General features: G+C 36.0%; 3 protein-coding genes and 1 long non-coding RNA gene across 4 annotated transcripts; 3 read left to right on the top strand and 1 right to left on the bottom strand.

Annotated features, from left to right (window-relative positions):
- Positions 1–3343: 3343 nt before the first annotated feature.
- Positions 3344–10205, top strand: LOC114534585 (the record flags this gene model as incomplete). The annotated part of the gene is made up of 12 exons (XM_028556047.1): positions 3344–3455; positions 3694–3912; positions 5017–5362; positions 5595–5796; positions 6357–6470; positions 6596–6712; positions 7549–7642; positions 8001–8381; positions 8518–8640; positions 9359–9475; positions 9887–10018; positions 10117–10205. Coding segments are annotated over exons 1-12 (2046 nt in total), but the record flags the coding sequence as incomplete, so codon positions are not given.
- A 21144-nt stretch (positions 10206–31349) lies between these two features.
- LOC114534573 lies at positions 31350–31971 on the top strand. The gene is made up of 3 exons (XR_003688142.1): positions 31350–31390; positions 31517–31578; positions 31882–31971. It is a non-coding gene; the product is annotated as an uncharacterized LOC114534573 (long non-coding RNA).
- A 75-nt stretch (positions 31972–32046) lies between these two features.
- On the top strand, positions 32047–39838 carry LOC114534584. The gene is made up of 14 exons (XM_028556046.1): positions 32047–32245; positions 32620–32784; positions 33373–33426; positions 33669–33782; positions 33919–34015; positions 34178–34396; positions 34471–34841; positions 34918–35085; positions 36380–36493; positions 36674–36790; positions 36984–37077; positions 37161–37538; positions 37687–37809; positions 39453–39838. Exons 1-14 carry the CDS (start codon positions 32099–32101, stop codon positions 39836–39838), a joined length of 2547 nt encoding a protein of 848 aa, XP_028411847.1. The 5' UTR covers positions 32047–32098.
- A 2922-nt stretch (positions 39839–42760) lies between these two features.
- LOC114534583 lies at positions 42761–54449 on the bottom strand. Its single transcript, XM_028556045.1, has 18 exons — positions 54402–54449; positions 54242–54303; positions 53499–53833; positions 52648–52812; positions 51828–51938; positions 51617–51721; positions 51357–51453; positions 50829–51047; positions 49871–50241; positions 49073–49240; positions 48400–48513; positions 48041–48157; positions 47661–47754; positions 47171–47548; positions 45708–45830; positions 44593–44718; positions 44134–44304; positions 42761–43242 (listed from the first exon to the last, which is right to left on the bottom strand). Exons 2-18 carry the CDS (start codon positions 54294–54296, stop codon positions 42923–42925), a joined length of 3069 nt encoding a protein of 1022 aa, XP_028411846.1. The 5' UTR covers positions 54297–54303; positions 54402–54449; the 3' UTR covers positions 42761–42922.
- Positions 54450–55064: the final 615 nt, after the last annotated feature.

The raw sequence follows: 55064 nt of genomic DNA, 5'->3' as shown, positions 1-55064 counted from the left end.
ACTCAGCTGATAGCTCTCGTGTTCGGCGGCCTTTAGAGGTAATATTGGGCCGTCGCTAGAAACTTATGTGAGGGTGTATTCGTATATTCTTCTTATGCCTGACGTCTTTCGTTATCGTTTGTTTTTAATCTTATTTGAATATACACCCCTTTTAGATTGATAGTTTTTCGCTTGATGCCGCTTATATATTATTGATCTGAAATATTGATCCTAATGGTTCTGATGGTCTTAATTTCGAGTGGAATTAGACACACTTCAAATTATCTTTATCGCTTAGCCTTTGGATTACAACTCGTTTGTCGTATTATGTATCACCCATAAGGGCTTGTAAAAATACGAAACAGCGGGTAAAAACAAAGAGCAGATTGGACGCGATTTCGCGTAAGGACACGAATTTTCAGTTTCAGAAGGATATAAATTAAATTCTAGAACCAAAACTTGGAATGTATGGACCCCATGCAGAGCAGTAAAAATGTGTTATCGTTATGTAATCTGCAAGAATATTATAATAATTGTGTTAAAAATATATTTGCTTTTCAAAAGTAAATGTATGGGTTAAACCAAAGTTAAACGTCGCATTTTTGTCGCCTCAAATGCAAATCAAACAATAGGTAACAAGATGATAAACCACATTAACATCTTTATATCTATTGTTTGAATTACATTCGATGCGACAAAAATCCAATACAAATTATATGAATTTTTTTAAGATGTTTAAGATGTGGTTCTCGCTTATTTTGCTCGCAACAGCCGGCAATTTTCAGCTCATGTCAGGTATTTGTCCATATTCACATATACGTTCATTTTATTTTCATTTAACCTTTAAGGCAAACTCTACATAAATGCATTTCAGTATGTCAAGCAAGATTTAAATTTTGTTACAGCTGCAATAGTGGAACAAAAATTTGGCAAAGTAAACATCACTAAAAGTGCATCCGACGGTTTCTATTGTGAAACTGTTCGTTTTCCAACTCCGTTTCAAAGTGGAGGAACGATCAGAGTTTTACCTTCATTGAGTTATGAAGATAACCCTGAAAATGAAAATGAGGCATCGGTCGCGATATTAGACTCAGTTGATAAAAATTCATTTTCAATCTGTCTTATGGAGCCAGCTCAACCAACAGGAAGAATGACCCTCAATTGGTTTGCGTTCAGTGACGGTTTCTTACCACCGGGGGTCGTGACTGGAACTGTTTCTTACAACGCTTTCACGAGTGGAAGCGTTTGTACCGACATCAGTTTTGCAAAGGTAAATCCTTTACTAAACAACAGTGTTATAGGTACTATATTTGTTGACCGTGTATTTTTCGTGAAAAAAAGGAAATGTATATGATAAAAGTTGAAGGGTAAGAACAGATTAACCCTCTGCTGTTCCAGACTTTCAAGAGCACACCAAAGATTTTCCTTAGCGTCCGACGCGTTGGAAATACCGAACGAAAAGACGTGATGACCTTTTGGACAGAAGATGCGGCCGAAAAGCAATTTCGAGTTTGCTTGAGGGAAATGGTTTCCTTCTCTGGAATTCACGAGAATATGCATATTGTAAGTATGCTGTTGATATAAACAACATTTTCTTTTTTTGAGAATACTACCGCATAAGCAACAAAAGTTCTTCAAAGGCTTCGAGTACGTTATGCCAATAAAGAAAACTAAACAATTCAAATGCAAATGGCAGAACGTGCAACAATTAGACAGAGTAGGCCCATAAGGGCCTGTTCATATTACACGTTAGCTTGGCAGTACACATATTATTTCACTATAATTGCATAGTTGCATTCATATGGAATCGGGCCAGCCTGGGTCTGGCGAGATCTCGGCTGAAGGATGCGAGATCTTGCCTTTAACGGGCTAATGATATAAAAACATCAAGCTGAGCCAGCAAAAGCGAGCCAGCCCGGCTATGCCATGCAGGTTGGGCTCCCATATGAGCACTAAGGCCTGAAACAAATAACTCAAATTATAAGATCCTATATGTTTTTTACTTATACATCTTCTATATTAAACACAAGTAATTAATCCAAATTATTAACGCCTGTATTCTAAAAGCTCACTCACACTCAAACTCATTGAGTGGGATATCTTAATCTTCTCATACCGTTTTAATGGCGGTATTTTCAGCCGAACAGGGGCTTGATTTTCAGTGATTTACCTTATACCTTTCCATCTATTCAGAAAAAACTTTCTGATTGATCAGCATTAACGAAATTTATATGTCACACTCGATGAGCATGGGTGTGAGTGAGCTTTTTGAATACAGGCGTAAGTATACTTTAAGCCAGATGCTTTTATAACAAGCAAAGAAAACATAAATTTTGTTACAGGATTATGACTTACATAATTACATCTGTATTGGTTTTCAGGATTGGGTTGCGATGGAAAATACATTCAGCGGGAACATGACGGACCTTAGTTCAATAATGTTCCCTAACATTGATCAACCCTCTTCTGATGATAATTATGCATATTGTCAGGTAAATACTATTTTCCAATGTTTTAAATCAAGTTTATTCACAGCGAGTATTTTAGTATTAGTTTTCACCATTGATTTCAACATTACAGGTCCGAAATTTCTCACGCCGCTTCTATGAGCCGCCCGTAGTTCTTGTCAGCGCCCGCCGTAAACAAAACTTATTGGACACGGACCAAAATATTGTAGTGTGGATTAAGGTGACTATATTAAAGTGAGTTACCTAGAATTGAATGCAAATCAATCTTTTTCACTGGAAGTTGACAAGTTCGATCAAAAAACAACTTTTTATAAGTTTGCTTGGGTTACATCGACTATACGTTTAATCAGCACTGTATCCACGAAAGAATTTTAAAATCATAAAAAGGAAAAAGGCATGCATGTTTTTGCATCCTTTGAAATTTAACTAAAATGTTCGGTCGTGGGTATCTAATTTTTATTTTTTTTCAAAGATTTAATTGTTTTAGATTTGTAAAGCTTTTTGAAGCCATCTTTTAATCCAATGCTTTTAACATTATGTTTGACCGTTACTCGTGCAGATCGAGTGAGAAACCGGCCTCTTTAAAATGTACAAAGTATTATTAACAACTTTCAGTGTTTAGAAAAATACGCAAATTAATATTCTTTAAACACCAATCATAACAATTTCACGGGCTGGTAAATATTACATTGAAAATCTGTTCACAAAGTGAATAGTTATTTGCTATTTAATTTTCTTGTTGAACAATGCAAATTAGAAAAAAATGTTTTCTATATTTACGGTGTCCATGCTTTAGGACAAAGATAAATTTAAAACTGCGTTTCATTTCGAATTTAAATAATAGAGTGGCCTCCGCACTATAGACCCTGTTGTTTGAGAATCGCTTTAATTAGTTAATGTTATTACCGCAGGATGTTAGCGTCACAGCATTCGAGGTGTGCATAAAAGACCTCCCTGGATTAATTGGGAATCACGAACCAATAACAGTCGACTATTCCGCTGTAGGAGGTATATATATTGTAAAAATATTATTATAACTAATACGGCCATGTCAAAAAGTAGGAGTATTCCTACATTCTGCATATCCGAATAACAGCGAGGCCACGAAAAGGCTTAGTGTTAGAAAGCCTAGCCTTTTTATTTATTTATTTTATTTATTTTATACTTTTTATACTCAGTTCATTTTCGTTGCAATGACCCACATGATTTTCCTATGAGTAAATAAACCAATTCTTTATTTCCGTAGATCTTGATCCATGTCTGTACGTTACATGTAAAATGTTCGCAGTTTGTCGTGCATTTGGTCCCTACGATGCACGATGTGTCTGTGTAACAGATTGTCCTTCAGTCGAACAAAATCTCTGCGCTTCAAACGGACAAACTTTCAACAATGTTTGTTTATTCCAACTAAAAGTTTGTCAAACCAAAGCAAACTATACGATTTATCATCGCGGGAGTTGCAGAGGTAAACGCTGTTATGAAATATACATCATTCTATACATATAGCTAGTGTACGTGAAGGCCCTGTTACACGGTGCAATGTTTCTTGCAACTTGCAAAGCTATTTTACTTTCAAGAGATGTAAATAAGTTTAGGCAACTTTATACTTAATTTACATTTCTTAAAAGAAGAATTGCATTGCATACAAGTTGCAAGAAAAATTGCATCGCATGACAGTCTCTTAATTAAGTCAAGTAATACAGAAAACAATGAAACTCCGTAAAGAGTAAACTGAATTATATTTTCCAAATTGTTTTACTCTTTACGGAGTAATATATCTATATGCAGTTACCAAAATACCATAACAATAAAATGTTTTTCTTTTTTAAAACCAATGGGAATTGATTTCGCTGATAGTAATTTAAACAATAAAAAAAAGGGAAGGACATAATCACATGCATAAAAAGAAGAGCTGTATAAAAATCAACGGTTGAGGACTCGAATATTATACACTTAATGTATGCTCCCAAAAAAAATAGTGAGTTTTGTCTTCCCAAGTGTCTAAATGTTCCTGAGACGAAGTCGAGGGAAACATTGAGACTCGAGGGAAAACAAAACTCACTATTTCTCGAGGTGTAGCGAACATTAAGTGTTTTGTTATATATGAACAAAAACATACATGTTACACGACAATTTCATTTCAAAAAACTTTATTATGACAATATGCGGGCAACACTTTTTCACTTGTTTCCCTGGCGGGAAACATTGCATTTATTTAAAGCCATGTGACTACGAATGAACCAATCACATTTAAAATACACAGCACGTATATAACAATGTGATATATAGATTCAAGCGCTATAGCGAAACGCTAATTTAAAAGGATACGGTAATAAAAATTATCCTCGTCTATTTTAAAAGAACTTCATTTTCAGGATTTTTGTTAACTTTATTACTTCTGAAGTTACAGAAATAACTTTTATTGCCATATCCCATCAACTCTAAACGGTTGTCTTTGTGAAGTATAATCGTATCTCGAAAACTATTGGTCGTATCGAGCTGGGACTAAGCTTAAAATGTTCAGCGCGCGCTTCTACGTCGTTTATTCCTGTCCATAATGTATTTTTAGATTTTCCTATCACAAGAGGCCGAAGATACGTCGCTGATGTTCCTAACTGGTCTCGTTCACATTGCCAAACTGTTAAATTCGACTTGTTATCTTTCTATCCTGACAAGCCTGTTCACGTGCAGATCAGCGTGAGCCACGTGAATGACTCGGGGCAAGTTCATGAAGCCGCAGTATCGTGGGTAGAAGATGTGAGCGACACTCATTTCAAATTTTGTGTAATGGAGTCAGGAAGAAATGAAGGGCCACCTCATGGATTTGCTACTGTTGAGTATATGGCTTATCAAGGCGCTCCCAGCGGAGGGTTGGCAGGATCAATGCTGATTCCAGAGTGGTGGACTGGATCCAAGTGCCAATATGTGAACATATCATCGGTAAGCCCAGGCCGATAAAATATATTTCAAACTGAATTCATAGAGCATGCTATAGATATACCTTGAATTCCTCCCCAATTCTATACGTCGAACCTCACCACAAATAATTCATTAATAGTGAGAAATAATCTTTAGACTCAGAGATATATTTTCCTTGTCATCTCAAATGAGAATTTGAAACGGGAAAATGCTATGCGAAATGTTTAGACAAAAGGAAATTAATCAGTTCACTTTACCAAAGGGATCTTTTTCCTCAACACCAACGGTGTTGGCGACTGCAGAACATCATCGACTTAGTCTTAAACACGACGCTGCCTCACTTTGGTTGGAAGACGTCACTAGATACTCATTTAAAGTGTGCATGCGTGAATTACAAAACTTTGATGGACCTCACCAAGATATTTACGTGGTGAGTCAACTAAATACATTTTAATATATATTATGCGATAATTCAACCTCTGTCGATTCAAACACTGTTATAAATCTCGTGCAATTAGGTAAAATTATGTGCTAAGACATCAGCTCAGTATATGTTCAACATCTTGTTGATGAGTGGAGAGAGAAAGCGCATACATACAAATGCACATTGCACATTTTAGAAGTCAGCTTGAGGTATTAGCGCTGCATGAATGTGTGTATTTAGAGCATATCTTGCAAAGACAAATTAATGCAGTAATAGCGAGTTATGTATTGAACAGTGCATACATTACGTAAAGTTCCAAAATGTTTGGGTATGTAAAAGTTTGGGCTTTTATCCTTGTTCCACTGAAAAATTTATGTTTTTGAAAGTTCCAGCGCGCGGGTCATTTAGAAATTAGGACTTTAGAAATTTGAAAAATGCGCCTACTCTTGTCTATGACAATCTTATTCGCATTCAAAATGAATTATACAAAAAATATACGGCATAATATTCTATGTATATAATTAATGCCTATATTTTAAAGTAAATGAATGTTTTTTTTTTTTTAGAATTGGATTGCATTTGAAACTCTCGAACGGCCTATTTTCACAGAACAAGGTTCCAATCATTTCGTTCGGACTTCAAAGAATCCTTCGTCAAGCACCAATTATGCACAATGCAAGGTAAAATTTGTAATTATTTTTGCATAAAATGACAACGAAAATTAACTTACGAACTATTAAGTTATCAATCATCATAAATATATTCGCGGGTCATAAATCAAAAGTTTTGAGCGATGATTTTTCAGGATGTCACTTTTGCTGCCAACTATACCAAACCACCAACGGTGTTGGTTTCTCCAAAGCACAATACATCAGGAAATAATGTTGATCCAAAAAACAATGGAATCTCCACATGGATTGAGGTATCTATCCAACTTTTGGTTATAAATAGGAGCTATACTAGACAGCTATTATATTTGGTACACTAATTCGTAGTGCAGTTGCAAGTAGACAAACTGCGACTTCACTGTATCCACTAATATATGATGAGTTAATTAAGTCAGTTTTCAAAACACCTAAAAACCCCGTTTTAAAAAATACAGGAAGTCTTAATATGTTAACTGAAGATCTAGCTAGTACAAGTTAACTATAATGCGCTGGGAATACATCGGGGACGATCAATACGTGGCTGTTTACACCGAGTCTCACCAGTAAAATGCTTGCTTAATTCACATAATGTGCCAGTAAATTACCTCAGTATCCCTAAAAATTGGAAACTTTGCCAAGAAATGATCGTGTGGCAAGCACTGCAGGCCATTGTCAACCAGATGTGAATGTGCCTTGACCCAAGACCTACTTCAATCGATCTGAAATAGAATTAGCCAAGTTTAGATAGAGAGGCCGACTTTGAAGGATACTATGATCTAGTAAAACCTATAATAATATCGACTGTATGCCGCAACCAATGATGTTGGCAAAATACAACAAAAGCAGGTTTACGTGAAGTAGTTTTCGGACAACTCTCTGAGTGCACAGCAAAAGTTTATCGTATGTTTCTCTAACTCTCAAAAAATTGTTAGGTAGTCCTGTTATAAGCAACACTCGGGCAATGTGACAAAACAAATTTTCACGTACAGTTGTAACTTTGAAGATAATGTTAATATCCATTCATTGTACATTAAATAACGTAATCTACCGTATAAAGTTATGTTTTGAAAAGGAAGATTGCAACTTAATTTTTCTTGTTACATCATTATAGACTATTACAGATGCGTCATTTAGAATATGTTTTAAAGAGTTACACAGTACCAATGGTTATGATCCTGTTACAATATCCCATGTTGTCTTAGGAGGTGAGATTGACTTGAAATTAGACGTTTGCCGTTCGCAGTTTTTCGTACTAGTTAAGCTAAAGTCTTTACTATGTCAACAATAAACTCAATTTGACGGATTTTTCAACGTTTTTGTTGCCATAGCGACGGTTGCCAGGCGCAATTTTTATTAGACTTTTGCTCTAGATATGTTCTCTGAAAGTATGTCATGTAGTAAGCGACTTTAATCTTCCAGCAAAACATTTAGACGCTTAATAATTAGTGTTGGAAATGTGCATTTATCAATTTTGCGAGACTGTAGGGAGCCACTCTCCCAAAACTTTTAACGTCCCAGTATTTTTCGCAATTTTCCCCCAACAATTCACGTCTTTCATACCAGAAATCTGTGATTCGGGGTGGATATACTTCGGAGGATATTGTTATAAAATAAAAACTTCGTGTGAAACGTGGAAAAACGCCTCAACAACGTGCATGGGCTATGGTTCAACTCTGGCTAGAATTGAAAATTCGGAGCAAGACGTCTTCGTTCAAAATCTTCATTATGGAAAGCAGCCATCTTGGATCGGATTGAATGATCAAGCAAATGAAGGGATATATTTGTGGAGCGATGGCGGACCTGCCTCCTACACATACTGGGATCCACAAGTACCCACACCTCACAGCGAGACTGAGGACTGTGTTGAGATTTCAGGAAAAGATACGAAATACCACTGGCAATCATCATCATGTGACAATTGTCGAGGCTATACGTGTATGAAAGGTAAAATCTGAAATTACGGACATAGTAGCTATTTGCAATGCTTTCAATGCTTTCAGAAGCGTCGAGTTATCAGTTTGAGTTAGCAGTACAAGCATAAATTCTTCCACTGAGATGGTACAGTTTCTTTTTACATTAGATTATGATGAGTGCACCCAAAATACCCACGCTTGTGACCCAAATGCTGATTGCGAAAACACCGACGGTTCATATACATGTCAATGCCGAAGTGGTTTTACTGGCAATGGAAAAGAATGCACAGGTATATTTCACAATTCATGATCAGTTTGCAAATCCTTTAATGGACTTTTTATTGACTAAATTTTTGCTTTTCATCTCATTAACCTACGTATATAGAGCGAGATTTTTCAGCAAGATATCACTAAAAACTAGAATAGATTCAATTGACAGCCTGTGAATGGCAAAAAGTGAAATTTTAAATTTTTATGTCAAATGAGTGACGCCTTACTGAGTGATACAAATTTTTAACCCACGTGTCATATCCAACATTATGACGTCATACCAATGGCGAGGACACCAACGTCTCAAGGAGGGGAAAATTAATGTGAAATAGCACAAATGCGAGCGAACAAAGCAATAATGTCCATTATTAAAACAAATATTAAAATTGAATTTGGTTCTCAGAAAGTGCATCTGCGGTACTCTACCCTAATTAGGAAATGTGGCGGGCGAGCGAATAAGAATATTTCAATAATCCACTAGACCTCTTTAACGGTTCTAAAAAAAGTTAAAAGCATTTAAACTATAGATTCAAGCTAAAAATTATCATAAATAACCGCTAATTGAAGGTTCTACAAAAAACATGCAGGTAATTTTAAAGGGCATTCTCCGGTGGACAACACTATCAAGCTTTCGTACAACTAACTGAAGAAAAAATATGATGGTGTTAATTGGCCACATCTTTAAGTCCGCTTGCATTTTCTGTACGTTGTCACTTGCCTATTCTTTTTCTGGTATAGATGTGAACGAGTGCTCCCTAAACTTTTGTGCGCCAAGTGCCAATTGTAGCAACACAGTGGGCTCCTACACGTGTTATTGTAGGAAAGGGTATACCGGTAACGGTCGAAAATGTAGAGGTAAAGTGAGCAGATGACATGCCTTGCGCTCTGCACATTGAAAAATGCTAATTTACGTCCATAAGTAATACAAACACATAGCCATCGTTATATTGTTTCGTGGATTTAGTGTGCTGTGTGCGAGATATTTCCTCCATTTTGTTGTGTGTTTAAGGTCGGATTGGAAAGCAACAATTAAGATTAGACGCCAAAACCAAAATATTCACCTGGCCCAACTCTATATTGATACCGTACAAAGTGATGGTGCAATATAGATCTTCCTTAGATTACACATTTAAACTGTTCTAAGAAACACCGCATGATGTAGAATTTCTAAACTGTTTAAAACGTATTCTCATTAACACCTATCGTGCTATCTAACCAGCCATATAACCATACGTGCACCATATAACAAGAAATTTACGTTAATAGATGTGGACGAGTGCTCCATAAATATTGACGGTTTGCAATCTTGTGACTCAAATGCAGATTGTAGCAACACTGCTGGTTCCTATATTTGTCGATGTCGAAGTGGTTATGAAGGTGACGGGTTTTCTTGTCTGGGTACGTCAGTATTGATAAACTCAATTACTCTAAGGTGAACTACGCCACTTTTGCAATACTCATCCTTTGAAACTGATTGAGTTGCGTGCCAATTTTAGTGTCGTGCGGGAATCCTGGGTACCCACGTAATGGGTACGCAAGAGGAAGTACGTATACTGAAGGATCAACGGTGACTTTCCGTTGCGATCACAGTCATTACTATTTGTCTGGGGCATTTTCTACTACATGTCAATCTAACGGGGTATGGAGCAATCCAACTCCTAGTTGTAAGTAACAAGACTTAAATTTTTATTATTTTAATGTAGCCTCAGTTTTTTTGTATGCAAGTATTAGCATACATTTGGCTCGTTTTCCATTTCAGCCGTAAATTAGCAAAACGTGGTATACCCTGTATTTCGATTGAAGTGTGGGAAACGACCGCGTGAAATACGTCTGAATATGACCAAAAATTAGATTCAACATAATGGTGCAAGGCATAAAACCCGGCGCATATTTAATAAGCCTTGTTCACACAATCAAAAGCGAAAAATATACTCGTCACTTACCTGTCCATCCGTCATTGATTTTCCTTTACGAAATTTGTATAATGATTTCCGCAAGTCTTTCATTATAGAACAGTGTTCAAATAATCACAATGAAGCAAAATAAGACGTATTTTGGAGCAAACCGCTTCTAAATGTTAATTAAACTGTATGTCAACAAACAGTGATATTTGCCGCGCCATATTTATTGACATCTTGCGAGCTGCATGATAAGTTTAGGTCCTTATAATACCGTCTTATTACAACCGTTTTCTTGTCCAGAAGTCTAGTTCGTCAGAACACATAATCAACTCGATTTGTATCCAAAATACTCGACTGTTCTATAATTAAAATTATTTCAAATTCCAGAAGACCTATCCCTGGTTATGCTAATATTTTCATGCGAAAACAATCAATTTCTAAAGAAATGAATAATTAGGATAACTTAAAATTTGCAGTCAATTATCATAAACTATTGTCATAATTTACCGCTACGAAAAACAAGTATTAAAATAAATATTTTATTTCTTGTTATGCAATGTGACTTGATACAAGTGATATCCTGGGGCACGTTGTATAAAACACTAGTTACTCCATTCTTAACACAAATTTAGCGGTCATCTTGAGTTCGCAATATTACGTCATTCTCGCTTGCGCCCGCGTACTCATGCATCAATCGCTGACTGTATCAAATTTCTGGCTAAAATGGCATTGTGAAATGATACCATAATTTTTTTACAAATGAATAATTATTTAACTTTTCTGCTTTTTAGGTAGGTATAGGTATGGAAGATAGGACTGTGGATTGCTATTGATGTTTGGATTTTAAAACCGCTGTTTTAAAAATGAACTAAAATGCACGTAGACTAGCTAAAAGGCTAAGATAAAATTTTGGCAAAAACAATTATAAATGTGTAGTATCGACTTAATGAAAAGCCTATTACATTGTGATTTTATTTCATTTTACTGCAGTTCGCACCAATGGACGGCTTGCGCTTTAGACAAATTTTTATCGAAGTAACTAGAAGAAAATAAATCATCACAGCTAGAAAGATCTTACTTAAATTAGTGCAAATGCAAAGTTTGGCTTCGAAATGTTGTAAAATACGGAAAATATAGCCACGCGAAGTTGGCAAATTTTGTATACTTTTGTATTACGACCGGAAGTGTGTAACTAATTTAGTTACACATTTCCACACGTAATACAAAAGTATACAAAAATCAACGACTTCGCGTAGCTATATTTTCCGTATTTTACAACATTTGGCAGCCAAAATTTGCATTTGCACTAATTTAAGTAAGATCTTTCAAAAAATGTCCTTTTTATCGCCGAGGTAAGAAATTAGTCTAAAGCGCAAGTCGTCCATTGATTTGGACTTCTCAAGAGTTAGACCATATACCCAATCCATGGTCAGAAAAAAAATTGCAAAAATATCAACATTTATAGAGCTAATCAAAGGAACATGATGTAAAAAAATGACAATAAATACACCAAATTCATGTTTATCCCTTAAGAGACGTCAATTCTCTCACATAAGTATTATATACCGCATGCATTCTGGTGTAATGTACATCCGTTGCACATAAAAAATTCTCTTACCGACTTTACGCAAAGGGATGTTGAAAAGTTGTTAATTCAGGATATTTGCGATATTTCTTTAAATGGAAATATTTTCGACAACAAGGGACAAAAACAGTAATAAAAATGAACCTAAATAATCAATGTATAGAGCACCCAAGAAGTTAAATCTTCCTCTAAAAATCTTGTGAAACATGCGCCTCTCGTCCAAGATGGTGAGTTATCTGAGGAATCCAAGGCAAGTTCAAGATAACTGTTCAAGGGACAAGGGAGTTGTTGATACAGTCATGTCCTGCGATACGAGTAGCATGGTATTACGTTTTTATAGAAGTTACTATAATTACGTTTTTATAGAAGAACTATCACACTTGCATGAGCAGTTAACGAATATTTTACTGATAAAATTTTATCATTTATTATAAATTCATGAATAATTAGTCTAACTTCCAATTATTGCGCAGTATTTTGGTCACATGTTAATGTGTGATTCTCCATAAAGTTTTTTGAATATTAATTTCATACATTAACTTTGAAACAACTTAATTAACATCTTAATTAGTATTCATAACTGTGTTACACACATGCCCTATATGCATGAAGCTTAATCTATATATTCATTTCACAAATCACAAGCACCTTAAAATACTCGCGGCTGATCTGTATGGTATAAATACCCCATACATAAATACCCATAAATACCCATAATAATGTAAATGCCCATACAGATCAGCCGCAATATATTGCCAGTGAAAATTCTCGTATCTCGGGAACCACTTAGACGGAAAGAAATCCTTGCGAAATTGATCTACAAATATTGCTTGGTCGGGTCGTACTTATTATCAAAGTCCACAACCATGGAATGTTGAAACAAAGTAGATTAAAATTTGATATTTTTATCAACTCCTGTAAAATTTATAGTAATTTTTGGTCGCCATATTGAATGAATGTGCAGCATGTGCGTCGCCATTCAGCTAAACAAACGTGCCACTGCACGTACAAACACGTAAGCTTTTAACTTCTGATGCGTGCTGTAAAGCAGTCCCCCTCCCATTTCATGAAGGTATATGAATGGTAGGTACAGTATATGAATGGTACGTACAGGAATTTTAAATACCAAAAAGCGAACTAAGGGATACAGGGTGTTGACATAAATTAATACCAGGTTTGACGTAATCATCAAATATTAATGGACTGTATACATACGTATTGGATTATATCTTGTTCTTTGCTCAGTCCTCGCCCAACACTTTTGATCACCAATCTGAAATCATGTGCACTAAAGTGACAAGAGTTTCTAATTAGTGACGTAGAGGATTAACCAAGTTAAGGTCAGGCGGACGAAGCTTTAATAACGGGAAAAGTTCGTCCTATACTAGTAAACAAAAAGTATGGTCATACTTTTGTGAATTAAACTCGGTTTGACATCGCTAATTTTGCAGTAACCACTGTCAGTAACAAGCATGGCACATTTAAAATTCAAAATGGCGTCTTGTAATTTAAAAAGTAGCATCTCAATTTTCAATAACTTACAATCAGTAAATCTAAAAATTCGACAATTTCTGCAAATCCTCATATATTTCGATAGGTTATGTTGTTAATACCCGAGCAATCTATGTCGTCGCAATTGTATAAAAACTATGTGAGACACATCAGGTGTACTCTTGTATATCCAATTTTAACTCATCGTAAATATCGGCAGATTTAGACATCTAAATTGCTTGGCACCGTATTTCTTTTTGCATTATCACTTACTACGTATAATAGCTTCCATAGATTTGCTCAAGATTTGCTCTACAAGGCAATGTATTGCACGTAATTGTTAAAGACACGTCGAACCAGAATTTTGTATTGGCGAACATATTCAACATAACCACTGTTCTTTTTATAGCATACTGAAATGCTGTTTAATTAAAGGTAAGTAGTTGAGTTCCAAAGATGACTACATTGCTTGCAACTCTCTATAGTCTATCCACACCATTTCAAAGAAAACAGGTCTCGCTAAAGGCGCTGTTACACTAATTGAACCTCCGTTGTAACTTACAAAGCAATTCTACTGCTGAGACATCTCTAGTTGACATATACAAACATTTCTTACGATCGATAGCGTTTTTTGAGCGTTTTGAACACCCTCTACCAATCAACATCCCTCAAATTGGGTTATGCCAAGCATGTCTTTTAGAAACTAATTACTCCGGCGTCAGCGACGGAGTTGAAAATTCGCCCCGGTTTTGTTTTGTTTTTGTTTTTTTTTTTTTTATTTTTTTTTTTATTATTTTTCGTCGTCGCAAGTCTGTAATGGCGCGAAATATACTAGTATTTAAAACAAGTATGTGACCGTATTTATCTACGTCCCAGTCTTATCTCCCAAGACTTGTGGTGCACAGCTTTGGCTAATTTTCCAATGCGCGATTCGATTTCGCTCGCATGATACGGCAATTCCTCCAAGAGGAACAAATAAACCGTTCTTTTCATGCTGTTCGATTACGTTTAGATTGAATTGGGGTAAGAATATATTTAATACATGTAGACCCGGTCCTATTTTAATAATATCGCTGCTATTTTGCCGTTTAACAAGATGATGTGGTCGTGTATGGGCGCGTTGACACGTCGCGTAGTTTGCACAGGATCGAAGATTTAATACAACTATATAAGCGCGAATTCCAAAGGCAAAGTGTAAGACGAAGCGAATGTATCATGCGGTTTATTTACATTTTTGAACAATTGAACTTCTATACTGCGATGTTCTTCTGAATTTCGCGATCGAACATTTAGGTTCGCAAGGCATCTAAATGCGAATATGTATGCGAAACAATACGCGAACTGTATTGTTTATGTTCAGAAGCTCTATATTGAAGACTGGCACGTGCGCCGGAGTTAACGCCAGAACGGCGTCTTGTTTGTTATAAATTGTGAGGGCTTTGTTTCTCTTTGCGACAACCGTTATTCTATTTTGTCCGGAACTGTTTTGTCTGAATACCTGGCTACGCTGCTCAGCAGAATTAATGTAATATATTATTATTTTTGGCTTATATTACTTCCCCCCAAATTTTTTTGTCGATTGCATATAGCTATATATTTTTTTTTAATCTCTAAGAAGTGCACTTTCAAAAAATATTTTAGCTTCCTCTTCAGCACTCCTGAGCAAAACTGTCGGCTGGATCGGTATATCGATCAATCAACTCACAGAAGTACCATAAACTTTAAATAGGCAATATTATACTGACAGAAATCTTTTCCATTAGATTTGTTGCGCGGCTTTTAGAAGTATTGAAATGCTTTTGGGCTTGATACTACTAATCGAGTATTATCAGCTAGTGCAGCGTGAAACAAATGACGTTTGCCAAAATCTTTCATTTGAACTTTACTTAGTTTCCTGTAAAAATTAAACAAAACGATTATTTATCATTTCTTGTGCCATATTCAGTATCGATAACTCGTCCAAATTCCATTTCGCAATGAAATCAAATAAACTCCTGCGTCGTTTTTAAAACAGATACGATTTCATTTTAAAAAAGTGATCCGAGGTCAGACAAAGATAATCTAAATCACATGATACATACATCAACGACGGCTCGAGCAATTGAGGTCACTTTGTAAATCGCTGGCAGCTTTTCTTTTGATCCAGGTTAATATCAACTTTACGAGCAGTATATCTAACTGAAGGTATTATCAGCGAATAAATTATTCCAAATTCAACAAAGGTAAGTCTATACCGTCACGATCTATTCACAAATGTCAAGGTTGCATTATTTTTAGGCGTGCATAAATTGTTGGAATTTTAGATCTACAGGGTTTACTTATTTTCTTTTCTATTCTCATCGATAAAAGCATTAAAATTGGGGTTAAAATTTACACACACGGAATTTGACCTCTCAACTTCAGGTTTTTTGCGGCTTTGGTCGAATTTTTCGCTGTCCACTGGCTGCGGTGCGCATATTTCAGTTCGATGAAAAATTTTACCTTGATCAAAGAAAAGAAAACTCGAACATTTTACGTCCTCCTTGACAAGAGTTGCATCATGTAAATATTTCGTGCACCAGATCAATGATAATATAAACTCGATGTGTTTGATCGGTCAGATCCCACTCAATGAAATGAATGTAAACTTAACATTAATGAATATCCACTTTGTTTGCTTACAATCGTAGTAAGCGTGCTTGTTCGTAAGCGTATAACTTTCCAAACAAAATCGGGTGCGCGAAAAAGGCGATTTTACCAGAGATCTAATATCTATAATACTATAATTGCTTCTATATAGGAACAATATGAATTTTTGAGTATTATGTTTCGCCTTTTCTATACACCCTGTATACTTCAACAGGTTCTCTTTCATGCATGAAAAGTTGATTTCATACCAGTGAATATGAATGTCGAGCAATTAAAATCGCAAATTGCTTAGTCATGTTCAGATCGAGGTAATTTAACACCCATGCAATGGAATAATTCTAGGCTAAATATAATTTAACACCAAATCGGAGATGAGTAATAATAACACAGACGGGCGTAATTTAGCTGCTTGAAAAAAAACAGTGAATTCCCTCGGGGGACTGAAACACAGGCTGTTAGAACTTAGAAGTATACTATTGGGCCGTATACCATGTGAGGGTGCATTCGCATATTCGTCTTATGCCTAACTTCTTTCGTTATGGTTTGTTTTTAATTATTTGAACATGAATATGTGAATATACACACCTTTTAGGTTTATTGTTTTTCGCTTGATGCAGCTTATTTTTATTGATCTGAAATATTGATCTATAGATGTTTTGATATTTCAGTATCTTTATCGCTTTAATTGGATTACAATTCGTTTGTCGTATTATGTATGGCCCATAAGGGGCTTGTCAAAATACGAAACGGCAGATAAAAACACTGAAGAACAGACAGGGCGCGATTTCGTAACGACACGAATTTTCAGTTTTCAAAAGGATATAAATTAAATTCTGGAACCAAAATTTGGAATGGACTCCAGAGCGGCAAAAATGTATCATCGTTATGTAATCCACAAGAATATTATAATAATTATGTTAAAATATATTTGCTTTTGAAAAGTAAATGTGTGGTCTTAAAGCCAAGGTTAAACGTCACATTTTTGTTTGTCAAATGCAACTCAAACAATAGGTAATGAGACGATGAACCACAATAACATCTCATTATTTATTGTTTGAATTGCATTCCACGAGACAAAAATAAAACACAAATTATGTAATTTTTTTAAGGAGTTTAAGATGTGGTTCTCGTTTATTTTGCTCGCGACAGCCGGCAATTTTCAGCACATGTCAGGTATTTGTCGCATTCACTTATACGTTCATTTCATTTTCATTTCACCTTTAAGGGTAAACTCTACGTCAATGTATTTCCGTATGTGAACTAGCAAGATTTAAATTTTGTTACAGCTGCAATAGTGGAACAAAAATTTGGCAAAGTAAACATCACTGAGAGTACATCGGACGGTTTCTATTGTGAAACTGTTCGTTTTCCAACTCCGTTTCAAAGTGGAGGAACGATCAGAGTTTTACCTTCATTGAGTTATGAAGATCACCCAGAAAATGAAAATGAGGCATCGGTCGCGATTTTAGACTCAGTTGATAAAAATAGCTTTATACTGCAAAAATACAAATATTGTTTTTTGCATAATAAGCCTTGTTTTCATGTTGCGCGAAGGCGCGGTTACTAAGTTTCGCAATTGGTCTATACATCAGTCAAACGAAAAAAGCCATGCATGTTTTTGCATGTTTTTGCACCTTTAAAATTTAACTAACTAAAATGTTCAGTCGTGGGTACAATTTTTAATTTTTTTTCAAAGATTCAACTGTTTTACATATGTCAAGCATTAAGAAACCATTCTATCTTCTAATGCCATGCTATTAAAAATATGTTTGACCGTTACTTAGAGTCAGTGGCGTAGCCAGCCTGACGATTTAGTCATGCTATGCAAATTTTATGTTATTATCAATATTCATTTCTTTAGAAATTCATTGTTTTCACAGTCAATGAACACCAAAATATTAGCATAGCATGACTAAATTGTCGGGCTGGCTACGCCACAGCTTAGAGTAAGAAACCTCTTTGCAAATGTACAAATGTATATACATGCATTCTTAACAACTTTCAGTCGTCAGAAAATACGCAAATTAACATTTGTTTAAAACATGCACCTATATAAAAACTTCACGGGCTGGCAAAGATTATATATTCTGAAAATCTGTTCACAATTTTCTTCATGAACAATGCAAATTAAAAAAAAAGTCTATTTACTGCGTTCATGCTTTAGGACAGAGATAAAATTAATTTAAAACCGCGTCTCATTTCGAGTGTAAATAATAGAGTGGAAAGAGTGCCCTCGCATTATAGACCCTGTTGTTTGAGAATCGCTTTAATTAGTTAATGTTATTACCGCAGGATGTTAGCGTCACAGCATTTGAGGTGTGCATAAAAGACCTCCCTGGATTAATCGGGAATCATGAACCAATAACAGTCGACTATTCTGCTGTAGGAGGTATATATATTTTACAAATATTATAACTAATACAGCCATGACGAATAGTAGGAGTATTCCTACATTGTGCATATCCCAGTCACAGCGAGGCCACGATATAGCTTAGTGTTAGAAAGCCTAGCCTTCTTATTTTTTTTATAGCCCTTTTATACTTAGTTTATTTTCGTTGTAATGACCCACATGATTTTACTATGAGTAAATCAACCAATTCTTTCTTTCCGTAGATCTTGATCCATGTCTGTACGTTACATGTAAAAGTGTTACATGTTCGCAGTTTGTCGTGCATTTGGTCCCTACGATGCACGATGTGTCAGTGTGACTGATTGTCCTTCAGTCGAACAAAAACTCTGCGCTTCAAACGGACAAACTTTCAACAATGTTTGTTTATTCCAACTAAAAGTTTGTCAAACCAAAGCAAACTATACAATTTATCATCGCGGGAATTGCAGAGGTAAACGCTGTTATGAAATATACATCATTCTATAGCTATAGTGCACGTATAAAGGCCATGTTACACGGTGCAATTTTTCTTGCAACTTGCAATGCTATTTTACTTTTACGAGATATAAATTTTGGCAACTACGAAATGTTATGTTTATTACTCCAAGGCGTTTTTTAAACTTACATTTTGAAGTTGCATTTCAAAGTGAAACCTGCATTTCTTAAAAGTAGAATTGCATTCCAAATTGCACGAAAAATTGCATCGTGTAACAACAGAGCCTTAAGTCAAGTAATATAAAAATTCCGTTAAGCTAGAGTAAACATTTTAAATAGTGTATTTTCCCAAATATTTACTCTTTACGGAGTTTCTATTAATGCGGTAATATTCCTGTATGTTTTCATGGTGACATCAAATAAGCAAATTAGCTTGTAGGTACACCACGTAAGTATTTTAATACTGCAAAGCTTTCCGTCCGTTAACCTGGGCCTTCAAAATTACCCTGATGAAGGCCCGGTTAACGCACAGAAAGCTATAATTATGCGGTATGAAATAATTACGTTGAGTTTCTATTGTTTTATATTTTATTAAAATACTCATGCAGTGGTTCCCGTATTCAAGTAGCACATTTATATGCAACTATTAAAATATCATAACAATAAAACATTTTTCTATTTTTTTTAAAACCAATGGGTGAAATTAAAAAAAGAAAAAACAAGTAGCAGAAGAGAATTATCACAGAATTAGTCTCTCTGATAATCATCTAAACAATTACAAAAGAGCTCGAGAAAAAGAGCACACAAATAGAAGAGCTATATAAAAATAAGTGGATGCATGAGAACTCGAATATTGTGATGTATAGTTTTAACTCTAAACGGTTGTCTTTGTGAAGTATACTATATTTATTCCTGTTCCTAATGCATTTTTAGGTTTTCCTATGAGGAGAGGCAGAAGATACGTCGCTGATGTTCCTAATTGGTCTCGTTCACATTGCCAAACTGTTAAATTCGATCCTTTATCTTTCTATCCGAACAAGCCTGTTCACGTGCAGATCAGCGTGAGCCACGTCAATGACTCGGGGCAAGTTCATGAAGCTGCAGTATCGTGGGTAGAAGATGTGAGCGACACTCATTTCAAATTTTGTGTAATGGAGTCAGGAAGAAATGAAGGGCCACCTCATGGATTTGCTACTGTTGAGTATATGGCTTATCAAGGCGCTCCCAGCGGAGGGTTGGCAGGATCGGTGCTGATTCCAGAGTGGTGGACTGGATCCAAGTGCCAATATGTGAAAATCATCGGTAAGCCCAGGCCGATGGTGAAATATATTTCAAAATGAATTCATAGAGAAGGCTATACATATGCAAATTACTTCCCAATAGAATACGTCGAACCTCTAAATAATTCATTATTAGTGAAAAATAATCTTTAGACTCAGAGATATATTTTTCTTGTCATCTCAAATGAGAATTTGAAACGGAAAAATGCTATCCGAAATGTTTAGACGATCAGTTTTAATCAGTTCACTTTGCCAAAGGGATCTTTTTACTCAACACCAACGGTCTTGGTGACAGCAGAACATCATCGACTTAGTCTTAAACACGACGCTGCATCATTGTGGTTGGAAACGTCAATAGATACTCATTTAAAGTGTGTATGCGTGAATTACAAAACTTTGATGGACCTCACCAAGATATTTACGTGGTGAGTCAACTAAATACGCATCAAAATATATTATGCCATAATTCAAACCCTGTTAATCAATCACTGTTATAAACCTTGTGCAATCAAGTAAATTAAATTATGTGCGAAGGCATCGCAGCATCAGCTCAGTATATATTCAACGTCTTGTTGATAATGGAGGGAGAAAGCGCATACATACATATGCACACTGCACATTTTAGACGTCTGCTTGAGGTATTAGCGCTGTATGAATGTGTGTAATAGCGAGTTATGCATCGAACAGTGCGTACATTACGTAAAGTTCCTAAATTTTTGGATACATAAAAGTTTGGGCTTTACTCCTTGTTCCACTGAGAAATTTATGTTTTTGAAAGCTCCAGCTTGCGCGTCATTTGAAATTAGGCTTTAGAAATTTGAAAAATGCGCCTAATCGGTCTACGACAATCTTTTTCTTATTCAAAATATACAAAAATATACGGCAGAGCATTCTATGTAGATACCTATATTTTTAAGTGAATGCATGATTTTGTTTTTTTTTAGAATTGGATTGCATTTGAAACTCTCGAACGGCCTATTTTCACAGAACAAGGCTCCAATCATTTCGTCCGCACTTCGAAGAATCCTCCGCCCAGCACCAATTACGCACAATGCAAGGTAAAATTTGTAATTATTTTTCATTGCATAAAATGACAACGAAAATTAACTTACGAACTATTAAGTTATCAATCATCATAAATATATTCGCGGGTCATAAATCAAAAGTTTTGAGCGATGATTTTTCAGGATGTCACTTTTGCAGCCAACTATACCAAACCACCAACGGTGTTAGTTTTTCCGAAGCACAGTACATCAGGAAATAATGTTGATCCAAAAAAAGAATCTCCACATGGATTGAGGTATCTATCCAAATTTTGGTTATACATAGGAGCTATTCTAGACAGCTATTATATTTGTTACACTAATTCTTAGTGCAGTTGCAATATGTCTATATTGCGACTACACTGCGACTTCAATGTATCAACTAATATATGACGAGTTAATTATTTCACTCTTTCAAAACAGCTAAAAACGTCGTTTTAGAAAATACAGGAAGTCTTAGTATGTTAACTGAAGATCTAGCTAGTACAAGTTAACTATAATGCGCTGGGAATGCATCGGGGACGATCATTAGGTGGCTGTTTATACTGAATTCCACCAGTAAAATGCTTGCTTAACATAATGTGCCAGTAAATTACCTCAATACTCCAAAAAATTGGTAACTTTGCCAAAAAATGATTGTGTGGCAAGTACTGCAGGCCATTGTCAACCAGATGTGAATGTGCCTTAACCCAAGACTCACCTCAATCGATCTGAAATAGAATTAGTTAAGTTTAGATAGAGAGACCGATTTGCAGGATAGTATGATCTAGTCGGCATTATTTTTTTTTACTCTAGTCGGCATTATTTTTTTTAATTACGAACAAAAAACGAGTCTTGTCTAAGGGCGGTTTTCCACTAGACGGAATTTTTTGACTGAACGAAATTTTTCGTCTGACTATCTTTTTCATTGTGACAGAGGTTAAGGGAATTCGCTGCGGTCGAATCCTCTGAATTGAAATGAAAACTAGGCAAAAGACTTCAGAATAAAAAAATAGAGCCCAGTGGAAAACCTATATAATATCGACTGTATGCCGCAACGGATGATGTTGGGAAAATACAACAAAAGCAGTTTTACCTGAAGTAGTGTTCTTACCCCTCTGAGTGCACAGCAAAAGTTAATTGAATGTTTCTCTAACTCTCAAAAAACCAATGTTAGGTAGTCCTGTTGTAAGCAACACTCGGGTAATGTAACAAATAAAAATTTTCACGCACAGTTGTATAGAACTTTTTGATCATTTTAATACATTATCCTTTCATTGTACATTAATTAACGTAATCTACCGTATAAAATCATGTTTTGAAAAGGAAGATTGTAACTTAATTTTTCTTGTTACATCTTTGTAGACTATTACAGATGCGTCTTTTAGAATATGTTTTAAAGAGTTACACAGTACCAATGGTTATGATCCAGTAACAATATCCCATGTTGTCTTAGGAGGTGAGATTGACTTGAATTTAGACGTTTGCCGTTCGCGGTTTTTCGTACTGGTTAAGCTAAAGTCTCTACTATCTAAGTAACTTTAATCTTCTTTCAAAACATTTTGACGCTTAATATTATACCAGTGTTTGAAATGTGCATTTATCAATTTTGCGAGACTGTAGGGAGCCACTCTCCCAAAACTTTTAACGTCCCAGAATTTTTCGCAACTTTCCCCCCACAATTCACGTCTTTTTCCAGAAATCTGTGATTCGGAGTGGATATACTTCGGAGGATATTGTTATAAAATAAAAACTTCGTGTGAAACGTGGAAAAACGCCTCAACAACGTGCATGGGTTACGGTTCAACTCTGGCTAGAATTGAAAGTGCTGAAGAGGACGTCTTCGTTCAAAATCTTCATTATGGAAAGCAGCCATCTTGGATCGGATTGAATGATCAAGCAAATGAGGGGTTATATTTGTGGAGCGATGGCGGACCTGCCTCCTACACATACTGGGATCCACAAGTATCCACACCTCACAGCGAGACTGAGGACTGTGTTGAGATTTCAGGAAAAGATACGAAATACCACTGGCAATCGTCATCATGTGACAATTGTCGAGGCTATACGTGTATGAAAGGTATAATCTGAAATTAGGGACATAGTAGCTATTTGCAATGCTTTCAATCAGGAAAAGCGTTGAGTTATCTATCAGTTTCAGTTAGCAGTACAAGCTTAAATTCTTCCACTGAAACGGTACACTTTATTTTGGCATTAGATTATGATGAATGCACCCAAAATACTTACGTTTGTGACTCGAATGCTGATTGCAAAAATACCGACGGTTCATATACATGTCAATGCCGAAGTGGTTTTACTGGGAATGGAAAAAAATGCAGAGGTATATATTTTACAGTTCATGATCAGTGTGCAAATCCTTTACTGGAATTTTTATTGACTACATTTTTGATTTTCATCTCATTAACCTATGTATAAAGCGAGATTTTTTAAGATATAACTAAAAACTAGAATAGATTCATCACGATTTCACTAGCAACAGCAAACCTATCTATTTATCAATATTTATAAGGGTTAAGATACAGCCTATTATTTTTTATTTAAAATAATTGACAGTCTGCGAATGGCTATCCACTATCCACTAAATTGACCGCTTTAACAGTTCAAAATTTTTTTTAAAAGCACTTAAACTATAGAGATTCAAGCTAAAAATTATTATAAATAACCGCTAATTGAAAAATATAAAGGTTGAACCAAGGTTCTACAAAAAACATGCAGGCAATTTTAAACAGTATTCTCCGGTAGACAACGCTATCAAGCTTCCGTACAACTAACTGAATAATGCTGAAAATTAAGTAATGTTGGTCAAAATTTCCATATAACTTTCTTTAAGTCTGCTTGCATTTTATGTACGTTGACTGCACTTGCCTATTTTCTTTCTGGTATAGATGTGAACGAGTGCTCCCTAAACTTTTGTGCGCCAAGTGCCAATTGTATCAACACAGTAGGCTCCTACACGTGTCATTGTAGGAAGGGGTACACCGGTAACGGTCGAAAATGTACAGGTTAAGTGAGCAGATTACATGCCGTGCGCTCTGCACATACTAATTTACGTTCATAAAGGCGATGTAATGAAGAATCGCCTTAAGTGATACAAACATATAGCTCAGGTGTTACTCGTTATAATTATTGTTTCGTGGAGTTAGTTTTCTTTACACACGTGCGTCATGTTTCCTCCATTTTGTTGTGTGTTTAAGGTCGGGTATAGGAAAGCAAAAATTAAGATTAGACGCCTGAACCAAAAAATTCACGCGGCCCAACTCTATATTGATGGCGCACAAAGCGATGGTGCACATATAAATCTTACTTAGATTCCACATTTAAACTGTTCTAAGAAACACCGCGTGATGTAGGATTTCTAAACTGTTTAAAACGTATTCCCATTAACACCTATCGCGCTATCTAACCAGCCATATAACCATACGTACACCATATAACAAGAAATTTACGTTAATAGATGTGGACGAGTGCTCCATTGACGGTTTGCATTCTTGTGACTCAAACGCAGATTGTAGCAACACTGCTGGTTCCTATACCTGTCGATGTCGAAGTGGTTCTGAAGGTGACGGGTTTTATTGTCTGGGTACGTCAGTATTGATAAACTCAATTACTATAAGGTGAACCATAGGTGACACTAAGGCATTTACTATCACCGATGCGATTAGCTCAATGTGTTAGCTATATTCTTTGGCATAAGTACGTTTCACTTTCGCTAAAAGCCATCGATATGTCTAACTGATATTGGCATTCTGTTTACGTTATTAAACAACTCGCGGCATGTACTTTATATTGTTGAGAAACCGTCAAAATTCGTCCACAAGTGGCGTGAGGTTATTCATATATCACGTATGTGTACGGTGTTTCTTTGCTTCAAAAGCGCGTCGTAGGCAGGCCACGTCGTCAAACGTAAACTCTCTTCTATATAACAAAGCGACGCGCTCTAATTTTGTTACGCGAAAATATGCAATGTGCTGATCAGAAGCAGATAAAGCAACCAGAACAGCTTTCGCTAGAGTATGTTATTTTTTGCTGGAAAAAGGGTGGAGAATATGTGGCACGCCCAAGGCGTGAATGCATATGTTCACTCACTCTTTTATACATGTTACCTAGTTGACCCAACTAGTTGACCGTGAGGTATTAATTCGACCGTGAGTTATTATCTCGAAATGAGAAGTGTGCCAAAAGTGACACGCCACTTTTGCAGTTTTCATCCTTTGAAACTGATTGAGTTGCGCGCCAATTTTAGTGTCGTGCGGGGATCCTGGTCGCCCAAGTTATGGGTACGCAACAGGAAGCACGTATACTGAAGGATCGACGGTGACTTTCTATTGCTATAACGGTCCCTATGAGGCATTTTCTACTACATGTCAGTCAAACGGCGTATGGAGCAATCCAATTCCTTCTTGTAAGTAAAAAAACTTAAATGCTTTATCATTTAAATGTAGCCTCATTTTTTTTGTATGCATGTATTAGCATAGTTTTGGCACATTTTCCATTTCAGCCGTAAGGTAGCAAAACGTGGTATACCCTGTATTTCGATTGAAGTGCGGGAGACTGCGTGAAATTCGTCTGAACATGACCAAAAACTAGATTCAACATTATAATGGCGCGTGGCATAAAAACCGCATATCTAATTAGCCTTGTTCACACAATCAAAAGCGAAAAACGTGTATGAAAATCGCGACTTACCCATCCGTCCGTCTTTCATTTTCCTTTACGTTGTATAATGATTTCCGCAAGTCTGGGATTACAGAACAGTATTTTAAATGAGCAAACCATTTCCAAATGTTATTTAAACTGTATATCAAGAAAGAGTGATATTTGCCATATTTATTGACATCTTGCGAGCTGCATGACAAGTTTAGGTCCTTATAATACCGTCTTATTACAGCTGTTTATTTGTCCACAAGTCTATTTACTTGACTTGGTCTGTAATTTAAAATGATTCCAAATTCCAGAAGACCTATCCCTGGTTATGCTATAATATTTTGATGCGACAACAATCAATTTCTAAAAAAATGAATAATTAGGATAACTTCAAACTTGCAGTAATTGTCATAAACTTTTGTCATAATTTACCACTACGCAAAACAAGTATTAAAATTCTAGTTAACGACAGAATTAGCCAATCAGAGTTGTGTATTTCTGATCATGAATTATCTATGATTTAATTATGCAAAATGTAGTTAGAGTTTTATACAACCGGCCCCTGGTAAATTACCTCACTCTATTCCTCACCCAAATTTGGCAGTAACCCTGAATTCGCAATGTACGGCATTCTCACTTGCGCCTGCGTACTAATGCATCAACCGCTGACAGTATCAAATTTCTGGCTAAAATGGCATTGTGAAATGATACCATAATTCTTTTACAAATGAATAATGATTTAACTTTTCTGCTTTTTAGGTAGGTATAGGTATGGAAGATAAGACTGTGGATTGCTATTGATGTTCGGATTTTAAAACTGCTGTTTTAAGAATGAACTAAAATGCACATAGACTAGCTAACAGACTAAGATAAAATTTTGATAAAAAAACAATTATAAATGTGTAGTATCGACAGTAGCGTAGCCAGCTTGACGGTTTGCATTGCATTGTGATTTAATTTTTATTTCACTGCAGTTCGCACGAATTGATTTGGACTTCTCAAGAGTTAGACCACATACCCAATCTATGGGCACGAGAAAAATTACAAAAATATCAAGATTTTTAGAAGCTAATCAAAGGAACATGATGTAGAGAAATGACGATAAATACACCAAATTCATTCTTTACTTTTATAGACGTCAATTCTCTCACATAAATAATACAGACCGCGTGCATTCTGTTGTAATGTACATCCGTTGGCCACAAAAACTTCCCTTACCGACTTCGCGCCGAGGGATGTTGATAAGTTACTAATTTAGGACAGGGACACAGGGTTCGATATTTCTTTAAGTGGACATATTTTCGACGACAAGGGACCCAAACAATAATAAAAATGAACTTAAATAATCAATGTATCCATTGCACCTCAGTGATATCATGCAGTCACCCGTAGCGCACACAGGAAGTTAAATCTTCTCCTAAACATCTTGTGAAACATGCGCCTCTCGTCCAAGATGGTGAGGTATCTAAGGAACCCAAGGCAAGTTCAAGATAACTGTTCAAGAGACAAGGGTGGTGTTTGATACAGTCATGTTGAAAAATACAGAAATTTTTGGCCAAAAGCTGTTGCTCCACTTGCTGCAAATCAAATGGCGTGTTAGGTGGCTTGTAATGATTTCCAAAGATGTATGGTGTGTATAAAACTGCATAATTATTCGTTTTCTTGTTTTGCAATAGTCGTCTTTGTGCGCGATCTTGTTGGCCAAGAAACCCGCTTACAAAATATTTTCAAAAATTTCCAGCGCACGTGACTGAATATTTTATTCTCCCGCAAATTCGAACTGGCAAAGGAATGATATTATTGGCCAGTTATATGGTGAAAATACGATTGTGAATTATGTGATTTTCAATATAACATAATTCGTCGTAATTTGTCGTAATTCCCAATCGTAATTTGTTGTAATTTGTTGCAATTGGTTTTTATAACAATGAATATTAATTACGACATTTGAACTACGACGAATTAAGCTAAACGAATTATGCTAAACTATACTTCTAGACAAATTTGTTCAACAAAGAGGGGGAATATAATTCGAGGTGGTGTTTCGATTAGGAAAACTGTACTGCTCAACTACTAATAAGTATTCGTGACCCAGTGATCATAGCGAAGATTCTGCAAAAGTATTCAATGAAAAGTTTGGATTGGAAAAAAATTATGTACTCGTAACTTGTTACTTCCTGCATTTCATAACTTTCATTGTAAAGAATTCCTGAAATGTAAATAAGTGACGTGTAGATGTGTATTCGGGTAATAATTGCACTAGCTGATGAAGGCCCGCATTAACGGACCGAAAACTTTGCAGTATTAAATACCTATAGTGCATGGTGTTCCTACAAGCTAATTTACTTAATAAAAAAAAACATTGTAGAACTATATGAGCTATTGGATGCAATTACTTTGCGGTTGTTAATAATGAGAGAGTGTACATGTTGTGTGATTCGGCAGTCTGGTATAATAACGAAATATATTATGTAAGGGCCATGCTCTGTCATTATTAGTTCAACCTCCATTGAGCTTACAAAAAAATCCGTCGTGCAGAACTGAATATATGAATAAACAACCCTCCCTTCCCCAATATCGTCCCAGTTTCGGCCCTGGAGGTTTCCGGGGCTTAAAAATAGTATTTAAGTAAGTATAGGCAGTGCACATACCCATAACCCATATTTCGTGAGTATAGATATTATGGAGGCTTTATCACCCGCTGTTGCGTTGACAGATCGAGTCCAACCGAGTGAACTGAATAATTTACAGACAAAAAAGGCATCTGACAACTTGTTTAAATATTGACTTGCACAAGCTTTGACGTGTTTTATATTTTGGAATAAGTTAACATGATTGAGATAAATCTATTAGTTTTAAACTAGAGTAATGTCTAAAAGTAAACAGTAAATATTTATTGACCCCTATTAATTGTTAGTAACTTAAGCCACTGTTTTTGTCTTTGTATTTCTGGATTAATTTTAAAACATGCTCTTGCTATCTTTCTTCAGCAAATCATATTTCTATTAGCTGCATGCATGTAAGCAAATAAAATGTCGAATGTTTGTTTACGCTCCAATGCTATGAATTTTTTGCTGGCAAAAACTGGTTTTGAATTCCGCAAACTGCAAATTCGTCAGGCTCAAGAGTACTCCGCATGCATGTACTCAGATTCAATTCCTGTTTTCGTTCCAACACTGACATTATTCCGAGGCAAACTACATTTATGAAGTGTTTGTTGTTTTGTGTTTTATAAAAATATTTTGAGTCTGCTTTAGCTTGTTAACTTTAAAGTCTCAGACATCCTGTTATTTCGATAATTGTGTTTCATCCAAGTAGACTCGATGTTGACACGCAAGAGCATTATATTGTTTTGCTTTCACTCTCTTACTTAAACATTGCTTAGCACTTATCAAACTTATTGTTCACGTGGTGAACAGAAAATCAACCACAGTCACTATTCAGTATTCGCATTATACACACAGCTTTATTATAACTAATGTTAGCCAATAAAAATTTCGAATTCTAAGCGATAGGTCAAAGTTTTTTGATAGATAATTTTTTATCCATATTATGACGTTCTATAACACGTGCAAGTGCAATTAAAGAAGCAAACAAAGTTAAGAGATATTTGAGCTTGAGTGGTGGAGTTGAGTTATTTCGACTTACGAAATAGTACATAATTATGTACGGCACGAAAATTTCACAATGCTTTGTCGTTTTTCTACATGTCTGCATGTTCTACGGCCGTGAAAAAAATAGTCGCTTTGACACAGGAGTAAAAATCACATACAAACTATATAATTATGGGATGTGCAAGGCAGATACAAATCTTCGCATTTTGCTGATATACAGTACATATTCTATTTACATTGTGAAAGCAAATTCCAATGACGATGCTGTTTGTACACGTCAACATCATGTATTGCCCTGTAGATTAATAGTTTGTGTGAGAAAAATACATCCACACAAAACCAGTAGCTACTATCTGAGATAATGATCTATTCGGATAGTTTCGGATAGTATTTACTAATTACAGCCTCTTGAGATCGAGCTCAACAGAGAATACTGGTCCGTCGGTTTTACCAAATCATTATCAGCTATTAATAGTTCGTTACATGTATACGTATGTATTGTCGTCTCTTTTGAAAATATTAAATGATGCAGCTCTGTACACTATATATTTCACTGATTTTTTTAATACACGATTGTTTTTATTGCTTATAGTTAACGGCTTTGTATAACTATATAACAGGTGTATAATGTGACCCTTTATGACTTATATACCGCGTGAAAATGCGAAATAATATATGTACATGCAACATAAGGCCCAGGTTATATGTCGCGTTTACTCCCATCGAATGCTATTTAAACATTAGATGATGAGATGATAATGAAGTTTAATGAGGTTTATCATTTCATTATTTATTTTTTGATTTGCATTCGACGCGACCAAAATGCAACGTATAACCTATAGTCTGGTCTCCGCTTGCATGCACGTACTGTCAGTTCGGCCAATTTGGCGCATGCTAACTGACTCAAAACTGGTGGTTAATGCTGTCCGTCGCGGCTGTCTTTTACTCTTTTTGTACGTATAACAATAGAACTGTAGTCTACTACATGTGATTTCGGCGAGTACATACATGCGGTGGAGGCCAGCCTTAACTCGTGCACTATATCAGCTGTGCGCTTAGCAAGCCATTATGTAACCAATATCCAAGCATCTATAATTAAACGACACAGTCCAGACATGGTCACAATCCATTTTAGATCTCTCCACTACACAATTACTGCACCATTGTTTTTACAAAAAAGCACTTCCAAATTCCTGTTAGATGTCAAATGTAACTGCATAATAATTATTAACTCTTCAACTACATGGTCCTCGAAAAATGCGTGCACGTGCGTATAAAAAACGCGCAGTACAAAGTGGAAGCAACCTTTAGGGCAACTTTCCACTGTCACGTTTTTTTACGCGCGGAAAACTTTAAATGCTTCCAAATTGTTATTAATTGTTATCAACAAATGCATATACATACGAATATATGGGAAAATTCACAAAACAATTTTAACTCAAACAATTATGGTAAGTTTGCAATTGGTAATTCAACAGAGGAATGATTAAATGCACTTTCGATTATAAACAGACAAAAATATTGATTCAAATTTTTCCAAAGTCCATAATTGTTTTCCTGTTTTTTCTCCTTTGTTTTCAGACCAGCATTTTACTGATTGAAAGGTGTTTACCCTACACCGCTGACGTTTACAAAGGGTGTGCCCATAATCAATAAAAGAAAGGGCTCTTACATTCTCTTCTCATAGCTTGCATGTGGATCTTAAGGATAACTTAAAACGTCTTTAATACTGCTGAACGATTTAGATAGTGCAGCAAAAGGTATGTTTCCAAGTAAATCTTGTATTGTAATAACCTGGAGTAATTTTGTCTATACAATACTATACACCACTTTGTCAATACAACATTCATAGCGTAATTATATCTCTTCAGTTTATCTCTTTACAGCTAAAAAATGTGGTTTCCACTTGTTTTGCTACTGATTGCTTGCAAATTGTCGATTATGTCAGGTAGGTTTGATCAACGATTATTATTTTCATTTGCACTTTACCCTAAGAGTCGAACAACAACTGCATGATTACATTAGCTCGAGATGTAAAGTTCGTAGGTAATTCAATTTCGCAATGCGATTTTTGTCAGTTGAAATCAGTCGGTTAGCCATTGTTCGTTCTTGTCAATGTTATTGCATGAAATAAAATGTCTCTTTAGACCATGCATCCATTCCTTTCTTTAGATCTAATCCATTGATCATCTGATCATATATGGATAAGATCTTTTTCAATTTGGTTAACCATGTCTGTTTACTTTTTTAGCGGCAATAGTGGAACAAAATTTCGGCAAAGCGAACATCACTGAGAATTCATCCGACGGTTTCTTTTGTGAAACTGTTCGTTTTCCAACTCCTTTCAAAATGGGAAGAACGATCAGAGCTTTTTCCTCGTTGAGTCATGAAGATCACCCGGGAAATGAAACGAGGCTTTGGTTGCTGTAATCAACTCAGTTGATCGAAATTCCTTCTCAGTTTGTCTCATGGAACCAGCTCGACCAACCGGGGAAATGACTCTCAATTGGTTTGCATTCAGTGATGGTTTTCTACCACGGGGAACCCTGACTGGAACTGTTTCCTACGGTGCTTTCACCAGTGGCAGTGTTTGCACCGACGTATTTTTTTCTCGAGTTAGTCTTTACTAAACAATCCTAATATCAAAACCTGTCTTCAAAATAGATGATACTGTAATTTTATTGTATACTGTTTGTTAGTAAATAAGTGTCTCGATCTATTGTTTTAACTAGACCATCTTCAAAAATTTTTACTTTCATTTGTCTCTAATAACACAATAATTCTTGAATAAATGCAGTATTCGCCCTACATTTAGTACGCTTTTCCCAGATCGACTAGTACTAGCTAGTCAATGTTATTGTCAACTCGATGAAACAATCTGGCGGTGAAAACTTTGATTTGAAACTTGTTAACGCGTATATCATAAATGTTGTAAAATTTTGATAAGCAAACAGACAAATGAAATTGAATGAATCCATGCATGTTCCAGGTTTTCAACGTCCCACCCAAAATTCTTCTGAGTGTACGTCATGTTGGTAATACTGAAAGAAAAGACATGATGACCTCGTGGGCAGAAGACGTCACTGAAACACAGCTTCGGGTTTGCTTGAGAGAAGTGATTTCATTCTCCGGAACCCATGAGAATCTACATATCGTAAGTACAATATTCGTATTTCATCAAAATGCAAATATAATTCTTTATATATATATTGCGAAACAGCTCCTCTCATGTCCCCGCAGGACTCCATCAGGCAAATGGTTAAAATGGAACCGTGTAAATCAAAGTTCAAAACACTGCACGTAATTCTAAAATACTGGATATCGCGTAACAGCTCAAAATTTCCAAACAGTTGTAACAGTTCAAAATAGACATGCAAGATTAAACAATTGTTTAATGGTTTCCGTGTTTGGATGGCCTGAATGTTTGAATTCAAACACAGGGGAATGTTGCGAGCGTTAAGGAAAGTACGCGAAACACGAGTCACACGGGAAACCATTAAGTAATTGTTTAATAAAATAACAACAAACAAGGCGATGTTCCAAGTTTGATTTTCATAATCGAATTAAATTTCCGTGTTTGGATGGCCTGATCCAAACACGGGTTTCAACCAATCTGAGCACGCCTTATATATACATGTTATTTTAAACCCGGATTAAATGCATGCAGAGACAGTTGACAAACTACACCGGAAGATTAAATATTTTTATTTGACGTTAGAGCACTTCCAATTTCCGTTTTTAGGATTGGGTAGCAATGGAAAATACATTCTGTCGGAACATGGAAGATCTTGATTCAGTATTGTTCTCTAACATTAACCAACCTTCTTCTCGGAACAATTATGCATATTGCCAGGTAAAAATTTCGAGAACCGCTTAGTACTTCAATACAATTGTATAGTTCCAAATGTGTATAAGCATTTATCAAAGATTATTGAAATTTTCGACTTTATTTTGTCATCATGAATGCAAATATTTGTCGGATAAAAACCGATTTATAGCTGACTTGAATGATGTGTATCATTTAATATTTTTACTCAGGTTCAAAACTTCTCTCGTCGGTTCCAACAGTTGCCGGCAGTTCTTGTCAGCGCTAACCGTAGACAAGGCTTGCCGTCATCTTTGACAGATCAGAACATTGTATCATGGGTTAAGGTAACTTCCTTAATTAAAAGTCAACATTAAAGCTTGTGAAAAATTGTATAATGCAAAGATCGATGGATGTGCCAACAGCCCTGTATTATTCGCTTGAGTTAGAATATTCCCCTATTCGATTGTTTTTTTTTCATAGGATATAAGCACTACAGAGTTCGAAGTTTGTATAAAAGATCTTCCGGGGAAAAGTGGGCGTCATGAACCAATTAATGTGGACTATACCGCAGTGGGAGGTAAACAAGAGAATCTTCAAACCAAAAGAGCATGTGTACAGCTAGGTAGTCTTAACGACGTGCATGAAAACAAATAAATAGTAGACCATTTGCATGAGTCTTAGGCAGGAAACCTAGCCAATTGTTGCGAATTGCAAGCTTCATTTTTCAATGTTTTCATAGATCTTGATCCCTGTCTGGACGTTACATGTGAGAAGTTTGCAGTTTGTCGTGCGTTTGGTCCCTACGATGCACGATGTGTCTGTGTGACAGATTGTCCTTCAGTCGAACAAAATGTCTGCGCTTCGAACGGACGAAGCTTTACCAATGTTTGTCTTTTCCAACTGGAAGTTTGTCAAACAAAAGCAAACTATACATACTACCATCACGGAAGTTGCAGAGGTATGCATTGTATTTGTATCTTCAAAACTGAGTCAGTAAACCCTTCAGCTCTGTAATCTCATCAATAATTTAAGGTTTCCCAAAGTCAAGAGGTCGAAGAAATGTCCCAAAAGTTCCTCGTTGGTCAGACGCTCATTGCCAGACTGTTGAATTTGATCCGTTAACTTTCTATCCTGACAAGCCTGTCCACGTGCAGACCAGCGTGAGCCACGTGAATGACACGAGCCAGGTACATGATGCCGCGGTTTCGTGGGTAGAAGATGTCAACGACAATAATTTCACGTTCTGTGTGATGGAGTCAGGAAGAAATGAAGGTCCACCCCATGGATTTGCTACCGTGGAGTATATGGCTTATCAAGGAGCCCCAAGTGGAGGATTGGCAGGGGTTGTGTCAATTCCGGAGTGGTGGACTGGAACCAAATGTCAACTCGTCGACATATCTCTGGTGAGCATAAATTTGTAAAAAAGTATGCTGTTAAGACATTCAAACACTTCTTTTTCATATTCGTTACACTATAAAGGGATCATTTTCTTCCACACCTACTGTTTTGGTCACAGCAGAACATTATCGGCTTAGTCTTAAACACGACGCTGCATCACTGTGGTTAGAAGACGTCACCAGCTCGTCATTTAAAGTGTGTCTCCGTGAGTTACAAAACTTTGATGGACCTCACCAGGATATCTATGTTGTAAGTATTGAACTAACTACAAAATATTTCACTGAGAAATACAATGCAGGTAGCAATCCCCTTCCAATTCAAACCAAGCAAACAAATTCCTAAGCTAATAAAACCGAAGCTTTATCATGAAATGAACGTCGCCCGTTTTACTGTACCCCAAAATTTTAAAAATTTAGGCTTGAAACCATCAAAAACTCTTTATGAAGTTAAAATGATGATTATTAGTGTAATGGCCTTTAGTTTTACAGTCGACATGTCTTTGCAAAACGACATATACAATTAGCTCATGATTTTGCAATAATTATTATTATTATTATTATTATTTAAAAATATTTAAACACGGTAACCTTTCAGTTAGCCTGATTTTCAAAGGGCCGTGTATCACACGCATGCAATTAAAAAGAACTGAAATACATTACAGAAATATACAAATATAACTATAGATATACATTTGGTGTTGGGTCAAGTGTCGTCAAGAATACGTTTAAATTTTTTAGTACTTATGCCTAATTCTTTCGCTTCATTGGATAAACCATTCCAAAGTGATGCAGCTGAGTAACTGAAACTTTTTTTCATGAAATTTGTTTTAGGTTTCCCAAGATCGTAATCGTTATAGTTGCTTCTTAGATTATATCTATCGTTGCTTTTTATTTTGAACATGTTAGAAATTGATGATGGATTTTTTTGATTTCGCATTTTGTGCAGAAAGATTGCTTTGTTGACATTGTATCGTTGATTTAAAGGCTTCCAGTCCAATTCCTTTAGGACATCTTCGCTACTAACTTCGTATGTTTTACCAGTTATGACGCGAGCTGCTCTATTTTGCAATTTCTGAAGTCTATTTTTTAAGTATTCACAACAGTTATCCCATACAAGGCTACAATAGTCAAAGTGTGATAACACAATAGCATTATAAATTTTTATTAGAGTTGATTTTGGGACAAACTGTTTTATTCGTCGCATCATTCCTATTCCTCGTGAAGCTTTGGTGAAAATGTGTTGGATTTGATGGCTCCATGAAAGATTTTGGTCAATTATAACACCTAATGTTTTTGATTTTTGGACCTGTTTAATAACTGATTCGCCGAGTTCAATTTTAGGACTTGATATTTCATCTGCACCGTATCATCTGCAAACATGCTTGCCATAATTATAACTGCATGCTTACAGAAACTATTCTTTAGCGACTTTGAATACCATAGCTTAAATTAAACAACTTTGGAATATAAATGGTCTTTTCAAATAAATGCATGACATCGTAATAAACTTGCTATCTCTCAAACGCATAAATTGTTTCATTTAGAACTGGCTGGCTTTTGACAAACTTGAACAACCGCTGCTCACTGAACACAGTTATACTAATTTTACCCAGACCTCCCAGGATCCCTGGCCAAGCAACAATTATGCTCAGTGTCAGGTAACATCGTAACTTATAAAGATTAATTTGCATGGACAAATAAATATTCAGGTAGGAACAATAATTCATTCTAACCAAATCATTCTCTACATTCAGGAATACTGGCGTACTAAGTATTTTCTCTAATAAAACTGTGTGTTCGTAAAACATTATAAAAAAATATGAACTTCATTATTTCAGGATGTTTCGTTCGTGGCAAATTACGTAAATCCACCCACAGTGTTAGTTTCACCTAAACACAGTACATCAGGAGGAAATGTAGATCCAAAACACAACGCAATCTCTGCATGGATTGAGGTATTCGTCTGCATGCATGGTATTTTTTCTCGCATTTTCTCGTTCCTGAGTAGCAATTCAACGACTTATTTCAGATATATGTATATAAAACAAACTCTTGCAATTAGCGAAAGAAACATGTATTTTGTCAGATCAAAGGGTCGTTAACTATATATTTAATATGGACAATGCAGTTTATCATTACCCTTTCTAGACCATTACTACATCGTCCTTCAAACTTTGCTTTAAAGAATTATACAGCAATAATGGCTATGATGCGGTGACTGTTTCCCATGTTGTTTTAAAAGGTGAGACAGCCTGTTTTGATCATGTAGGGATATCTCTATTCATTTGACAACATTCTCTTACTTCACATGCATTTTCCTAATAGAAATTTGTGAGCCGGGCTGGGTATATTACCAAGGATTCTGTTATAAAAAAGAATCGACATGCGAGACGTGGACAAACGCGTCAGCAATGTGCCTAAACTATGGTTCGAATCTTGTCGGAATTGAAAGTGCTGAAGAGGACGTCTTTGTTCAACACCTTCAATATGGTCAGCCATCTTGGATTGGACTTAATGACCGAGCAAATGAAGGGGTGTATTTATGGACAGATGGCGGAGCTGTCTCGTACACAAACTGGGCTCCGGAAGTACCAGCGGCATTCAACGAGGCGAAGGACTGTGTTGAGAGTTCAGGCAGGAAGTCGAAATACTACTGGCAACCGTCATCATGTACAAATTGCCGTAATTTCACGTGTAAAAAAGGTACCGTATTTATATGTTTTTGCCTGAAGTAATACCTGTAGAGCAAATAGAAATTATATATTTCACTATTGTAAGATTTCAAGACTCAAAATCACACGATTATATATAGGACCGAAAAGCCATATTTTTAATATCCATATGTCTGTAGATTACGACGAGTGCTCTCAAAATACAGATAATTGTGATCAAAATGCTGATTGTTCCAACACTATTGGTTCATATAACTGTCGATGTCGAGGAGGTTATACAGGAGATGGTCACACTTGTAGAGGTAATTATTGTTATATATGAGAAGTTTATGTCGCCGAATTTAATAAGAAATCGACCGTTATAATATGAACTAAACTGAGTAAAGACATATCTTTATGATTCATATACCTGGCTGTAAATCTAGGAGAAAAAACCCTCCTCCCAATTGGTATGAGAGGAGTAATTGCTTTCCTATATTTTAGAAAAGAACCTAAAAAAACTTTATTAAAAAACTTACACTTGCAAATGTTGGAGAGACTTCATGTTAGGGTATATTGCATATACTCTCCTGCATTTGATATAATCTCGCTATCATCTTAGTATCTTGAATAATCCGGAAAGGTTGCGTAACTTTCCACGGTAATTATAATATTCTTATTTCTGTTTTGATAAGTAAGGTTTTAGTTATAATGAAAATAATAAACGACAAAGGCAGAAAATTGCGACGTTTCTAGGTCATACTGGCCTCATTGTCAAGTGTGTTTTAATGACAAAAAAATCGATTTGATAAACTACAAGTATAAAATTAGCATTACGAGATTAAGAGCCCGGTTTTCCACTAGCGATATTTTTCGCGCGAAGCGACTTTATTCTTTTGTATTTGAGCAATTTGTTCCAGATAGTTGCAGTTGAGAGCTCTGAAACAAAAGTAAAATGTCTCTTCGCACGAAAAATATCGGTAGTGGAAAACCGGCTTAAGTGATGGCTTTTTTGACTGAATATAAAGAATTTAATAAACAAGACATTCAAACTTATTCTATACACTTCTTAATTACACGACTTTCAAAATCATGTCTATGTCTAACTCACTGAGTCTGAGTGTGAGTAAGCTGTTGAGTAAGCTGAGCTCAGGTTTAACCCCTTTAGCTCGGCATATTAGTTTCCTGGTTTTAAATTGGTGAGGGTCTGAGGGATAACTGCATGCACGCATTTCAAGTTCTGATGAGAATGTTTTTATTCAACAATATCCAGATCTAGACATAACCAGAAACAAAGTATATATGCACCGCTGGCTCTAGGAAATGTGTTCATAAACAGAAACATGAAGACAGAAAATCACGACGTTTTTTAGTAACTGAAAAATTAGTGAGCTTTTTTGATGGTGTAAAAACCATCTCGTAAACAAGCCAATCAAACTTATTAGTTATTCATGAACTTTCAATTACACTAATGTTTGGCCTAAGTCCCGATCGAGGGGTAGTGGCGTGATTATTAGGGGTAGTACCGTTTAGAAATTGTATTGTCCTAAACAGTGAGAGCGTTTTTTCCTATTCAATGAAAAAATTGATTTAACTGAGGTAAAGCGCTGAGGTTATGTGGACACAACCGTCCTTTTCGATCGTTTTCAAAATCGTTTTTGTCTATTTTATTATATTTTGTCTATTTTTGTCTATTTTAGATGCCCTGTCCACACGACCCAAAGAAAAATATTTTTAATATGTTATACTTCTATTGTAAATTGACGGTGTTTGAAATCTTTTTGGTATGAAAACGATTGTGAAAACGCTCGAAAACGTTACTGTGTGCACATAGTCTGAAAATCAATTTCTTAATTGATGGAAATGTTGCAAAAGAATCATTACGAACTAGGAAGTGATTGAATTAAATCTCTTGCTGAATGAGTGCGAGTGAGACTCTCAGATTTCTTTCTTTCAAATTTTCTAGCGGTGCCAGAGTGCAACAGTTACACACTGCTTGACAGCATCGATCGAAAAGTTAGTTATGTTAGCAACTCTGTAATGTGCGATGATGGTTTATCAACTGGGTGGTACAGATTTGCTGGTAGTGCTGGGACTCAGATGTCGACATCATGCATTCCGCGATTAAACACCAACATTGCGCAATGTTCCACTCATGGTATCCCTTGGTTGAATGGAGCTCATCCTACCATAAACGAAGGAAAAGTAACTCGTACCGTTTGCTTCAGTTGGGCCGGAAATTGTTGTAATTATCAGCTAAATATTGAAGTAATGAATTGTGGATTGTTCTATATCTACAAACTGGTTCCAACTTGGAGTTGTTCTTATCGTTACTGTGGAGTTGATATCTAAAGCCTGAATTAAACTGAAGTTTATAAAGAACACTTTAAATCTTTAATTAATTTTGCGATTTTCTTCATTTTACAATGATGCATAGCACACGGAAGAATTTAAAATACGAAAATAGAAATACAGTGTGTATCAAGGAAAAAACCCACTATTTTAAAATCAAGCTTTTGTTCGAATTCGGATGCCTTATTATTATGCCAAACTCACAGGTGCTTAAAATGTAAAGCGAGATGCTCAATTTGACTACCTTAAACTAATTATACTACCTATGCTACTATCCACAGGGTGTCCCAAAAAAAATGAAAACTATTGAAATCACCCATAGCAATGCAATTGTTAGAGTTTGAATGCCTAAGCACTCTGTTGGGACCCACAAGTGTAAAAATGTTTGCCATACTCATTTTTATGCATGCATATGATGCAGTAAAATTTGTATGTTCGCAAAAATGATACTTATCAACAATATTAATTTTACAATTTACAAATATGTAAATTATAATATACAAATACAATAATATACAAATACAATTTATATGTCAGAATGATCGCCCTTATGCACGATTACGCAAGATTTAGCATCCTGGCCTGATTGAAAAGACGTATTAATAGTAATAATACAAATTAACGTTCAGTACTTAGGAAGTACTTTACAAGAGTAAGAAGAGATCCCCGAGATTTAGCATCCCAGTCTGATGAAAAGAGACCTATGTAATTGAGCAAGAGATAATTTCACAATATTATTGTTTATATTTTATGTTTCAAGTATATATCATCAACATATCATTGCCGGTGTCTAGCCTGCAATTACCAAGAAAAGCTTTTATACAAGTTGAGCTGATGAAACCCCAAAGCAGTAAACTCCGGTCGCTTATAGTAGCGACATCGAATCATGCCGGAAATTCAAAACTAAACACATACCCAAGGCTCAAGCCATGCTGCATGCTCACGCGGTCATGCAACGGTCTCGCTGAAGATACGATGTTACAAAATCGTAATATGTTTGTACTTATTGTAAAATTTTGCTTGTTTTTGGTGCATAAAATTTACATGGAATGCACCACAGCACCTCTGTGCCATATACGAAGTATAATTATAATAAGAGTGTACTTACATTTATAGTCCTTTCATATTGATTAAGTTCTTTCTTTCTTGATCCCAATAAACTCACACATATAACAATAAAATCAAGCTATGTAGCATCTCAAAATAGTCATATATATATATATATATATATATATATATATATATATATATATATATATATATATATATATATATATATATATATATTTATTATATGGCAAGCGCTTGTTTTGGTTAATTCTGCAATTTGATTGGCTGCTGACAGGTCCGGATTTCCCCGTATTGCCCACGGGCAATACGCAATTCTTATTGCCCTGTGAAAACAAGGCAAAACTCACGGCAAAAACTAACTAAATTTAAACTGAAAAACAGATTAAATTCTTAAACGGAAAATAATGAATTTGAAATAAAAATAATAAATTTATATTTTACAAAATAGAGCGGTTTTTTTACACTTTAGGCCGATGTTTTGGTGTCGTGTCCCGGATGAGATTGATCATTAAAATTACTCATAAAGAATTAATCATTACAATGTCTGCATGAAATATGCCATATAATAAAAAACTTACTAACTTCGACTGTTCGGTCTGTACGGTAAAATATCAAACTTCGGTCTTGGTGTATTGACCTCGCTATCGCTCGGTCAATACGGCAAGGCCTCGGTTTGATATTTTACCGTACCGACCTCACTCTCAGTCAGTAAGTTCTTAATATATATATATATATATATATATATATATATATATATATATATATATATATATATATATATATATATATATATATATATATATATTCCAGAGAAAAAAGAGGTTTCAAGTCACTGCAAAGCAAGTCACAATACAACTCTGTTCTCGACAAAAATATTGCCGGTTAACTTTACACTGGCGTTGATGTTGAATTATACTACGCAGTGACCTGGATCCGACTCGACTGGCGTACGAGAGTTCTTCTAAACTCGTAACCAGGGTACGCGGTTGGAGTTTTTCAGGTTCCAAGTTAGACTTGGAGTTAGAATCAGGCAATAGCGTCGTTCATAAAGATCGCCTATGACCAAACCTTAAAAACCCTTTATGGCTCTGGCGCCCTTGCTGTCCCTCAGAAGGACAGAGAAAAATTCTGAATTTTATTGCGTCCAGTATTGCAATTTTTTGGTGCTAATATTCTTGGAGTATCATGCAGCTATTCGTTTCAAATTGGATGGTCATTACAGTGTACACTAAAGGACGACTTGCGCTTTAGGCTAATTTCTTATCTCAGCGATAAAAAGGAAATTTTCTGAAAGAGCTTTCTAAAATTAGTAAAACCGCCAAGTTTGGCTGTGAATTGTTGTAAATTAAAGAAAATATGGCCATGCGAAGTTATTGAATTTTGTATGCTTTTGTATTACGACCGGAAGTTTGTAACTAATTTAGTTACACATTTCCACACGTAATACAAAAGTATACAAAATATGCCAACTTCGCTTGGCTATTTTTTCCCTATTTTACCAAATTTCGCAGCCAAACTTTGCATTTGCACTAATTCAACTATATATGCCTTTCTAGGTGTGATGATTTATTTTCTTTTCATTACTTCGATCAAAAAATATTAAATTAGTCTACAGTGCAAGTCGTCCATTGCTTTCAACCCCAAATCCTCTTGCTCACCGTGAATATTTTCAAATCTCTCAAAGTCTCGACCTAATAAAGTAATTAATTCTTAAGTATTTTGAAAGAAGTTAACCGTTTCTATAATTCGATCGCGTTTTAGAAAAACGAAAATGTAATTTAAATGTAATTAATGTAATTATTTGGGCCTAACCAGAAAGTAAAGTCAGATTGCGCAAACTGTGTATGTATGAAGAGTTCAGTTTATTGTTTTGGAAATACACGTTGAATTGATCATTTTAACTATACAATTATAATTTGATTCATACCATATAATTTTACTGCTGTACCTTAAAATCAAACGTTATCAATCTTTCGATCGAATTTAGTGTTCTAGCTTGCGTGAAGCATCCTTTTAATAGGTGCAAGAAACACTTGCATCCTCAGAATGGCTACAGTCGTTCCGGGCCCAACCAATATAGGCAGGGCAGTCCCAAAGATATGACTCAGAACCAGTACATTGTAAATTATCAAGCAATATCTGTCCAGTGCCTTGACCGTAGTGGGCAGATTGATACGCACCATTAGCTCTATTGTATCCAAGTTGACGACATACCACATTGGCGTCATTTATATCCCATAAATCATCGCACACCGTTCCCCATCCATAAGACGGATGGTAAACTTCAACTCTTCCACAACTGCCTGAAGTAAGACGAATACTAGGGGAGAAACCTATTGCAAAGAATTAAAAAAACAAGCTAAGCCATAGCTGTATGCATACACCCTATCGATTGATCTTAGATTTTTGCAAAAAAAAAGAAAATATACTAGCATAACAAGAAAGAGATTACTGAAATTAGTATAAATGCAAAGTTTAGTTTTTGTAAAGTAAACTTTGTCTTTGTTTAGAACGTAAAGACTGAGCCTGAGGCTGAAAGTTTGTATTTCGCTGTGCTGATCGAGGATTAAACGGAATGTTGTAAAATCGGACTGGACTAGACTGGACTAAACTGACTTGACTGATTGGAAAAACGAGGACTGTAAATCTTGAACTGTACGGACTTGTAAATAACGAACTCAGTCAGTGGTAAAACACGGACATGTAAATAAACACGTCTACCTTAATTAATCAAAAACATGAAGTATATCCAAAACTAAAACGCGTCGTAAATTGTAAAACTAGTTGAGAATTGTTCGGCAAATTGAAAATGGTAAGTATTAAATAAACCTTTTTTATCAAGTCATTGTCTCGTTATCAATGAGCTTTGGGAGCCTTCTGGTATTTTTCTTTAAAGGGGAAAGTTAGTGGTGAGATCTGAGGAAAATGAGGCTTGTTTCCCATCTTTGAGGGGGAAAAGGATTATTAAAGGCTTGTTTCCCCTAATTGAAAACAGTCAAGTCGAACTGATTTATTTATGCTGTTAAAATTCAAAAGAAAATATGCAAATATTTCGCTAGCGAACGATTTCGCTGTAAGTGGAAATCCGCCTTTAGTCCTTTATTTAAAAGTGTGCACTTTACAAGTCCGCGTTTTATATCACGGACTTAGTCCGTGAGTCCGTGATTTACAAGTCCACGTTTTTCCGAGAAAAAAATACTTTAAGAAAAAAAATACAAACTCACATGTCGAAGGAGTGGATTGACTCCACGTGGCGCTGGACGAACAGGTGGTAGAAAAAGCACCATCCACCGATTCACCAGTGTAATGACAACGGAATGTGACCGTGTGACCCTCGGTGAAATCCGAACCAACAGCGTATCCTCTCTGTGGGTATCCTGGATCTCCACAATTGGCTAAAGAAAATGATACTGTTATCATGCATGCATTAGTAGGAAATTTTGCAATAGCATGGGCTTAAGGTGAAGAATTTTTCATTCTTTGTAAAATGTCGCGTAATGATCGCTCCTTTGAAATACAGACAATCAAGCGGAACTAATCCCATTAATTGAGCTTAACTTAAAACATTTCAAATCTGCTATTATTATCCCATGTGTATGGAAAATTATAGGTTTTCCAGGATTTTTCGCGGGGTAACTCTGAGACTCCGCCTCGTACTCTATACGCCTATGTGCAATATTCACCTGTGCAGCTGTAGCGCCCATCTCCAATGTAGTTGCTGCGGCATTGACATGTGTAGGAGCCGGCATTGTTGATACAATTCGCCAAATGGTGGCACGTGTGAGTTCCACTGGAGCACTCGTCGATGTCTGCAGTAACATAAATTTATTGAGCTATCAATTTTAATTACATTTTTACATTTTTTTAAGTTATATTTTAGGCTATGTCAGACGATCTCAACCAATCTGCAGTAGGTTTAAAATAATATAGAAGTCCAACAAGGCTCGCCTCTCACCGGCCTAATACTATGCACAACATCGAAGACAATTATCAGGGTCGTCGCTAGAAGCCTAAAGGCCGGCTTCCACTTGCACTTACATATACGCGCTGAAATCGCACAATACAGTTCGACTGTCATTACGTCCCGCGAGGGCCAGCTTAGTGACAGTTTCGGGTCACCGCGAGCATGTGCCAAATCGGCCGCACTGACAGCATAAGCATATATTCATGTTCGTACAACCGTGGAAACAATAGCTAATAAAAGCAATCAGTCGGGCATAAGAGGAATATATGAATATGCACACCCCCAAATATAAGCTGCTGGCGACGGCCCTCACAATTATTTACAATATTATACCTCACATAAACTTTAATCCACTCACAGAACCTGCTTTATACCACATGGACATGGAATTTTTGAGCGAATACCATGCCCCGTACTGCTCGTACACTGGGTACTTTGCCAGGGTCATGATTTTCACCAGAATACCACCACGCTTGAGCGGGATATTTGACTTTTGAATACCCCGCTCGTTCCCTGTCCGTCGAGTAATTTTCGCCGCAAATATGGTGGAATACTTTTACGAAATTAAACTTTGCACTGTATGTTTGGCTATTCTACCAGCTCAGAATCCCGAGGCAAAGAAATATCATTACTGAGGGAAATATTTTGCCTAATCCTCCGCGGAGGGTCTATAAATGATAATGATCAGTCGTTTTTTTGGTTCTAAATGCGAAAAATGGTGGAAGATGATTTTCTGATTTTCTATCTTAACTTTACTCCTTTTATTCTTCCATAAACAAAGTGTGTCCACAATGTGCTACAAAGTATATATACTTCCTTTGATTTAGTCATTACCTGTGCATACATGACCATCCCCATAAAAACCACTCCGGCATTGGCAGGTATAGGAGCCTGCATTATTTGTACAAACTGCATTTTGGTCGCATGTGTTCATATTTTCGCTGCATTCATCGTAATCTGAAAAGAAAAAAAGCCGTCATGTTCTATTCCAGTAGTCGGTGGAGATACCGCGGGTGGCGCAAAAAAAGACTCATGCTTTTGCTAGCCTTTGCTTCACTTAAGAATTAAAAAAGAGTCTCGTGTATTATGGCGTATCATTGTACAAGAACGCGCGTTCTGATTAGTCGAGAAGCGTGTTTCTATAACTGTATATAAATGGCCGTCGTGTTATTTTCCCGCCGAAATTGACAAGCCAAGTAGTAGTGAGAGTTTGTGTAATTGAATCGAATTACAAAAATTGTATGAAATCTTTTTAGTAAATTATAATACAAAGGAAATTAAAAACGTTTTCCCTGTGTTTATATACAGTTATAGAAACACTAAGTGGGGGACAAATATTCTTGGATCAATAATGCAATTCTCTTTACATGTTATTTGAGATTTTGCTTGGCAATAAAAGGTGCGAAAACAACATAGTCAACAGAAGTCAACAGTGTTTAGCCGAATTCTTGAAAATTTCAAAAGCTACAAGCATGCATTATGGCCACACAATGCACACGCGTTACCCAATGTACCCTTATAGTACAATGTAGTTGAGTTGAAAAACTTTAAAAGCTACGCCTTTGTCCGAATATTTTTGCTTTTGATATGAAGAATGTTATCATTGAGGAGTATACAATTGTTAAAAAAAAAAAGCAGATGGATAAATAATTAATTATTTTAAATAATGGGCTGATCTTAAAAAAGTCTACGAAAATGCGTAGTAAAATTGATTTGCCATGATCTTGGGTAATGACAAACGAAAATGCTTGTGTTTTCTAAGTTTAAGTTGGACCTTTCAGAATTAAAAAATATCCATGCGAGAACTGGGGTATTTGTCCTTTTTTTCCTTTAAAATTGAACGTCTGACTTTTTTGTTGGCTTTAAGTTTTCGATTCGTCCGCGGTTAGTTAAATTAGTCAGTCCTATTTTTACAAAAACAAAACTATCTTTTGATTAAAATAAATATACTGTATGTAAGTGCACACCACATATGGTGTGCATTACCGGGCTGCTGCATGTATGTTTTCTACTGAATAGTCGTTTTTATTTATGCAAGTTTGATTGTGGTGAAAAAAATGGGTTTCCTGATTTATATAGAAGGGTGAAGGTTGGAAAGGGTGAAAATGTTGCAGAATCAATTCCTAACTTTCATTTTTGACTAATTTTTTCGTGAGCATAAACTTATACTAAAATGGCGTTAGATATTCTAGTTTTTTTAATTTTTTAGAAATATAGTGATCAAAAATGCAAACAAAGCGGTTTTTTCAATGTGGAGTGTGCCGACCTTTACATTTTTAAAAGAATTTGTACTTAACCTTTCTTGCAAGTAAAATCTCGACAGTTGTTACATGATGATGATTGCCAGTGATATTTCATATCTCTGCCCGAACTTTCAACACAGTCCTCTCCATCACTGTAAGGTGTGGACATCCCTGGAGCCCAGTGTGTGTACGAGACAGGTCCACCATCTGTCCATAAATACACCCCTTCATTTGCTTGATCATTAAGTCCAATCCAAGATGGCCGACCATGATGAAGATGTTGAACAAAGACGTCCTCTTCAGCATTTTCAATTCCGACAAGATTTGAATTGTAAGCCATGCACCTCGCAGAAGCAGTTGTCCATGTTTCACACGCCGATTCTGCCCGGTAACAATACCCTTTATAGTATACCCAATCCGGGTCACAGATTTCTGTGAAAGTATAAGGTATATAGGAAACGATATAAAAGCATAGAGAAATAAAATTTTATTTTTGTTGAATTATTCCACGAAATTAGTGTAATAAAGGTGAATTTGTACTCACCTCTTAAAGCAACATGGGAAACCGTTACAGCATCATAGCCATTGCTGCTGTACAGCTCTTTGAAACAAAGTTTGAATGAAGAAGTTGTGATTGTCTATATAATGATTGGACACAAAGAGCAATTGGGTATTACAGGCTTCGCAATGGATGCTTCAACGTGATACACTCCTAGACGCTAAGTAATTGCACTGATGAAGGCCAGGGTTAACGGACCGAAAGCTTTGCAGTATTAAATACTTATCGACTGTCACCATGCAAACATACAAGAATATGAATTCCATATAACTATACAAATACTGCAAATACAAACTTTCCGATTCAGTCAACATCCTTTGAACGTTCAATAATTCAGCTAAGAAAATATTGAGGAAGGCACAAACCTCGATCCATGCAGAAATCGCGTTGTGTTTTGGATTAACATTTCCTCCAGATGAACTATGCTTTGCTGAAAGTAGCACTGTTGGCGGTTGTGTATAATTTTCGGAAAGAGGAACATCCTAAATTCGAGTGATTTAAAATTTAAAAAAATCGAATTTCTCTTATTCGACTTAATAATTAAAGTCGGCTGGAAACAGGCAGTAATGTATTTAAGAGCCTGATAATGAGATCTCCGTTCTAAACGCATCTTTTTGCTCATATTATAGCAAACTAAGCAATATTCCAACAAGAAACCTCCATCATTGGAATTTTAATTCAATTAAAATCTTCAAACTTTTCTCATGAGTATTGTAAATATTACCTGGCATTGGGCATAATTGGTTATTGATAAAGGATTCTGGGATGACTGGGCGAAATAACTAGAACTGTGTTCAGTGAACAACGGCTGTTCAATTGTTTCGAACGCTAGCCAGTTCTAAATATAAATGATATAATTCAAGCATCAGGAATATGCAAGAGGTATAAAACAAGTTAGAGGTAAAGAGAAAACAGAGCCTCAACTTCGCGAGCTATAGCATGGAAACATTCTTTTGGAAGTATAAATGATACTTGTATGAATTGCATGGATTCGTCAAAAATTGATATAAACATTAATGGCACCAGTACAATCATAGTCATTCTCAGTGGAGAAAAGATGTTAGTAACAATTGTATGCCTGTAAATTTCTGTCATTTCTTGGCGTATGCCATTACTCGTGTGATCGATACACGTACTTACTGGTCGTTCCCAGTAGCGTAGCCAGCCTGTCGATTTGTCCCGCTATGCTAATATTTTAGTTCACTGACTGTGAAAACTGCTAAAGGCATGAATAATTATAATACCTCGAAATTTATATAGCGGGACAAAATCGTCAGGCTGGCTACGCCACTGGTCGTTCCATTAAATACATTTTCCTACATTTTAAAATGTCCTTGGGCGCGCAGACGTGCATAGTCTACGTCATTACTTAGAGTTAATAGGATATCTGTACTTACAACATAGATGTCCTGATGAGGTCCATCAAAGTTTTGTAACTCACGAAGACAGAATTTAAATGACGAGCTTGTGACATCTTCCAACCACAGAGAGGCAGCGTCGTGTTTGAGGCTCAGTCGATGATGTTCTGCAGTAACCAGGACAGTAGGTGCGGACGAAAATGATCCCTTTAAGAAAGATGATTTAGTAAAAAATGGAAAATCGTGCTGGAAGATCGTAAATTTACGAATATTATATTCAAACAAAAGATTCAAATTTTTTCAACTCTGGTGTGGAGGTCAAATATGATTCCGTCAACCAAAACCTAATCCGAACATTATATTCTGCTCAATTTCAAATGCCAATAAAGTATTTACGGGGGTTTCATTCCTGCTTGTTATGTGAAATGTACGTCCACTTGTGATTGCAAACGATATTTGAAATTCCACTTTACAAACAATCCAGTCTAGTCAATGGGCAAAATTGACGGCTGTTGACATCAACACTTTTAACAATAAATAAATCTTAAGTTTTAAAATAAGTTCACGGCAACCATGTAACCGTGATAAAATCCAATCAAACCTGAGATATTCACTCAGTGATTACTTTCATTATTTTAAACCACGGTAGCAATGATTGCGATGAACTGTTGATATTACTAACATTCAGTATATTAGGAAAATTAGGAGAATTACGAGGCCATATTTTGCCTCCAAGATATACTTTTTTTGTTGATTACGGTCACATTCGCTTTTCAGTCTCTCGATATTTTTGTGAGTTCACAAAAGAGGCTTCTATCATTATGAATTTCTTCTCACCAAAGATATGTCCACACGTTGGCACTTAGTTCCAGTCCACCACTCCGGAATTGACTCTACTCCTGCCAACCCTCCGCTGGGAGCGCCTTGATAAGCCATATACTCAACAGTGGCAAATCCATGGGGTGGACCTTCATTTCTTCCTGATTCCATGACACAAAACGTGAAATTGTTTTCGCTTACATTTTCTACCCATGACACCGCCGCGTCATGTACGTTACTCGTATCATTCACGTGGCTCACGCTGATCTGCACGTGGACAGGCTTGTCGGGATAAAAAGTTAAAGGATCAAATTGAACAGTCTGGCAATGTGAGTCTGACCAGCGAAGAACGTCGGTTACATGTCTGCGGCCTCTTGTCAATGGGAAACCTAAATAAATATGCTCCACATAATTTAGCGTTAACGACACCTAAATTCACACAGGCAATGATGCAGAGGCCAGAGTTTAGTTCACCGGCAACGCACAGCACTTAGATTGGATTCCTTTCTCTCGATTACCAACAATATACCTTCGGGGGCCGGTTGTTTAAAAACAGGCTAACGCTAAGCGAGGGTTAAAATTTCTCAACTTAAAGCTAAATTGTAACCACGGTGATTTGCTTTGCACATAGCCCTACCAGAAGTACTGATTCTGATTGGCTTAGCGGCAAAAGGTAAACATGCAAATGCTCTGATTAGTCAAAAACGAAATTCACCCTTGTTACAAAGCCCGGTAAGCATTTACTGTGTGTTAAATTTAACCTGGTTTTAGGCAAATGGCCTCGGATTTTTACTTTATCTTCATCGTGCGAAAAACCTGAAATTATTTCTATGATTAACTCCCTCTTGGGAAATCGCACCTTAGTTAGATTTGGCCTGGAGTATAACTTTGGGCAAAGTCCAAAAACGATTAAGTCGTTATATAACTACATGCAGCTACATAACCACATATAATCATAACAGAAGAAGAGTATTACCTCTGCAACTCCCGTGATGATAGTATGTATAGTTTGCCTTGGTTTGGCAGACTTCCAGTTGAAAGAGACAAACATTCGTAAAGTTCTGTCCGTTTGAAGCGCAGACATTTTGTTCGACCGAAGGGCAATCTGTCACACAAACACAACGTGCATCGTAGGGTCCAAACGCACGACAAACTGCGAACTTCTCACACGTGACGTCCAGACATGGATCAAGGTCTACGAAAGAACTAAGATGTTTCAGTATGAAATTGAAATAATCTGTCTATAGTAAGCAAAAGCCGTCACAATTTCCTCGCCAAATCTTCGGTAATAAACGCATGGCTTTTATCTATAAAGAAGTAATTCATTCGAAAGATATTTTGAAACCTAGATAGAAAAGATAAGACTGTCAAGTATCGATAATCGCAGTAAAATCTTATGGTCGTATCCTCCATAAGCAGCATACGTGTTGCAACATGCTACTAAACTTGCATTCAAATTGCTACTAAACATTTCGATTGTCATTTAATAAAAATAATAATATACCTCCTACTGCGGCGTAGTCGACGATAATTGGCTCATGTTGGCCGCTTATTCCAGGAAGATCTTTGATGCAAACTTCAAACGCTGTAATACTTACATCCTGTAATAAAGATATTTGTAAGTGCAAAGTCAAACTGGTGTATATTATTTAATTTTTAATGATATTGTTGCAAAATCTCATCGACGAGATCATTTTCAAATACTTTCTTTTTTATACAACTGCCAGATTTTTAATGTAGATCCATCCGAAAACTCCTGTTTACCTTAACCCACGTGGCAATGTTTTGGTCTGTCAGATGTAAAAATGGGCGGTGGGCGCTGACAAGAACTGCTGGGGGCTCATAGAAGCGTCGAGTAAAATTTTGAACCTAAATGAATTATAAAATTAGATGAAAAACTCATTCTCCTTCTCGGTTAAACCGTGGTTGTACATTTCAATTATTGTCTACATTTGCTAAGTCTAGTTATTATCACCTGACAATATGCGTAATTGTCTTGAGAAGAAGGTTGATTGATGTTAAGGAACCCTATTGAATCAAGATCAGTCATGTTCCGACTGAATGTATTTTCCATTGCTACCCAATCCTGAAAATTAATTTGTAAGCAACAGTCAATTGAAAAAAAATAAATAATATCGAAAAATTAGAAATGTTTTAAACATTTTAAGCCCAGTCGGTCAGTAATTAAACACTGATTTACCGCGAACCGCGACCGAAGGAAACATGTTTTGTGGCGGTAGAAAAAAACGTAAAGTTCAGAAGAAGCTACGAAGCTTGATTGGAATCAGTATATAAGCAGATTTTAACACAAACATAGCATGAGAAGTCCCGCTTGTTTACTAATTGTCTTCTAATTAAACGGTGTGTTGACAAGTATCAACACATTCGAGCCAGTCTTTATGCAGGAAAGAATAAACACACAAAGCGAGTCATTATTTGTCAGCCATATATCTACTCCTTATGCAACTGTGTTTATTTTGACTTTTGTAACTTCTTTAACTTTTAGAAGAAGTTAGAACGATTGGAACGTTACTTCTTTTCTAATAGTTACAATACATGATCTTTGCTAGCCTGATACGGCCTATATTGGCTGATACAGTCAGCGGGATGCGGAATGAATATGTAAACAAAAGTCTCTTCTTAAGTTTCATAACACACATAAATTTCAACGACTATGTACGAAGTTGCATGCATGGGGTTGTTGGTTGGAAGAGCTCTTCAGTAAAAAGCCAGTAGTCATTTTGCTTATTTAGGCAGCACAAGTGGGTGATTAAAAAAAATTCAAGAAAACTTACGACATAAAGATTCTGATGAATTCCAGAAAATGAAACCATTTCTCTTAAGCAGACTCGAAAATGATTTTCAGTCACATCTTCTGTCCACGAAGTCATCACATCTTTCCGTTTAGTATTTCCACTATGTCGGACGCTGAGAAATATTTTGGGTGGAGCGCTAAAGGTCTGGAGCAAAAGAGATTTTAGTTAATATATTTACTTTTATTCGTCTGCATTCGCTAATTATATCTAAGAACAGTGGTACAAATGTAAACACAAAGTTTACTGAAACATTTGATAGGTATTTCCGTTGCATTCCATATTAACTTGATTAATAATAATACTTACCGCTTAACAATGCCGTACGTCTTAAAAGATTATCACCTGTATTCAAAAGCTCACTCTACTTACACTCATTGAGTGTGGCATTTTAATGCTGGTCAATGAGAAAGTTTTCTTTCAATAGATGGAAAGATATAAGGTAAATCACTGAAAATCAAGCCCCTTTTCGGCTGGAAATACCGCCATTGAAACATTAAGAGAAGATTAATCAATGAGTTTGAGTGTAAGTGAGCTTTTAGAATACAGGCGTATGTTTTCCGGCTTGTATACCAAGCCACTCGTCTATGCAAACTTTTTTCAAGTATTTCGGCAAACAAAAACCTTATTTAACATGGCCAAGTATGTACGACAATAAATAAAATGAAAGTGATTTGTGAGGCATTTTTTATCAAAGATATATACTATTTTTATAATCTATGTGCATACATAAATATTAATTCGTGATTCACACGTCTAGGGGCCTCTATTAATTGCATGGTGACGTAGTAAAAGATCAAAGAAACTTACTCGAGCGAAGCTTCGGTCTTTACACTTCCACTTGTGAACGCATTGTAATAAACGCTCCCAGTCAGGACCCCCCGTGGTAGAACACTGTCGCTGAATGCAAACCAATTCAAGGTCATTTCCCCTGTCGGCCGAGCAGGTTCCATGAGACAGACTGAGAAGGCATAGCAATCAATGGAACCAACAACAGCAACCGAAGCCTCGTTTTCATTTCCCGGGTGATCTTCGTGACTCAATGAGGGGAAAACTCTGATTGTTCCACCATATTGAAACGGAGTTGCAAAATTGACAGTCTCGCAGTAGAAACCATCGGATGAGCTTTCAGTGATGTTTACTTTGCCAAAACTTTGTTTTACCAATGCTGTTTTGAAGAAATTATATAAATCTTTATAGAAATAGATATAAATACGATACCTCATCCGAAAAAATCCCCATCTGGTAAAAAAGATTACAAAGTCAAATTTCATATGCACAGAAGAGAGAATTTCCAAGAATTAATTACAACGGGGTCGATAATATATGAATGGAGTTACTGGAAATACGTCAATAACCAATTTCCGTGATTAATTTGAAAGTCAACGTAACTCAGAGTTTGTATCACTGTTTATGCAAGCACTAAATATGAATTACCGTGCAATAAATTAACCGTACACGAGTCGTTAAACGACTCAAATTACTATTGATGTAAAATAGATTTTTGTCTTTAAAATCTCACATTATTTCAAGGTATTTTATAATTTACTTTACAAAAATTCGAAAGCAAACCCACCTGTTGAAATCTGAAAATTTCCAGCAACCAGAAGCAAAACAAGTGGGAACCACATCTTTTTGCTATCAAGAATCCATATATTATATACAAAGATATAAATGTGCAAATTATAAAGCTTTTCACAAATCTATTAATGTAGAAAGTATGTAGCATGAATTACCTTTTACAGCACCCTGTGTGACTTTCACGTTTCCTTTGGTATCTTGGAAAGTGATATGAGGCCTTCTCCACGATCACCTGCTTTTAAGCGTTTGGGGCACACCCTACGTAAACTTTACAGGGATAGAACAAACACGTTTTAATTAAATGTCGGCAAACGCGGTTTGCAAAAAGGAAAACAAAAAACACATTTGCAAAAAGGAAAACAAAAAACACAAAGTGTTTGATCTCAATGTGTCTGGGGTTGAAAGTTGAACAATTCCAGCCTACCTAGGTTATCCGATTGTTTGATTAAGAAGCTAGTTTTGCGAAATCACATAATTTATATCGAAAAATATTCCAAAGTAATTTGTCGTTTCTGCACGACATACTTTCCCCAACACCGCCCTAATGCTTCTAAAAACAGTATAGCTAAAGGTTTCTTTTTATTTTCATTCTATAGATTTAACTTGGAACTTAGAAGTCTTTTTACAAGAATTTATGTTTCAAATACAGGTTTGTGTCTTATGTGTTTAATAATGAAAGTTCCGGCAGCAGGCTTGTCAACTGGTCAGTGATGGAACATTTTATTAGAACAATTTTTCCAGAGAAAGGAACTATAATTGGAAGAGATAATTTATAATGAATGCGTTTTTGTATATAATTTTACAATAGGAATGTTACC

The sequence above is a fragment of the Dendronephthya gigantea genome, unplaced genomic scaffold (genome assembly GCF_004324835.1).
Source record: "Dendronephthya gigantea isolate DGI-Jeju-01 unplaced genomic scaffold, DenGig_1.0 000103F, whole genome shotgun sequence".
NCBI classification, from domain to species: Eukaryota; Metazoa; Cnidaria; class Anthozoa; order Malacalcyonacea; family Nephtheidae; genus Dendronephthya; species Dendronephthya gigantea.
The sequence above is the reverse complement of the archived record's forward strand: the minus strand, read 5'-3'. Positions and strand labels throughout refer to the sequence as shown.

Excerpts from the sequence above, each read along its gene's own strand:
- LOC114534583 (XM_028556045.1), bottom strand. The coding sequence starts at position 54,296 with ATGTGGTTCCCACTTGTTTTGCTTCTGGTTGCTGGAAATTTTCAGATT. Across the intron at positions 50,242-50,828 it reads TCATCACGGGAGTTGCAGAG|GTTTCCCATTGACAAGAGGC; the intron begins GTAATACTCTTC and ends ATATTTATTTAG. Across the intron at positions 44,305-44,592 it reads TGGGCGCTACAGCTGCACAG|CCAATTGTGGAGATCCAGGA; the intron begins GTGAATATTGCA and ends CATTTTCTTTAG.
- LOC114534584 (XM_028556046.1), top strand. The coding sequence starts at position 32,099 with ATGGAACCAGCTCGACCAACCGGGGAAATGACTCTCAATTGGTTTGCA. Across the intron at positions 34,397-34,470 it reads CCATCACGGAAGTTGCAGAG|GTTTCCCAAAGTCAAGAGGT; the intron begins GTATGCATTGTA and ends CAATAATTTAAG. Across the intron at positions 37,539-37,686 it reads TAATTTCACGTGTAAAAAAG|ATTACGACGAGTGCTCTCAA; the intron begins GTACCGTATTTA and ends ATATGTCTGTAG.